At 42.0% G+C, this 72,089-nt stretch overlaps 1 long non-coding RNA gene across 1 annotated transcript; it reads left to right on the plus strand.

Moving 5' to 3' along the window:
- The first annotated feature begins 19,523 nt into the window (after positions 1-19,523).
- LOC122419739 lies at positions 19,524-39,338 on the plus strand. Its single transcript, XR_006262973.1, has 2 exons — positions 19,524-19,624; positions 39,285-39,338. It is a non-coding gene; the product is annotated as an uncharacterized LOC122419739 (long non-coding RNA).
- The last annotated feature ends 32,751 nt before the right edge of the window (positions 39,339-72,089 follow it).

The raw sequence follows: 72,089 nt of genomic DNA on the forward strand, positions 1-72,089 counted from the left end.
CACTGACAGAGTCAGGCAGGGAGCAGGGGTTGTTACATCTCTTGCCAGCCTACTACTGCATTTATCTGTAGACTTCTTAGTATGACCATTCTGACTAGTGTGATTAGATTTCTTGCTGTTATTTTGATTGGTATTCCTCATGTAATAATTAGGGATGCTGAGCATCTCGTCCTGTGTCCATTTGGGAATTGTTTATCTTTATTATTCCTTAAAGTGTGAGAAGAAAATGTACCTGTTGCATTTGGCGTCTTGAAAGTCAGTTGTGTTTGGACTTTATTTCTGCAGTAACTGCCCAAGGACCTTTCCTGAGGGCAGCTGTCATTAGCAACCCCACAGGCCTTTTGAATTGGAGGTGCCAGTCAGTACTGTTGGGCAAGTTGTTGTTACAGGATATGTCCACAAGGTGGCAGCACTTCTTCATGCCCAACTCTGGTTCCACCTGCAACCAGAGCCTTAAGGAAAGGCGACTTCCTGGGCTGTGAATTAGAGTGGAATGTGCCTGAGCAAACACCCAAGCCCTTCTTTATCTCACCACCTCTGCCCCCCTGAAGCTTCACCCCTCCCCTCTAGCCTCACGCCCACCTGGGGCACCAACCCCTGCTGAGGTGCCTAGGAGGCTGCACTCTCAGGAAGGAGTCTTGAGCTGGGGACCCAAGCACCAGGATTCCTGGGGTCTGGGTGATTTTCTGTGTTTCTCAAAGTCAGAGGGTCGGGCCAGTAGGATTTGGGTTCACTAGGGATTCTGGTCCAAGACAGGACAAACCAAACTGTACAGGTTTAAGAAGAGGATCTATGTTCGGCACCCTGCTGTGCTGTCTCTACCCATCCCCAGTCCAGCCCTGGGACTCAAGCCCACTCAGGGCCCAGGGATGGGATGACAGCCCAAGTCTTGGAGGAGGCAGGGAATGAAGTAGGCATTACTTTCCTTTCCTTTTCCTTAGTCTCATGCTGATGCCATGTTGAAGTCTAGTCCATTTGCAGTTTTGTGCTTGTCCTCATTGTACGATGAACTGATTCAGTTATGACAGATACATTCAGCATATGTGTAGTGTTTTTTTGCCATAGAGTTTATTGAACAAGTTTCAGTAAAGTTCTCTATTCTGATCTTTAGGTCCCTGTGTAGTATGTATTAGAGATAGATTTTTTGTACATGTACAAGGAACCAAGGAAGTAGTCCTTGTAGATTATCTATTTCAGTGATAGATTTCTATGAATATGTTAGAAACAAATATTTCTGTGTATATGTGCATGGAAGTGAAAGGTTGCCACAATGAGCCGTGAACGACTGGGATTCTTGGCTTCCAGAGGAGAGGAATTCAATCTGGGGCCAGAGACGAGGCTTGATCGCACAGAGCTTTTGTGTGATAAGGTTTTATTAAAGTATAAAAGAGATAGAGAAAGCATCTGACATAGACATCAGAAGGGGGCAAGGAATAGTGCCCCCTTGCTAGTTTTTAGCAAAAAGTTATATACCTATTAGCGAGCTGATAATTAGAGAAAGGAAATGTCTTAAAACTCAGAGTGGCACCAGGCCCCTCACCCACAACATGCATTTTGAAATAACATTGGCACAAGGTGAGTCATTGAGGGCCATAAAACAACTGATGCGAATCTTGATGAAAGGCAGTTTTCCGAGCAAATACATAGTTTCATTAACATAGCTTAAAGAACATTTCCATGAGTGAAACATACTGGTTTGTTGAGCCACCATTGGTTCTAGTCTCAGGCAGAACTGACTTGAAGAAAGAGTCTAATGTAAATACATAGTTCATTAACATAGTTTAAGAAAAACATTTCTGTGAGAAAAAGGCATTGGTTAGCTCAAGGTTTAAGAAAAGTTAAGTTGAGGTGGACCCAGGTGTCATCATGGCAACACAGAATTTTAAAAGAAACCGTTTAATTTTGTAGAGATGAGGAAAAACACAGTCTGACACTTGTAGTTTGTTTCCTCCTGCCACTTAAGAGAGCGATTAAAAAAGTCTGACACTTGCAGCCTATTTCCTCAGTTTGGGGGATCCTAGCCTTCCTGCCTGTAACCCTCTCAGAAGGAAGCAAGCAAGCAAGGAAGGCAGGCAGGATGTAATCCTTGGGGATTAGCTCATACAGATTTCTGGAGATATGTTAGGTATACAGATTTCAGTGCCTATGTGAAAGGAAGGAAGGATGGAAGGAAAGGAGGAGGAAATAATCCTTGTGGATTATCTACTACAGATACAGATTTCTTTGTATACATTAATACCAACCTCCTAATTCATCCCTGGCCCTTTCCTGTTTTTTTGAACTCTTAGTTTGTGTTTGCAACTCAGTTTCTTATGATGTTGTAAATTACTTCCTCTATATTTCATTCTTTCAGTTTTACCCTCAAGGGACATCATCTGCTATTTTCTTTCTCTGTTGCTAACTTCTCCTAAGTGTATTTTCCTCCAAGGCCCATCCTTGTTGGGACTGTTGGCCTAATTTCATCATTTCAGAAGTGGGGTTTCAGGTCTGAGTCATAGCCCGTTGTACATATGTACCACATGACTTTAAGATTCATCTGTCAGTGGGCCTGTTCTTGGGTCTGTGTCTTGGCAATTGGAGGAACCACTGCAGTGAACGTTGGGTGCGTGTATCGTTTTCAATGGCGGTTTTTTGTAATACAGGCTGAGGTGTGGGTATTAGAATCCTAGGTTTAGCTCTCTTGAAATTTTTTGCTCTGGCCTGTGGCTGTCCTTGAGACTGTTCCTTCAAGGGGCTGTTGCCAATGTGTATTCACAGAGAACATGAAGGGAGTGTTCCTTCATCTCCTGGCTCTCTCCTCCATGCAGTTCGCAGACAGTTAGGATGGCCATTCTGTCAAACAAGATTTGATTTCTTGTTGTCATTTTGATCACTGCTCCTATAATAATTCAGGATGCTGAGCATCCTGTCCTGTGGCCTTTTGGGTTCTTTCCTTTTTTTTTTTTTCTTTTTCTTTCCTTAAAGGGTGTGAGGAAAATTGACCTTTGAAATCATCTTCTTAAAAGTCGGTTATGTTTGGAATTTCTGCAATACCTGCCGCAGGACCTTTCCTGAGGGCAGTTGTCTGCTAAGGCCTCTGGCCATACGTCCAGCTCAGCGTGTCCACGAGGCCTCAAGGCAGATGCTCAGTTCATGTGTCTATGAGGCCTTTAGTCAGATGCTCAACTCCTGTGTTTCTATGAAGCCTCTAAGCAGATGCCTAGTTCACGTGTGTCTAAGAGGTCTATAGGCATGAGCTCAGCTCATGGGTATATATGAGGCCTCCAGGCAGATGCTCAGCTCTTGTCTATGAGGTCTTTGGCCTTGCACTCAGCTTGTGTGTGTCTCTGAGGCCTCTAAGCAGACCCTCAGGCCTTATGTGTCTACAAGGCCTCTAGGCAGATGCTGAGCTCGTGTGTGTCTATAAACCTCTAGGCAGATTCTCAGCCTGTGTCTCCCCAGTGGCCTCTGACACTCAACTTCAGTGTGACTATTGGATCTCTAAACTAATGCTCAGCCTGTGTCTATACAGAGGCCTCTAGGCCGATGCTCAGGTTGTGTGTGTCTATGAAGTCTGTAGGCTGACACAGCTTGTGTTTATCTAGAGATCTGAAAATAATGCTCAACCCGTGTGTATCTCTGAGACCTCTATGCTGACACTCACCTATTGTTTGTCTATGAGGCCTCTGGTCAGGCTCTCGGCTCATGTGTGTGTCTGTGAGGCCTCTAGTCAGATGCTAACCTCCTGTGTTTCTATGAGGCCTCCATTTAGAAGCTCAGCTCATGTGTGTCTATGAGTTCTCCAGGCACACGCTTAGCTTGTGTGAGTCTATGTAGCCTCTAGGCAGATGCTTAGACTTTGTCTATATACAGGCCTCTTGTCAGACGCTCAGCTTGTGTTTATCTTCGAGGCCTCCAGGCAGATGCTCATCTCATGTATGTCTATGAGACCTGTAGGCAGACACTCAGCTCCTATCTAACTACAAACCTGAAGACTGACTCTCATCTTGTGTGTGTCTGTGAGGCCTCTAGGCAGATGCTCAGTCCGTGTGTTTGAGGCCTCTAGTCTGACGCTCAGCTCATGTTGTCTATGAGGCACCTGGGCAAATGCTCAGCCTGTGTCTAACTAGAGGTCTGTATGCTGACACTCAGCTTGTGGATGACTATGAGGCCAGATTGTTTAATTTTGAACTATTCAGGGGCTTTGTTCTCCTGATCTTATCTAATGTGCCCATAGATCTTACCTTTGGAATAGATGAAAGTTTTCCCACTTTTATCAGCTGTATAATGTCAAACACAGAAGACCCAGACAGATTCCAACAAAACCGGCACAGATTCCAGCATCAATGCATCCAGATGAACTGATTCCCAGATTGGGTAATAACTTTACCGTATAAAACAAATGAACTAATTCCAACTAGGCTACCCACCCCCACAAGATTTACCTCCCAAATGAACCAGTTCCAACTGGACCAGTTCCCAAATCAGGTAAATACATTTACCCTACAATTGAGCTACTTGCAACTATGGTGGGCATGCCCCACAAGAACTAATTCCCAATGAACCTGTTCAAGGTAGAGTCCAACAACACCTCCCCTCTGTAAATGGGTACCCAGCCAAATTTGTTTATCCCATAAAGGAAAAGCCCAGATTGAGGGGGAAATATGTTTCCATGTGCACACTGGAGCAACTTGCCTTCCAAAATCAAACCAATTGGCTCTTAACACAAAAGGACACAAAAAAAACATTATACTGGCTGAACCACTATTGAATTGCGTATACTTACCCTATAAATGGAGTCCGTCAACTCTAGAAGTTTTTCAGTTCCTTGTCTCAACTGCCAAGTGCTGGGGGTAGCTGGTGCCACTTTAGGGAATCTTGAAGGAAAGAACTTCAGGACAACAAATGGTCCCAGAAGCTGCTAGGGTCTTGCCCCAGTATTCCCTAATCGGGGTCGGCTAGCCACAAGCAGCAAGGCTCCTGGCTGGCTAAGCCAAATTGTTCCCGAGTCCAAGCTCACTCTGCTCACCACACGATAGGCCAATGAATCTGAGAGATGAGGTGTTGAGGCAAGGAAGGGACTTTAATCGGGGAGCCAGCAGACTGAGAAGATGGCAGGCTAGTGCCTCAAATTAACCATCTTATTGGGGTCTGGATGCCAGGTTGTTTTATAGACCAGAGAGAAAGAAACAATGAGGAACTAAAATCAAAAGGCAGAAGGAGAGGGAGATGCAGTGGGGAAGTAAGTTGAGAGGGTCTTCAGTCTCGCAAAACATTTCCAAGGGAATGAAAAGTCTTCTGAAAGGGTGTGTTAATTTCTTCTATTTACAGGTGGGCAGAGACAAATATCTTTCCCTGAGCTGAACAAAGGCACTTTAGTTTACAGTCAAGCAGGGGGATAGGGACCTCCAGGCAAGCCATTGAGTGCAATTATAACAACTAAAGCAATGAAAAGCAAGTCAAAAAAAAGTTTTCAACATGGAGTCAGAATTGATTTTCTCTATGCAACAAGATGGTGACTGCAGCCATGAAATTAAAAGACACTTACTCCTTGGAAGAAAAGTTATGACCAACCTGGACAGCATATTAAAAAGCAGAGACATTACTTTGCCAACATAGGTCCGTCTACTCAAGGCTGTATTTTTTCCAGTTGTCATGTATGGATGTGGGAGTTGGACTATAAAGAAAGCCGAGCGCCAAAGAATTGTAGCTTTTGAACTGTGGTGTTGGAAAAGACTCTTGGCGGTCCCTTGGACTGTAAGGAGATCCAACCAGTCCATCCTAAAGGAAATCAATCCTGAATATTCACTGGAAGGACTGATGCTGAAACTCCAATACTCTGGCCACCTCATGCGAAGAACTGACTCATTTGAAAAGACCCTGATGCTAGGAAAGATTGAAGGCGGGAGGAAAGGGGGATGACAGAGGATGAGATGGTTGGATGGTATCACCAGTGCAATGGAAATGAATTTGAGCAAGCTCCGGGAGTTGGTGATGGACAGGGAGGCCTGGCGTGCTGCAGTCCATAGGGTCGCAGAGTCGGACACAACTGAGCAACTGAACTGATGCAACAAGATGAAGGAACCCTCTTTCATGTTCCCTGAGAACAGACATGGGAAACAACCCCTTGAAGGAACAGCCTCCACAGGCCAGAAGAAAAAATTTCCAGACAGCTAAAACCTAGGATTCTAATACTCTCACCTGGGCCTATAGTATGGAAAACTGTCATTCAAAAGGAAAAATGTACCCCAATGTTCACTGCAGTGGTACCTCCAATTGCCAAGACACAGACCTAAGGTAAGGTCCAATGACAGATGAAATCTTAAACAAATGTGGTACAAATATAAAATGGGCTATTTACTCAGACTTGAGAAATTGACACTGAAATTATGAAATTAGGCCAATGGTCCCCACAGTGATGGACCTTGGAGGAAAATATGCTAAGAGAAATCAGCAACGGAGGAAGAAAATAGCAGATGTCCTGGAGGGAAAAATTGAAAAAAAAGAGAAAGTCGTTTACAACATAGAGACTCTGAGATGCAAACACAAACCCTGAATTCCAAAGGGGGCAGTGGGGGCGCGGGGAGAGCCAGGGATGAGTTAGGACGTCAGCACTAATGTAGCCATGGAAATCTGTGTCTGTAATAGGTAATTCACAAGGATTATCTCCTCCTCCCTTCCTTCCCTCTGTCCTTCCTTCCTTCCACATAGGCACTGAAATCTGTATATCCAACATATATCCAGAAATCTCCATCTGTATGAGCTAATCCACAAGGCTTATCTCCGGCCTTCCTTCCTTCCATGCACATATACACAGAAGTATTTATCTCTAACATATACAGAGAAATCTGTCGCTGGAACATATACAGAGAAATCTGTCGCTGGAACAAATAATCTACAAGGACTGTTTCTTTCCTTGGTTCCTTGCACATGTAATAAAAATCTGTATTTCTAATTGAAGGAGGAAATAGACAGAGCTGGACTCCATCTTAGGCCAGGCTGCGAACTTTAGGCTACACGCATGGTCACCCTCCCAATGGACTCTGAACTTTGTGCCCGGTGTGTATAGAAATGGCATACCAATGGAAAATCAGACCCCCTGGATAAAAGAGCCTCAGGACTTGGACTCTCCGTTGCCTAAAAGAATATGCTAATTATCTCTGTAACAGAACAAAGTGGTAAATTCCATTATGTTTATCAGGATATGACCACAGGCCTGTTGATAAATATCCACTGTTTATCTAGTCTTGTGACACATGAATCATGGGTTAACTTTGATTGTATCTCTCTTTTACCTTGTCCAGACTAGTTTCAAAGAATTTGGGGAGGTGGGTTTGAGCAAGTACACTTAGGGTATATAAGGTTTTCACAAAATGGTCAGGGTCCTTGGCTAAGAGGAGACTCTGCCTTGGGCCCGCCGGTGTAATAAACTGCACACCACTATCTGCATTGTCCTTCTGAGTGAGTTTGTTTCCCAGAACGCGTGGCTACAACATAATAAATAGTCCACAGGAACCTGATGATCAGAATCGAGAACTTTACTGGACCTTGTTCAATAAACTCCATGGAAAAAAAAAATCAAAACAACTACATATATGCTGAATGTATCTGTCATAACCAAATCATGAGGACAGGCACAAAACTTCAGATCAACTAAACTGAGCATAGGGCTGAGACTAAGGAAAAGAAAAGGAAAAAAAAAAGTAATTCCTACTTTATTCCTGCCAACCTCCGAGACTTGGGCTCTTATCCCATCCCTGAACCATGAGGAAACTTCAGTCCCAGTGCTGGCCTATGGTGGGGTCGAGATGGCCCGGCAGGGTGCCCTTCGTAGAGACGCCTCTTAAACCTGTACTGTCTGTCTTTTTCTGGCTGAGACCAGAATCCCTAGTGCACCCCAACGATGGTGGCCTGACCCTCTGGCCTCGAGGATACAGAGTAAAGTCACCAAGTGTCCAGGGTCTGGGCACTGGGGACGCCGGCTGAAGCCTCCTCCCTGAGAGCGCAGCCTCCTCGGCACCTCAGCAGGGAGCAGTGCTGAGTAGGCATGAGTCTGGAGGGGAGGGGTGAAGCTTTAGGGGGAAGAAGCAGTGAGACGCAAACCCTTGGGTGTTTGCTCAGTCACATTCCGCTCTGATTCACGGCCCAGGAAGGCTGCTCTCCTAAGGTTCTGGGTGCAGGTGGAACCAAACATGGGCGTGAAGAAGTGCTGCCGCCTTGTGGACATTCCTGTAACCACAACGTGACGACGGTTCTAACTGCACTTTGGTGCCCTTAGGGATGGCTGCCTCAGGAAAGGTCTTTCAGCAGGTTTTGCAGAAATAAATTCCAAAAACAGCCAACTTTCAACAAGCCAATGGCAACAGGTAAATTTTGCTCACACCCTTTAATGAAAAAAAAAAAAAAAAAGAACCCAAATCCAATCAGCCAGAACCAAGATGCTCAGCAACCCTAATTATGACAGAAGGAATGGCAATCAAAACGACAAGAAATCAAATCCCATCTGACAGAACCACCATCCTGACTGTCAGCAAATGATAAATGGTGGGGACCACAGGGAGACAACAGAACCCCCCAAGTGCCATGGGAATGGATATTGACAACAGCCCCTAAAGTATAGCCTCCACAGGCCAGAACTAAAAATTTCAAGAGAGCTAAGCCTAGGAATTTAATATCCACACTTGGGCCTCTGTTACGAAAAACCATCACTGAGAATGCTTCATGCACCCCAACGTTCATTTGCAGTGGGACCTCCTGATGCCAAGACGTGAGAAGAGGTCCATCCACAGATGAAATCTTAAAGAAATGTGGAACATATGTACAATGGGCTATTTCTCAGACTTGAAGAACTGCCACTGAAATTATGAAATCAGGTCAATTATCTCCACAGAATAGACTTTGGAACATCATACACTAAGTGAAGCCAGCAACGGACAAAGAAATAGGCAGATGATGTCCCTTCTAGACAAAATAACAGAGGTACAGGGGAAGTAATGTACAACACAAAAAGAGTCTGACATTCTAACACAAAGGATTCCGCCCCCCAAATAAATAAAAGGAAACTGCCAGGGATGAGTTAGGAAGTTGCTACTAACCATACACAGAAATCTATACCTGTAATAGACAAACCACGAGGATTATCTCCTTCCTTCCACATATGCACTGAAATCTGTATCTCTAACATGTTTATTGTTCCTTGGTCACTAAGTTGTGTCCAACACTTTGCAACCCCATGGACTCTAGCCTAACAGGCTCCTCTGCCCATGGGATTTCCCAGGAAGGAATACTGGAGTGGGTTGCCATTTTCTTCTCTGTGAGTATCTCTAATATACTCACAGGAATATGTATCTCTGTTAGCTAATCAACAAGGATTCTCCTCTGCCTGCCTGCCTGCTTCTTCTCCCTCATGCATGTATACAGAGAAATATTTATCTCAAACATAAACAATTAAATCAATAGCTGTAATATGTAATCCACAAGGCCTACATCCTTCCTTTGTTCCTTGCACATATACAAAAAAGCTCCACCTCTAATAATGTCCTAAAGGCATCCGAAGTTCAGCACAGAGAACTTACGTGACCTTGCTCAATAACCTCTATGGCATAAGGATCAACTCAAAGTAGTAAAGCCCGTATGTGTATGTCACAGCTGAATCAGTCCACCGTACACTGTGCACAAGGACAAAACTGTAAATTGACTTCAACAGAGCATGGGCATGAAATGATTGAAAAAAAATAAAGGAAAGGAAATCATGCCTAGTTTATTCTCTGCACCTGTTGGATTTGGAATGCTATCCAAATTCTGGAACCTAGTAGGCTTGAGTTCCAGGGCTGGACCGGGGTGGGGTTGAGACAGCCAAGCAGGGTGCCCATCATTGACACCTCTCTTAAATCTGTACTGTCTGGTTTGCCTGGCTCTGTCCAGAATCCTAGTGAACTCAAATCCTAATGGCCCGACCCTATGAATTAGAAGAACACAGAAAATCACTCAGACCCCAGGTCTCCTGGTGCTGGGGTCCCCAGCTCAAGATCAGTTTTTCTCACAACCTTTAAGGAAAGAAAAAAAAGAAAGAACCCAGATGGCCACAGTACAAGATGCTCAGCATTGCTAATTATTACAGGAGTGATGCCGGTCAAAATGACAAGCAGTCAAATCCCATCTGACAGCACGGGCATCCTCAGTGTCTGCAAACACTACATGGAGGAGAGAGCCAGGAGATAATGAAAACCCCTGTCATGTTCCCTGGGACTAGACATGGGCAACAACCCCTTGAAGGGACAGCCTCCACAGGCCAGAAGAAAAAATTTCAAGACAGCTAAACCTAGGATTCTAATACTCACACCTGGGCCTATATTATGAAAAACCATCATTCAAAATGACACATGCACCCCAATGTTCACTGCAGTGGTATCTCCAGTTGCCAAGACACAAACCCAAGACAAGTGCTAATGACAGATTAAATCTTCAACAAATGTGCTACCTATTTACAAAGGGCTGTTACTTGGACTTTAAAAACTGCCACTGAAATTATGAAATTAGGCCAACGGTCCCCACAAGGATGGACCTTGGGGGATAATATACTAAGAGAAATCAGCAACAGAGGAAGAAAATAGATGATATCCCTGGAGGGCAAAACTGCAAAAAGGTGAGAAAGAGGAAATCATTTACAACGTAAAAAGTGACTCTGAGATGCAAACACAAACCCAGAATTCCAAAGGGGGGGAAATAAAAATAAAAGGGAAAGAGTCAGGGATGATTTAGGAGGTCAGTACGAACGTATACACGGAAATCTGTGTCTGTAATAGGTAATTCACAAGGATTATCTCCTCCTTCCTTCCTTCTTTCCTTCCTTCCTTTCATATAGGCACTGAAATCTGTATATCCAACATATATCCAGAAATCTATATCTGTATGAGTTAATCCACAAGACTTATCTTCAGCCTTCCTTCCTTGATTTCTTCCTTCCTTCCTTCCTTTCACTTATACACGGAAGTATTTATCTCTAACACAGACATAGAAATCTGTCGCTGGAATATATAATCTACAAGGACTATTTCTTTCCTTGGTTGCTTGCACATGTACGAAAAAAAAAATCCGTATCTCTAATAAATAGTCCACAGGGATGTGATGATCAGAATAGAGAACTTTACTGGACCTTGTTCAATAAACTCCATGGAAAAAAATAAAAAACTACACATATGCTGAATGTATCTGTCATAACTGAATCAGTTCGTTGTACACTGAGGATAAGCTTAAAACTTCAGATCGACTAGACTTCAACATAGCATCGGAATGAGACTAAGGAAAAGGAAAGAAAAGTAATGCCTACTTTATTCCTTCTGACCTCCAAGTCATGGGCTCTTATCCCATCCCTGGACCTGAGGAGGCCTGAGTCACAGGGTTGGCCTGCGGTGGGGTGAGATGGCCGGGTGCCCTTCACAGAGACACCTTCATAGTGTTAGGGTCTCCTAAACCTGTACTGTCTGGTTTTTTTCTGGTTGGGACCAGAATCCCTAGTGCACCCCAATGATGGTGGCCTGACCCTCCGGCCCCAAGGATACAGGGTAGACTCACCAAGCTGAAGCCTCCTTCCTGAGAGTGCAGCCTCTATACTTTGTACTAACATAAATATAGAAATGTGAATCTGCAATAGATAAACCCAAGGATTATCTCCCTCCCTCCCTCCGTCCCTCCCCTTCCTTCCTTCCACATATACACAGAAATCTGTATCTCTAACATACACAGAAATTTCTTCTCTAATAGTTAAGGTCCATATAGTCAAAGGTATGGTTTTTTCAGCAGTCATGTATGGATGTGAGAGTTGGACCATAAAGAAGGATGAGCACCAAAGAACTGATGCAACACCACAGTGGTGTTGGAGAAGACTCTTGAGAGTCCCTTGGACAGCAAGGAGATCAAACCAGTCAATCTTAAAGGAAACCAACCCTGAAAAATCACTGGAAGGACTACTGCTGATGCTCCAATACTTTGGCCACTTGCTGTGAAGAGCCAACTCAGTGGAAAAGACCCTAATGCTGGGAAAGATTGAAGGCAGGAGGAAAGGGGGATGACAGAGGACAAGATGGTTGGATGGCACCACTGACTCTATGGACAGGAGTTTGAACAGCCTCTAGGAGATGGTGAAGGACAGGGGAGTTGGGTGTGCTGCAGTCCATGAGGTCGCAAAGAGTTGGAAATGACTGAGCGACTGAACAAAGCTGGTGGAGGTGATTGAAATCCAGCTGAGCTGTTTCAAATCCTCAAAGATGATTCTGTTAAAGTGCTACTCTCAATATGACAGCAAATTTGGAGAACTCTATGATCTAATGGATGTTGGCAATTTGATCTTTGGTTCCTCTGCCTTTTCTAAATCCAGCTTGTACATCTAGAATTTCTCAGCTCATGTACTGTTGAAGCCTAGCTTGAATGATTTTGAGCATTACTTTGCTGGCATGTGAAAACAGTACAATTGTGTGGTAGTTTGAACATTCTTTGGCATTGTCCTTCTTTGGGATTGGAATGTAAACTGACCTTTCCAGTCCTGTGGCCACTTCTGAGTTTTCCAAATTTGCTGTCCTATTGAGTGGAGCACTTTAACAGAACCATCTTTTAGGATCTGAAATAGCTTGGCTGGATTTCAGTCACCTCCTCTAGCTTTGTTCATAGTAAGGCTTCCTTCCAGGCTTCCCACGTGGTTCAGCCATAAAGAATCCACCTGCAATGCAGGAGACATGGGTTCAATCCCTGGGTTTGGAAGATCCCCTGGAGGAGGGCCCAGGGACCCACTCCAGTATTCTTGCCTGGAGAATCCCGTGGACAGAGGAGCCCGGCGGTCCGTGGGGTCACAGAGAGGTGGACACGACTGAAGCGACAGCACACACACAGGCAGAGCTGACCGCACCTCCAGGGTGTCTGGCTCCAGGTGAGTGACCGCACCTCCATGGTTGTCCAGGTCATTAAGGCCTTTTTGTACCTAAGTTCTTCTGTGTATCCTTGCAGCCTCTTCTTAATATCTTCTGCTTCTGTTAGGTTCATACAATTTCTGTCCTTTATCAGGCCCATCTTAGCATGAAATGTTCCCTTGCTATCTCTAATATTCTTGAAGAGATATATAGCCTTCCCCATTCTATTGTTTTACTCAATATCTTGCATTTCACAAAGCCTGGAGAGCTGTTAATGACAGCTGCCCTGAGGAAAGGTCCTATAACATATATTGCAGTAATAAATTCCAAACACAACTGTCTTTCAAGAAACCAATCACAGCAAGTAAATTTTCCTCACACACTAAGGAAAAGAGAAAAAACAAAACAAAACAAATGGCCATAGGACAAGATGCTCAACATCCCTAATTATTATAGGAGGAATACCAACCTAAAAGACAACAAGAGTTTGTAACAGTTTTTAATAAACATAAATGTAACAAAAATAAATAAATAAAGGACAACAAGAAAGCAAATCACACTTTTCAGAATGGCCATCCTCACAAATCTACTAAGAATAGATGTGGGAGAGAGCCAGGCAGAGAGGAAACCCCTACATGGGTCAGTGGACATTGGCAACAACCCCTAAAAAGGACAGCCTTCTCAGGCCAGAAAATAAATTTTCAAAATAGCTCAGCCCATGATCTGGCATACCCACACCTGGGCCTATATCCCAAGAAATCCATCAACAAGATAGTCACATGCACCCAACGTTCACTGCAGCACCACTTATAGTAGCCACAACACCAGGACCAGCAAGATGTCATCTGACAGATTAAAAGTTAAAAAAGATGTGGTTTGTATATACAATGGAGTATTACTCAGCTATGAAAAACCACCACTGAAATTGTGAAATTATGCCACTAATTGTCACAAAGATGGAGGTTGGAAAATCATAGATAAGTGAAGTCAGCCAAACAGAAAGAAAATAGCATATGATGTCCCTCTGGGCAAAATGAAAAATGAGAAACAAAGGAACACATTTATTAATCAAAAAGAGACTCTGAGAATTCAAACACAAAGATTTCCAAGAAAAAGTGAAAGAGCAAGGATCAATTAGGAGGTCAGGTCTAACATATACACAGAAATCTGTATCTGTAATAGAGAATCCACAAGGATTATCTCTTTTCTTCCTTCCTTCCTTTCAAATATACAAAGAAATTTGTATCTCAAACATAGAGAAATCTGTATCTGTAATAGATAATCCAAAATCATTATCTCCTATCTTCCTTCCACATACACACAGAAATCTGTTTCTCTAATAGATACTCGAGAAGGACCTGATGTTCAGCACAGGGAACTTGGTCTACCTTCTGCAATAACATCTAGGGCAACAGAATCCAAAAAAGAATAGATACGCTGTGGGTATATGTCATAAGTGAATCAGGTGGCTGTACCCTGAAGATAAACACAAAACTGCAACTATACTCCAACATAGCACAGACATGAGATTAAAGAAAAGGAACAGAAAAGTCAATGCTGAGCTTATTCCCTCCCTCCTCTCTGACCAGGGCTTCTCTCCCATCCCTGAGCAGGCTTGTGTGTTCACGTCTGGACTTGGGTGGGGTCGAAGGAGCCAGTTATAAAAACCAAAGTTTTATTAGAGATAGGCAACCCTGTGATTTTGGCCCCACTAGGTACAATAACCAAGACAGGAAAGCAAGCTAGTCATGGAAGCACATGAATGGAAGCAGACCATGGGGTACGTGTACAAAATGAAATGTTTCTCAACCATAAAGAAGTAGGAAATAACATCAAGTCCAGCCTCAGGAAAGAAAGTAGAGATGATCATTCCCAGTTAAGTAAGGGAGACAGGGACAGACAAGTATCATATGATATTGCTTCTAGGTGTAATCTAAAGATGGATACAAATGAAATTATTGCCCCAAGACACAGCACCACAGACTAAGAAACTTCCGGTCACCAAGATATAGAGATGTGGAGCAGGGAGAAATGAGCTTCTTCAGACTAATATATGCACAATACTATTTATAAAGTCAGTCATCAGAACCCACTGTGTAACACAAGGAAACTTACATCATGCTCTGTATTAACCTATAAAGAAAAAAAACAACAATCACATATACATCTGTGTAGATGTGAAACAGGCAGGCGTCCAAGCAGCCAATTGAAGAAGTAAGTTTAACTCATGCCCTTTAAAAAATATCACATGAAAAGATGTCAACATCATTATTTATTAGAGGAATGCAGATCAAAACTACAATGAGGCATTTCCTCACAAGGTTTACAACAGCCACTGTCCAAAACTGGAGAAACAATAAATGCTGGAGAAATTGTGGGAAAAAGGGAACGCTCCTAGACTGTCAGTAGAAAGGTAAATTAGTAACAGCCACTATAGAGAATGGTGTGCAGGTTTTTTAAGAAATGAGAATGAAATTAGAATACTCCCTAAAAGCATACACAAAAATAAACTACAAGTAAAGACCTAAATAAAAGGATGATAATATGAAACTCTTGAGGAAAAAAAGCAAAACATGCTTTGACATAAAATGCAGCAAGTTCTCTTTTGACCCACCTGTTAGAATCATGAAAAAATAATAACTGAGACTGAATTTCCCTTAAAAGTGATGGCAGAGCAGAGGAAACCATAAAGACAACAAAAAGACAACCCTCAAAATGTAACTAATATTTGCAAAAAAGACATCCATGAGGAACTTATCTCCAAAACACACAAACAGCTTATGTACCTCAATATTAAAGAAAAAAACCCCAATCAAATAGAGGCACAAGATTTAAATGGACATTTCTCCAAAGAAGACATGGAGGTGGCCAGGAAGCACATTAAAAGATGCTCAGCATCTAGAAGTATTAGAGAACTGTGGGTCAGAGGTACAATGTGGTATTGCCGCACATGGGTCAGAATGGTTAGCATCAAAAAATCTACAACAATAAATGCTGGAGAGGATATGTAGAAAAAAGAAACCTCCTACCTGCTGATGGGAATAAAGTCAATATTCATGAAGGAGAACAGAACAGTTTTTAATGGTTCATTAAAAACTAAAGGGAGAAGTACTATAGGACCCAGCAATCCCATTACTGGGCATAGATCCAGAGAAAACCATTATTTTAAAAGACAGGCACACACTACGTTCATGGTAGCACTATGTACAACAGCCAAGACTTGGAAGTGATCTAAGTAGATAAGGACAGATGAATGGGGAAACAAGATGGAGTACATGCACACAGTGCAATGTTCAGTTCAGTCGTGTCCGACTCTGCAACCCCATGAATCACAGCACGCCAGGCCTCCCTGTCCGTCACCAACTCCCGGAGTTTATTCAAACTCATGTCCATTGAGTCAGTGATGCCATCCAGCCATCTCATCCTCTGTCAACCCCTTCTCCTCCTGCCCCCAATCCCTCCCAGCATCAGGGTCTTTTCCAATGAGTCAACTCTTCGCATGAGGTGGCCAAAGTACTGGAGTTTCAGCTTCAGCATCATTCCTTCCAATGAACACCCAGGACTCATCTCCTTTAGGATGGACTGGTTGGATCTCCTTGCAGTCCAAGGGGCTCTCAAGAGTCTTCTCCAACACCGCAGTTCAAAAGCATCAATTCTTCGGCACTCAGCTTTCTTCACAGTCCAAATCTCACATCCATACATGACCACTGGAAAAACCATGGCCTTGACTAGATGGACCTTTGTTGACAAAGTAATGTCTCTGCTTTTTAATATGCTATCTAGGTTGGTCATAACTTTCCTTCCAAGGAGTAAGCGTCTTTTAATTTCTTGGCTGCAGTCACCATCTGCAGTGATTTTGGAGCCCCAAAAAATAATGTCTGACACTGTTTCCACTGTCTCCCCATCTATTTCCCATGAGGTGATGGGACCAGATGCCATGATCTTAGTGATATTACTCAGCCATAAAAAGGGTGATAGCATGCCCATGCCATGTCCAGCAACAAGGAAGGAAGTAGAGACAATTATAGTAAGTGAAGTGAGACAAAGGAAGACAAGTACCATATGATACCTCTTGGAGGTGGATTCTAAAAATGGATACCAATGAACTTCTTTACAAACAGAAATGGGCTTACAATATAGCAAAGCACCTTATAGTTACCAAAAGGGAAAAGTGGTGGGCATTGAGAAACGAGCTGGTGGAGATGAACTACTCTTTATGAAATAATCAATGAGGACTCCTATTAAACACTGCATAATAAATTATATGGGAAGAGAACCCAAAAAAGGACATGTACATGTCTATGCATAAGTGAATCATGTTGCTGTCCACCTAAAACTAAAAAAATATATATATATAAACACACCCTACAACATTATAAGTCACCTACACACCAAAACACAATACAAATTATAAAAAGAGAATGCCGACTATTCCCCTCAGGCCTTGGTGACCTGTGCTGCTGTCACATCCCTGAAGCCTGGGTAGGCTTGTTTCCCAAGGATGGACTGTCATGGGGCTGACGGAGCCCCATAATGATTTAGTACAGGTTTAACTCGAGACAGTAGCCTTCAAATCAAATGACTGAAAAATGTATGGCTTGTTCAGGAATTTCAGACAACAAAGTATAAGGATTAGGCACTTAAATATCTTGAATTAGTCTCCATTTATTATTTGACATTTTTACACCCAAAATAGGAGTGTTGTATGGACTGTTATAAGGAATAAATAGTCATTGTTCCTTTAAACTTTAAACGATGGGTTTTAACTCTACCTTAACCACAGGCTTTGTGGGGCCACCCAAGATGGACGGGTCATGGTGGAGAGGTCTGACAGAATGTGGTCCACTGGAGAAGGGAATGGCAAACCACTTCAATATTCTTGCCTTGAGAACCCCATGAACAGTACGAAAAGGTAAAAAGATAGGACACTGAAAGATGAACTCCCCAGGTCAGTAGGTACACAATATGCTACTGGAGATCAGTGGAGAAATAACTCCAGAAAGAATGAAGGGATGGAGCCAAAGCAAATATAACACCCAGTTGTGGATAGGACTGGTGATAGACAGAAGCAAGGTTCGATGCTGTAAAGAGCAATATTGCACAGGAACCTGGAATGTTAGGTCCATGAATCAAGGCAAATTGTAAGTGGTCAAACAGGATATGGCAATAGTGAATATCGACATTCTAGGAATCAGCAAACTAAGATGGACAGGAATGGGTGAATTTAACTCAGATGACCATTATATCTACTACTGTGGGCAGGATCCCTTAGAAGAAATGGAGTAGCCATCATAGTCAACAAGAGAGTCGAAATGCAGTACTTGGATGCAATCTCAAAAACAACAGAATGATATCTGTTGGTTTCCAAGGCAAACCATTCAATATCGTGGTAATCCAAGTCTATGCCCTGACCAGTAACACTGAAGAAGCTGAAGTTGAATGGTTCTATGAAGATCTACAAGACCTTCTAGAACTAACACCCAAAAAAGATGTCCTTTTCATTATAGGGGACTGGAATGCAAAAGTAGGAAGTCAAGAAACACTGGAGTAACAGGCAAATTTGGCCTTGGGGTACAGAATGAAGCAGGGCAAAGGCTAATAGAGTTCTGCCAAGAGAACACACTGGTCATAGCAAACACCCTCTTCCAACAACACAAGAGAAGACTCTACACATGGACATCACCAGATGGTCAAAACTGAAATCAGATTGATTATATTCTTTGCAGCCAAAGATGGAGAAGCTCTATACAATCAGCAAAAACAAGACCAGGAGCTGACTGTGGCTTAGATCATGAACTCCTTATTGCCAAATTCAGACTGAAAATTGAAGAAACTGGAGAAAACCACTAGACCATTCAGGTATGACCTAAATCAAATCCCTTATGACTACAGTGGAAGTAAGAAATAGATTTAAGGGACTAGATCTGATAGACAGTGTGCCTGATGAACTATGGACGGAGGTTCGAGACATTATACAGGAGACAGGAATCAAGACCATCTCCAAGAAAAAGAATGCAAAAAAGCAAAATGCGTGTCTGAGGAGGCCTTACAAATAGCTGTGAAAAGAAGGGATGCGAAAAGCAAAGGAGAAAAAGAAAGATACACCCATTTGAATGCAGAGTTCCAAAGAATAGGAAGGAGAGATAAGAAAGCCTTCCTTAGCGATCAATGCAAAGAAATAGAGGAAAACAATAGAATGGGAAAGACTAGAGATCTCTTCAGGAAAATCAGAGATACCAGGGGAACATTTCATGCAAAGATGGGCTCAATAAAGGAAAGAAATGGTAGGGACCTAACAGAAGCAGAAGATATTAAGAAGATGTGGCAAGAATACACAGAAGAACTCTACAAAAAAGATCTTCATGACCCAGATAATCACGATGGTATGATCATTCACCTAGAGCCAGACATCCTGGAATGTGAAGTCAGGTGGGCCTTAGGAAGCATCACTACAAACAAAGCTAGTGGAGGTTATGAATTCCAGTTGAGCTACTTCAAATCCTGAAAAGATGATGCCGTGAAAGTGGTGCCCTCAGTATGCCAGAAAATTTGGAAAACTCAGCAGTGGCCACAGGACTGGAAAAGGTCAGTTCTCATTCCAATCCCAAAGAAAGGCAATCGCAAAGAATGCTCAAACTACCACACAAATGCACTCATCTCATACGTTAGTAAAGTGATGCTTAAAATTCTCCAAGCCAGGCTTCAGTAATACATAAACTGTGAACTTCCAGATGTCCAAGCTGGTTTTAGAAAAGGCAGAGGAACCAGAGATCAAATTGCCAACATCTGCTGGATCATCGAAAAAGCAAGAGAGTTCCAGAAAAACATCTATTTCTGCTTTATTGACTATGCCAAAGCCTTCGACTGTGTGGATCACAATAAACTGTGGAAAATTCTGAAAGAGATGGGAATACCAGACTACCTGACCTGCCTCTTGAGAAACCTGTATGCAGGTCAGGAAGCAACAGTTAGAACTGGACAAGGGACAACAGACTGGTTCCAAATAGGAAAATGAGCTCGTCAAGGCTGTATATTGTCACCCTGCTTACTTAACTTATATGCAGAGTACATCATGAGAAACACTGGACTGGAGGAAGCACAAGCTGGAATCAAGATTGCCGGGAGAAATATCAATAACCTCAGATATTGATGACAGATGACACCACCCTTACGGCAGAAAGTGAAGAACAACTAAAGAGCCTCTTGATGAAAGTGAAAGAGGAGAGTGAAAAATTTGGCTTAAAGCTCAATATTCAGAAAACTAAGATCATGGCATCCGGTCCCATCACTTCATGGCAAATAGATGGGGAAACAGTGGAAACAGTGGCTGACTTTATTTTTCTGGGCTCCAAAATCACTGCAGATGGCGATTGCAGCCATGAAATTAAAAGATGCTTACTCCTTGGAAGGAAAGTTATGACCAACCTAGACAGCATATTAAAAAGCAGAGACATTACTTTGTCAACAAACGTCCCTCTAGTCAAGGCTATGGTTTTTCCAGTGGTCATGTATGGATGCGAGAGTTGGGCTATAAAGAAAGCTGAGTGCAGAAGAATTGATGCTTTTGAACTGTGGTGTTGGAGAAGACTCTTGAGAGTCCCTTGGACTGCAAGGAGATCCAACCAGTCCATCCTAAAGGAGATGAGTCCTGGGTGTTCATTGGTAGGACGGATGTTGAAGCTGAAAGAAACTCCAATACTTTGGCCACCTGATGCGAAGAGCTGACTCATTTGAAAAAGACCCTAATGCTGGGAAAGATTGAAGGCAGGAGGAGAAGGGGACGACAGAGGATGAGATGGTTGGATGGCATCACCGACTCAATGGACATGAGTTTGGGTGGACTCCGGGAGTTGGTGATGGACAGGGAGGCCTGGCGTGCTGCGGTTCATGGGGTTGCAAAGAGTTGGACACTACTGAGCAACTGAATCAATTGATTGATTGATAACCTCGGGCTTTAGTGGATACTGCTTTTGATGTGGAAATAGGTGAGGGTCTTTGAGCTTGATAATGACAAGAACAGCATTTTGTGCTGGACCCAGTTTTTCCATAAGCCCAGACCCTAAGAGTTACATATTGTTCAATTAAAAATAGCAGATTCCATATTTGTGAGAACAGAGACCTGGACCTTGTTCAGTATACAGCTCCCCAGAATGGGTGAGGGAGACTCTGGCCTGATTAGAAACTTGTGAGAAAATAGCAGAGAGTCTCAGTTGCACCTTAAAGGATAACTGAAATAATAGCATTTGGCTTGTCTAGACACCCCCATTATGGTAGTGGATCTGGAGGAAGGCGGGCCAGGGGCTTCAGTAAGTACAGAGTAAGTTGCCCCAGTGTCTGGAAGAAAATTGGTCTCCCATAGTTATTAATACCTGGGGTTCCTCAGGTGTAACTAGGATTGGAGCTTGTGTGGGGGACCCTCAAGCACTGTTAGTCTTGATTGTCCTGAAAGTCCAACCCCTGGGCCTATGTCTCTGGAGGGCAGTCTCTCCTCAGGTGTGGTCCTTTACAGACATAGACCCTGGGGCAGCTTAGATGCCTGAGGGCAATCCTGCTTGAGATGCCCCTCCTTTCCATAGTAATAACAAGCTCATCCCTTTTCACCTGGGTTCCTCTGGGCATTTTCCTCAGGCTGTTTCAGAGCAGATCTAACAGCCATGCTGGGGCTTCAGTCTTTTGCCTAGTTCTTTTTTTTTTTTTTTTTTGTCTCCTATTTTCCTCCTCCTATTCTCTACCATAATATACCATCTGAGCCAGCTGCGACAGTTTTTCTAAAGACTAATTTGGTTCAAATGCCGGTTTATGTAGCTTACAGCCGATATCTGGAGCTGACTGAGTGAGAAATCTATCCTTTAAGATCATTCCTCCCTCTGCACTTTCAGGATCAATGTCAGTAAACTTGTGGGGAGCCTCCTGTAGTCTATCCAGAAATTTACTAGGAGTTTCCTTCTCTCCCTGTTTTATGTCAGCCAACTAAACATACTCTAAAGTCTTAGCATGTGCTCGCTTGAGTCCTTCAAGAATACATCTGACAAAGTGGTTCTGATCCCACCCTCCATGTTATAGTCCCAGCTTGGCTCTGTCATGGGAACTGCTTGGCTCCCAGTAGAAAGGAGGACTATTTCATGTTCCCTCTTTTCCCCTTGTCTCATGTTCAAGCCATTCATCTCCAAAAGTAGTAGCTTCCCTAAAACTCTAATTTTTGAGTCAGGGGTCAGCGTCTATTCCAAGACACACATTACATCTCTCTAAGGGAAGTCATAAAGTAGAGTTAGTCCCATAAAGGCATATATATATATAGTCTCAACCGCAATTGGGACTGTTTGAAGTTCTACTAAGACCGAGGCAACCCCTCCTGGAAGGGTGCCCTGATTCTCACCCTGTTTGGTTGGGAACCCCAGATACAGGGGCAAAGTAAGAGGACAGGAGGGAGCTGAAGGTTTCACACCCAAATCTGCACCCTTAGGACATAAGTCTGGCATGTCTCACAGAGAGATAAAGAGCAACACATATGGCACTTCTACCCATTTCTCTTGTTTTCTACAGAACTGATCTAAATGTAAAACAGTATTATAATTAAGAGACCTTTCAATCTGCCAGCATTCCCCAAAGGATACCGTGGCCATTCAGTATCACAGAAGAAGATCAGATGTGTCTTTTTTAAATTTGGGGGATCAAACCTGTCCCAGTTTTTTTTTTTTAAATACATTGTAAAGGAGTGGTTCTGGAACTGTTAGCTTCCATCTGTAAGAGAGAAAAAAGCAGCATCCACAGCCACGGCTTCTTTCCATCGAAAGTGTGCCTCCCTGCTCTAGGTGGGGGTGTAGGCAGACTTCCCACCAAAGCTTTCCTTCCCTGGTCAGCCTTAGTCTGTCCCTTACCGACGCAGGCACCTCACTGATCCCTCCTGGTTCTACCACCGAGGCGGGGGGAAGATGCACCAGGGATAGACCTGATGGCATCCCATATTGATTTAGTTCCATACCAACAAGACCTTTGATTTGGTTTGTCCCTTTCCTCTGATGCCTCCCAGGGTGTAAGAGAGCAGTTTCCTGGAATGTTTCCCGAGCTAGGACTACGAGGGGAGGCATCCATTTCACATGTGCCCGTACACCTCCCTGAATACAGTCCTGACCACAGTGGAGGTGGTTAGTCATCAAAGGATGAACCACCACCAAGATGTCCCTTCTGAGTGTCACCACACCAGTAAATGTGAGAGCAAAAGAGGGGGTGGAGGATCGGCCAGCGAGGAAAAAGTGATTTTTGTCCTCGAGCTACTAGGGCCAGTCCTTCCAGTTCATTCCCACAGGTTCCACAAAAGGAATATCTAAGGAGTTGAGACAAAAGCCACCAGACAGCCTCCTCTGATCCCCTAACAGCACTACCAAAGGAAGAAGCCCACTGTTCAGTTCAGTCGCTCAGTCATGTCCAACTCTTTGTGACCCTATGGTCTGCAACACACCAGGCTTCCCTGTCCTTTACCAACTCCCAAAGCTTGCTTGAACTCATGTCCATCAAGTTGGTGATGCCATCCAGCCATCTCATCCTCTGTCGTCCCCTTCTCCTCCTGCCTTCAACTTTCCCAGTATCAGGGTGTTTTCGAATGAGTCAGTTCTTTGCATCAGGTGGCCAAAGTATTGGAGTTTCAGCTTCAACATCAGTCCTATCAATGAACACCCAGGACTGGTCTCCGTTAGGATGGACTGGTTGGATCTCCTTGCAGTCCAAGGGACTCTCAAGAGTCTTCTCCAACATCACAGTTCAAAAGCATCAATTCTTAAATGCTCAGCTTTCTTCATAGTCCAACTCTCACATCCATACGTGACTACTGGATAAACCATAGCTTTAACTAGACGGACCTTTGCTGGCAAAGTAATGTCTCTGCTTTTAATATGCTGTCTAGGTTTGTCATAGCTTTTCTTCCAAGGAGCAAGGGTCTTTTAATTTCATGGCTGCAGTCACCATCTGCAGTCATTTTGGAGCCCAAAAAAATAGTCTGTCACTGTTTCCATTGTTTCCCCATCTATTTGCCGTGAAGTGATTGGAAGCCCACTGTACTTCCAATCTAACCAGATCCTGCAATTCCCGATCTGTATCTTCAAAAACCTCATGGTCACCAGCAGAGCTTTTATCCACATAGATCGGAGGCACAGTCATGACAAAGACTCATTTTCAGTTCGCTGGCCACTGAGGCAGGCAGCCAAGAGACTGACCCCTAGCCTGAGAGACGTTCCTGGAGCTAGAGCTCCACCTCGCTCCCAAACATGCTCTTGTAAATTTGGCTCCCGGCAAGGCTAGGTGCTTCCATACATGAGGTCTAAGTAAAAGTACATAGTAACAGCATGGATCACAAGTCCCTTGAGAGTCTATGATCCGACAGATTAGATTAGTAGTTCTAGTTCTCCATGCAATTACGAAATGGTCAGAGACCAGGAAAAGGTGACTGAGAAAGGAAAGTTTGGTCCACACGCGTTGCCCATCTCTCCAGCTGCTCCCCCTCACAGGGGCGCTGGGTGTTTCTTGGCACTGGCAGGTTGCTATAAACCCTGACAAGGCTCCCCTTTCGGGGACTGCCTTCAGTCATTACGAGGCACCATGAAACCTCAGAGCAGGGCTCATCAATTGCCTCATGCAGGGCATGTCATTCACTCATACAAGCACACCGTAGAGGTGATAAAGTAAAACAGAAAACGTGTATACTGAGAAAGCAGAAAGGCTAGAGCTCTGAGTGTTCTTACCTTGTCCTGAAGATCCCAGATGAGCCCCCAAGGTGATAGCTTATGGTGAATGATGTTGGATTCATGATCTCCAAAGATTTAGCTTTGGGACCAGAGACCAGGCTTGATCACTCAAGAGCTTTTATGTTGTAGAGTTTTATTAAAGTATAAAAAGGGACACAGAAAGCTTCTGACATAAACATCAGAAGGGGGACAGAGAGTGCCCCCCTTGCTAGTCTTCTCAAGGGAGTTATATACTTTTTCAATTGGTTATTACAGTAAATCAAAAGAATGTCTCAAAGTTGTAAAGAAACTACCAGACCCACTCCCACAATTTCCAACCTAGACAGCATATTAAAAAGGAGAGACATTACTTTGTCAACAAAGGTTCGTCTAGTCAAGGTTATGGTGTTTCCAGTAGTCATGTATGGATGTGAGAGTTGGACTGTAAAGAAAGCTGAGCGCAAAAAAAAAAAAAAAAAAGAAAGAAAAGAAAAGAAAGCTGAGCACAGAATTGATGCTTTTGAACTGTGGTGTTGGAGAAGACTCTTGAGAGTCCCTTGGACTGCAAGGAGATCCAACCAGTCCATCCTAATGGAGATCAGTCCTGGGTGTTCATTGGAGGGACTGATGTTGAAGCTGAAACTCCAATACTTTGGCCACTTGATGCGAAGAGCTGACTCATTTGAAAAGACCGTGATGCTGGGAAAGATTGAGGGCAGGAGGAGAAGGGGACGACAGAGGATGAGATGGTTGGATGGCATCACCAACTCAATGGACATGACTTTGGGTAAACTCTGGGAGGTGGTGATGGACAGGGAGGCCTGGCGTGCTGCAGTCCATGGGGTCACAAAGAGTCGGACACGACGGAGCAACTGAACTCCCACAATTTACCTTTTAAGATAATGGGATTAGAACTAAAAATAGAAAGGTCTTACCAGACCCACTCCTATAATATACATTTTAAGATGACAGGATTAGTTCAAAAGTTCTCAAGAAAGAAAAACACTTCCTCAAGCAGGATACATTGTTGTTATACAATCATTGGTAGAGTTTAAGGGAAAACATATCCATGAGCAAGATGAGTTGTTTTGTTATGCAATAATCAGCTCTGGGCTTAAAGAAAAAAAAAACATTTGCCCTTCTCTCCTCCTTGAGAACTCCAGACCCCTATCTCCTCCTTGGGGACCTCAGACTTCTTATCAGCCTGCTTAGGAATTGACTCTCTCAACATCGGGGAAATAGGACCTGGAGAAAAGGGAATGCTCCTACGCTGCTGGAGGGAAACCACATCTGAAAAATAAAGCTAACATTCAATTTGGATTTAATTATGACAGTATGTGCTTCCATGGAGTGTGAACCAAGAGTCTAAATATAGCAGACAACATGTGAAATCAAATTTGCTATCTCAGCTGTAAGAGTTAAGGTTTCCTGGTAGATCCACAGCTGGTGTGCACGAATTCTTTTAGAATACAGCATGTATCTTTTCAAATTATGGCTTTGTCTGGATGTATGGCTAGAAGTGGGATTGCTGGATCATAGTGTAACTCTGTTTTTAGTTTTTCTGAGGAACTGCCATACTCTTCTCTACAGTGACTGCACCAATTTACAGTCCAACCAACAGTGAAGGAAGGTTCCCTTTTCTTCACACCTTCAACACACAACCACAACACTTGTTATTTGAAGAGTTTTAAATGATGGCCATTCTGACCAGTTTGAGGTGGTAACTCATTGAAATTTTGATTTGCATTTCTTAAATAATTAACAATAAGGAGCATTCAGGATGAATTTGTAATTTTCAGATATATGAAATAAATTAGATTTGACATCTCAACTTGACAATTTTTTCACAGATAAGGATTTATTACATATTTAGTTATTTCCTTTCTTCTTAGTCTAACTATAGGGACATGCATTATCATGTTACTCAAGGCGATGAGCTCAGTTATTCATCTTTAAGCAGTTATAAAGACATGCATTTTGTGTAATGGTGTTTTAAATTGACTTAAACTTCAAATATTTGTATCAATGATATGTGGACTCTTTTTTTCCTATCAAAAAATGGGTGCATTTTAATTGAAGAATAGTTGTTTCATGTTGTGTTAGTTCCAGGTGCATACCCAAGGGATTCAGTTAGATATATGTATATTGTATACAATAAACATTATATTTATTATATATAAACATATATAATACATATATATAAAACACACCTACATACATGCTCTCAGATTATTCAGTTCAGTTCAGTCACTCAGTCGTGTCCGATTCTTTGTGACCCCATGAATCGCAGCACGCCAGGCCTCCCTGTCCATCACCAACTCCCAGAGTATACTCAAACTCATGTCCATCGAGTCGGTGATGCCATCCAACCATCTCATCCTCTGTCATCCCCTTCACCTCCTGCCCTCAATCTTTCCCAGCATCAGGGTCTTTTCCAATGAGTCAACTCTTCGCATGAGGTGGCCAAAGTATTGGAGTTTCAGCTTCAACATCAGTCCCTCCAATGAACACCCAGGACTGATCTCCTTTAGGATGGACTGGTTGAATCTCCTTGCAGTCCAAGGGACTCTCAAGAGTCTTCTCCAACACCACAGTTCAAAAGCATCAATTTTTTGGCGCTCAGCTTTCTTCACAGTCCATCTCTCGCATCCATACATGACCACTGGAAAAACCATAGCCTTGACTAGATGGACCTTTGTTGGCAAAGTAATGTCTCTGCTTTTTAATATGCTATCTAGGATGGTCATAACTTTCCTTCTATTACAAATATTAAATATAGTTCCCTCTGCTATATAGAAGGGCCTTGTTTATCTATTTTATATGTAGTAGTGTGTACCTGTTAATACCAAATTCCTGATTAATCCCCCATCCCTTTCCCTTTTGGTAACCTTATGTTTGTCTTCTCTGAGACTGTTTGTTTTGTCAAGAAGTTCATGTGCATCACAGTTTAGAGTCCACTCATAAGTGATATCATATGATATTTGTCTTTCTGTGTTGCATCTTCACTTAATGTGCTAATCTCTACATCTATCCATGTTGCTGAAATGGCATTGTCATTTTTTATGACTGAGTAATATTCCATTTTATATTCTATGATATGTGGACTCTTGATTCAGGCCTTACAGATGTTACAGATAGACCTGTTACCATGAACACACTCTCATGGTGAGGGGTAACCACAATTCCCCAGAAGAAACTTAACTGATGGTCTGGGCCTCCCGGAAGAATTCATCTGACATGGTGAGCTCCCTGATCCACTTAACAGAACATCACACTGCCCCTTCCACCTGCCCAGATGGACTGCCCCAAATGGGCCACTTTGCAGCTCCTTCAACACAGTAATCTTTTCACTTTGCAGTTCCCAAATTCTTAATAATGCAAGACAGGCTCACTTTAAGGGGAGAATAGAAGGCTTTGGGGCTAATAGATTCACAAGTAAATTTTTCTCCATGAGAATTTAACACTGACAAGATGAAGTACAGCACAACTCTTTCCTAAGTTGCTCATTTAAAAAGAAAACCCTAGTTTTAAAAAGGTAGAGGGAGGTTTTGATAAAGCTTTTAATGGAAACTAAAAGAAAAAAAGAAAACCCTTGGTCATGTAGTCTTAGGACCTGTTGAACCACATGATATTGCTACCAGAACAATGTTGTTCCTGAAATAGCTACAATTAGTGACAAGAGAGGTTAAAGTTAAAGAAACCTTTGCCACCAGAGTCATCTTGAGAAACTTGGTGACAAAATGTGCTTAGTGTCCTTAGCTGGGTAAGGTTTAGTGTTAGGGAGATTAATTGGCTCGTCTTGACTAGTAAGCTCTTGAAAAGCAAAAAGTATAAGAGTTAAGCTATTTTATGTGATTCTCAAAATTCTCATATAAATCCATTATTTGATAGAATCTTCTATTTTTAAAAATTTCCCATCTTTATTTCACTTATTTTTTATTCCTTATTGTTTTTGTAGATAGCCATCAACAATTTTTAAGTTGAAGTACAGTTTATGTATAATACTATATTCGTTTTGGATATACAAAATAGTGATTCAATATTTTTATAGATTATACTCCATTTAAAAGTATTACAAATAAAGGCTACATTTTTTTGTGCTGTATAATATAACCTTATGGCTTATTGATTTTATACATAGTAGTCTCTATCTCTTAATCCCCTACACATATCTTGCCCCTCCTATGTCCCTATCCCCACTGGTAAACACTAGTTCTCTATATCTGTGAGTCTGTTTCCATTTCATAGATAAGTTCACTGGTGTCATACTTTAGATTTCACATACAAGTGATATTATATGGTATTGCTCTTTGTCTTTCTGACTTACATCACTTACTATGATAATCTCTAGGATTATATTGCTGAAAACGCCATATGTTAATTGCCTTTATAGCTGAGTAGTATTCAGTATATATTTCATATATGAAAACCTAGGTATATATTTCACATATGAAAATATACATATATATATTTTCTGAGTACACTCATTTACAATTGTTCTGTAACCAAAAGAATGAAAATTTTACTATAACTCATGAAATGAAAATTTAACTATAACTCATAATTTGTACAACTTGGGCTTGGTAAAATATGAGTTTTGCCAGGACTTCCAGGGCAATAGTTCTCAAACTTCAGTTTGCTTCAGTGCCTCACATTCACCTGGACGGCTTACTAACTAAAATTGTCAGATGGCAGTTCCAGACCTTCTGATTTAGAAGATTTGCAAATACCAGTCCAGGGACCATAATGAAAATCATTGTTGTGCCTTTTGAGTAATGTTTTTAGAGACTTAAGATAACCCTTCTAACTCAAGTACACTCTCTTACATCTTAATAGGTACAGAAGATTTAATTTGAAACTAGAAGATTGGTAAATGACTTCTATTTATAGAGCACTGTGAACTAAAATCACTAGGTATGCATCAAAAATAATGAACATAAAATGTTTTGTCAGAGAATATTAACAGAAGCATCTTAAATAAAAAAATATTATCCTATATTTAGATTAATTGCCTTAACTTCACTGATAAGTTCTTCCTAAAGCATAAAACTACTTAATGTGATTTTTAAAAATCTCATTAAAATCAATATCTTGATGGAATCTTCTGTTTTTAAAAATTCCCCATTTTCATTTTGCTATTTTGCTGAGTAGTATTCAATATATATTTCATATATGAAGATAGATGTATATATTTCATATATGGCAATATAGGTATATATGTATTATGTGAAATATCAGTATATATCCCTTATATGACAATATAGGTATATACCTCATATAAAAATAGATGTATATATGTCATATATAAAATAAGGTATATATTTTACATCATCAAATTTAAAACTTTCATAAAATTAAAAACTTTCAAAGAATTAAAGCCTTTAATTGCATGGATCACAACAAACTGTGGAAAATTCTTAAAGAGATGGGAACACCAGACCACCTTACCTGCCTCCAGAGAAGCTTGTATGTATGTAGGTCAAGAAACAAGTGGTGCTGGGAAAACTGGTCAACCACTTGTAAAAGAATGAAACTAGAACACTTTCTAACACCATACACAAAAATAAACTCAAAATGGATTAAAGATCTAAATGTAAGACCAGAAACTATAAAACTCCTAGAGGAAAACATAGGCAAAACACTCTCTGATGTAAATCACAGCAGGATCCTCTATGACCCACCTCCCAGAGGAATGGAAATAAAAGCAAAAATAAACAAATGGGACCTAATTAAACTTAAAAGCTTTTGCACAATGAAGGAAACTATACGCAAGGTGAAAAGACAGCCTTCAGAATGGGAGAAAATAATAGCAAACGAAGCAACTGACAAAGAATTAATCTCAAAAACATACAAGCAACTCCTGCAGCTCAATTCCAGAAAAATAAGTGACTCAATGAAAAAATGGGCCAAAGAACTAAACAGACATTTCTCCAAAGAATACATACAGATGGCTAACAAACACATGAAAAGAAGCTCAACATCACTCATTATCAGAGAAATGCAAATCAAAACCACAATGAGGTACCATCTCACACCGGTCAGAATGGCTGCTATTAAAGTCTAGAAACAATAAATGCTGGAGAGGGTGCGGAGAAAAAGGAACCCTCTTACACGGTTGGTGGAAATGCAAATTAGTACAGCCACCATGGAGAACAATGTGGAGATTCCTTAAAAAACTGGAAATAGAACTACCATACAACCCCAGCAATCCCACTGCTGGGCATACATACCAAGGAACCCAGAATTGAAAGAGACATGTGCACCCCAATGTTCATTGCAGCACTGTTTACAATAACCAGGTCATGGAAGCAACCTAGATGTCCATTGGCAGATGAATGGATAAGAAAGCTGTGGTACATATACACAATGGAATATTACTCAGCTATTAAAAAGAATGCATTTGAATCAGTTCTAATGAGGTGGATGAAACTAGAGCCTATTATATAGAGCAAAGTAAGTCAGAAAGAAAAACACCAATACAGTATATTAATGCATATATATGGAATTTAGAAAGATGGTAATGATGATCCTGTATGTGAGACACTGAAAGAGACACAGATGTAAAGAACAGACTTTTGGACTTTGTGGGAGAAGGCGAGGGTGGGATGATTTGAGAGAATAACATTGAAACATGTATATTATCATGTGAAATAGATCGCCAGTCTAGGTTCGATGCATGAGACAGTGTGCTCAGGGCTGGTGCACTGGGATGACCCTGAGGGATGGGATGGGGAGGGAAGTGGGAGGGAGGTTCAGGATGGGGGACACATGTACACTCATGGCTGATTCATGTGAATGTATGGCAAAAACCACCACACTATTGTAAAGTAATTAGCCTCCAATTAAAATAAATAAAGAAAAAAATGTTTTAATTAAAAAATTAAAAACAACAACAACTAAAGAAACAATAGTTAGAACTGGACAGGCAACAATCGCCTAGTTCAAAATTGGGAAAGGAGTACGTCAAGACTATATATTGTGATCCTGTTTATTTAATTTACATGCAGAGTACATCAAGTAAAATGCCAGGTGGATGAAATACAAGCTGGAATCAAGATGCTGGGAGAGATATGCAGATGACACCACCCTAATGGCAGAAAGCAAATAGTCTATGCCGCAAGGTAGTATTGGCAAAATGTTAACGAAAAGGGAAAGAAAGCATTGCCTACTGTATTATGTCCAACTTCCCTGACATGGGATGCTATCCCATCCCTGGAGCCTAAGTAGGCTTGGGTCCCGCTGCTGAACTCAGGTGGGGTCAACACGGCCTAGCAGGGTACCCTTCATTGAACACTTTTGAAAGGTCTATTGTGTGCTCTGTCTGGCTAGGACAAGAGTCCTGCCTGGCATCAGGCCCCAAGGAATTTCAAGGCAAAATTGAGCTAGCCTCAACCTCCCCTGGTGCTGGGGATCCGAGTCCAAGCCTCCTTCCTGAGAGTGCAGCCTCCTAGTACCTTAAGCACCCTCAGCAGTGAACTGTGAACCCTAAAGTGATTAGTCTGGACCATGTGTTTGTGTGATGCTTTAGGGGGAAAAGTAGTGAGACTCAAGCCCTTTCCTGTTGCTCAGGCACATTCCACTCCATCTCACAGCCCTGAAGCCAACTTGCGCTGGCTCTGGTTGCCTTCAGGCACCAAGCTGGGCCTGAAAAGTGCTGCTGCCCTGTGGACATTTCCTGGAACTACAATTTGATCACCCTAGCTCACAGGCACCTCAAACTCACAAGGCCTGGGGTTCTGTGAATGACAGCCCAATGTCCCGTGGCCAGCACCAGAGAAATAAATTCCAAACACAGCCGGAATCTTTCAGGAATGCCCAAAGGTAATTGTCCTCATACCCTTTAAGGAAAAAAAAAACACCAACCCAAACCTCCCCCACCAAATAAGATGCTCAGCATTCCTAATTGCTGCAGAAATGCCAATTGAAAGACGATGGGAAATCAAATCCCACCACTCACAATGGTCAGTGTCACAAATCTGCAACAATAAATATGGGATGGAGTCTGGGGGAGAAAGAATCGCCCTGAGCTCTCAGTGGGAATATATATCGGCAGCAGCCAGTATCACGGCCAGTCTCCTCATGCCTGAAAAAAAACAGTCAGGTCCTGCTAAGCTGAGGGTCCAACATTCCCCCACTTTGGCCTGTATCCTGAGAAAGCCATCTATCAAAAGGCACAAGCACCCCAACTAACCTCCAGCACGACTTCCAGTAACCGAGACAAACAACCACAAAATCTCTAACCAGAAGTTAAAGCTTAAACAAGAAGTGTACACATATACAGTAGACTATTTCTCACTCATTAAAAATCACCACTGAAATTAGGAAATTAGGACACTGGGAGCCACAGGGATGGACCTTGAAGGATCATACACTAAGGGGAGTCAGTCAGGCGGAGGAAGACCATGGTACATGAGGCACATTCCAGGCAAAATAAAAATAGGCATGCAAGTCAACAAATTTACAACCCAAAAAGAGACTCTGAGGATTCAAAGTCAAACATTTAGGGTTCCATAAAAAAAAAATAAATAACTGAAGGGTCGTGAATGAAATAGGAGGTTTGTACTGACACAGACAGGAAAGGTATATCTGCAGTAGATAATCCACAAGGATGATCCTCTTCCTTCCCTCTTCCTTCTACATATACACGGAAATATGCATCTCGAACCTATACACAAAAGTCTCTTTCTCAAAGAGATATACCACAAAAATTAACTATCTTCCTTCCTTGTATCCACAGAAAAGTATATCTGAGATAACTTCAAAGGCCCCTATGCTCAGCACTCTGCTCACCATTCTATGGCAAAAATCCAAACAACCATAGAGATACCCCATAGATATGTGATACCTGAATCCCGTGATGTACACTGACAATGGTCAGTTGAACCCTATTGAAATGTGTACTGTTTCCTACATTCTGGCTGGGGTCAGGGCTGCGTGTCGCATCAAGGTCTCAAGTAATTGCAGGCAAGGCTCAGCAAGCCTAGTCCTCTCATGATGCTGGGGCTCCAGCTCAAGGCTCGTTCCTGACAGTGCAGCCTCCTAGCACCCAAGCACCCTCAGCAGTGTACTGTGGACCCTGAAGGGATAAGCCTGGACCGGGTGTCTGTGTGATGCTTTAGAGGAGAAAGACCTGACACTCAAGGTCTTTCGTGTTTGCTCAGGCACATTCCACTCTACTTCACTGCCCAGGAAACCAACTTTCCCTAAGGCTCTGGTTACCCCAGGAACCAAATGGAGGTCTGAATAGTGCTGTCTTCTTGTAGACAATTTTAGTAACTACTATTTTATCTCCAGAGTTCACTGGCACCTCAGTTCACAAGGACTGGGCTTGTATAATGACAGATGCCCTGAGAAAATGTCCTGGGGCAGTACTGGAGAAATAATTTCCAAACACACCCAACTTTCAGGAACCCAGGTGTCAAAAGCAAATTGTCCTGACACCCATTAAGAAAAAAAAAAATCAAACCTCCACAACAGGACAAGGTGCTAAGAATTCCTAATTACTGAAGAAATGTCAGTCAAAATGACAATGGTAAATCAAATGCCAACTGCCACAATCATGATCATCACAAATCTACAAGCAATAAATTCGGGAGAGAGCCTGGAGGAAAAGGAAGCCCCTAAGGTGTCTGTGGATAAATATGATGGCAACAGCCTGGAAAATGGACAGTCTTGAATGCCTGGAAAGAACTCTCCAAAGAGGTTAAGCATACGATCTGACATTCCCACACCTGGGCCTATATCCCGAGAAAACAACTGGTCATAAGGCACATCCACCCTAAGGAGCGCTGCAGTACTACTTCCAATAGCCAAGATAGACAGCCATCAAAGTCTCCAACGAGAGGGTAAAGCTTAAACATGATGTGGTACATACATCCGGTAGACTATTTCTCACTCATTAAAAACAGACACTGAAATTAGGGAATCAGGACACTGGGAGCCACAGGGATGGACCTTGAAGGACCATACACAAAGGGAAGTCAGTCAGGCAGAGGAAGACTATGGCATATGAGTTAAGTTCCAAGCAAAACAAACATAAACATACAAGGCAACATATTTACAATCCAAAAAGGGACTCTGAGAACCGAAAGTCAAACAATGTGTTCAGGAAAAAAAGAAAATAAGTGAAGGGCCTTGAATGAATTGAGCTCTGTACCTACATAAACAAGAAATGTGTGTCTGTAATAGATAATCCACGAGGATTATCCTCTTCCTTCCTTCATTCTACACGTACACAGAAATCTTTAATCTATACACAGAAATCTCTGTAAGAGATATACCCCCCAAATTAACTACCTTCCTTCTCTGTATACACAAAAAAAGTGTATCTGGGATACATAATCCACAAGGCCTGATGCTCAGCACTCTGCTTGACATTCTGTGGCAAAAATAAAAAAGAATAGAGATACCACATGATTATCAAATACCTGATCAGGGAGCTATATACTGACAAAAATCACAACACTGCAAATTGACTATACTGCAAGGTAACGTCTGGAAAATGTTAAAGAAAAGGAAAGAATATCAGTTCCTACTCTATGATCCCCAACCTCCCTGACTTGAGATGCTATCCCATCCCTGGAAGCTGAGCAGGCTTCGGTCCGACTCTTGGACTGGTGTGTGGCAGAGCCTGACACAGTACCGTTTTTCAAACCATTTTTAAATGTCTACTGTCCCCTACATTCTGGCTGGGACCAGAGTCTCACAGGGCATCAAGACCTCAAAGAATCTGAAGGCAAGGGTCAGCGAGCATCCACTTCTCCTGATGCGCATGTTCCCAATTCAGAGCTCATTCCTGAGAGTGCAGCCTCCTAGGCCCATATGCAACCTCAGCAGTGTACTGTGAAACTGAAAAGGATGTCAGGACGGGGTGTCTGTGTGATGCTTAAGGGGAAAAGTAGTGAGACTCAAGCCCTCTCCTGTTTGCTCAGGCACGTTCCACTTGATCTCACAGCCCAAGTAGCCAGCTTGCCCTAAGGCTCTGGTTACCTCCAGGAACCAAAGTGGGCTTAAAAAAGTGCTGCCACCTTCTGGATATTTTCTGTAAATAAAATTTGATCACAGGTTCTAAAAAAACCTCAATTCACTAGGCCTGGGATTCTGTTGGTGACAACTGCTCTGAGGATCAGGGACGAATATAGGAAAAAAAATTCGAAACACAGCTGACTTTCAGGAAACCAACTGCCAAAGGTAAATTGTGATCACACCCTTTAAGGAAAGAAAAAAGACAAAACAAATGCAAATCACCATAGAACACAATGCTACTATTCCCTAGGGACAAAGCCTAGGATTTGACATTATAACACCTGGGCCTATATCCTGAGAAAACCATGTAGTTATGTTAAACAACTGTACTTCAGCTAGAAAAAACATACTTGATGTATAGTTATAAACACAATAGAAAATCAAGAAGAAAAAACCAGCAAAATGAAAATGGCATATTTCTCACAACAGAAGATCTGACTGAGAAACTTCCTTAGCATGAGATTATTTAAAAAAACAGAAACTAGATTTACCACTTTAAAATATATTTCAAAAATAACTAATTAGTTAAATGAGGCCAATTAATCTACCAACAAGATAAATATGGCCTAGAAAGCAGGTAAAGACACATTTTACCAGACACATTTTATCACATTGTGATAATTACTACCACTAAAAAATACAGAAAATTTTTGCTGATTTTCTTTGAAGTGAAAGTGAAGTCACTCAGTTGTGTCCGACTCTTTGCGACCCCAGGCTCCTCAGTCCATGGAATTTTCCAGGCAAGAGTACTGAAGTGGGTTGCCATTTCCTTCTCCAGGGGATCTTCCCAACCCAGGGCTCGAACCCAGGTCTCCTGCATTGCCGGCAGACGCTTTACCATCCGAGCCACCAGGGAAATGGGATTTTCTTTAAAGAATGAATCAAAAGGAATTCATTCTGAAGATGTATTTTCCATACTTTATATGTACCAATATTTTCTTGCATGGAATATGGAAAATTTCATACTTAATACAGGAAAATCTACAGCCACATTTTCCTGTAAAAAATTTGGAAAGTATCATACTTCATGCAGGAAAATCTGTGTCCATAATTTCCTCCATGAAATATGGCAAATTTCATGTTCCATGCATGAAAATCTGTACCCATAATTTGCTGTATGAAACATGGAAAATTCTGATTGAAGTTATAAATATTTTCAGGAAAATGAATCTACATATTCTCATACTAAGGCAAGGTTGTCAGAAGCACACAGAAAACGGCCATAAGAAATCACATTTGTATAGAATCTAAAAAAAGACACAAATGAACCTACCTATGAAACAGAAAGAGACTCACAAATCCAGAAAACTGATGGGATGCCTGAGGGATGTGGTTGTAGGTGTTGCCAGACTGCAGTAGAGGTTAAGAGATAAAAATCACTATATGTAATGTAAGAAAAATAATAGCATATCATAATTAGCAGAGGGAAATATAGCCATGATTTTATAATATCTTTAAATGGAGTATACTCCGTTAAAATACTGAATCACTATGCTGTATCCTGTACTTCAGTGGGAAAAGAAATAGTGGATTGATAACTACAAACACAAAAAATAATCAAGAATGAAGTTAGCAAAATAAAAATGGGAAAATTTTAGGAATAGAAATTCCCATCAAGAAATTAATTTGGATGAGAATTCTAAAATGTCCACTGGTTCATCCACTAGAAAGAACAATATGGAGGATCTTGAAATAACGAAACACAGAAGTGCCTTAGGAAACAGCAATCACATGACTGGGCATAGAGTCAGGGAGAAGCAACATTTTCAGAGACAGGGGTACCCATGCCATCCCTGCCAGACCAGTTTTCATAACAAAGACACTGATGCAACCTAAGTGTGGAAGGACATTGAAAGGAATAAAGAATATGGGATATACACACACAATGCTATATTCAGTTCAGTTCAGTCGCTCAGTTGTGTCCTACTCATTGTGACCCCATGAATTGCAGCACGCCAGGCCTCCCTGTCCATCACCAACTCCCGGAGATTACTCAAACTCATGAACATCGAGTCGGTGATGCCATCCAGCCATCTCATCCTCTGTCGTCCCCTTCTCCTCCTGCATTCAAGCTTTCCCAGTATCATGGTGTTTTCGAATGAGTCAGCTCTTCGCATGAGGTGGCCAAAGTATTGGAGTTTCAGCTTCAGCATCAGTCCTCCCAATGAACACCCAGGACTGATCTCCTTTAGGATGGACTGGTTGAATCTCCTTGCAGTCCAAGGGACTCTCAAGAGTCTTCTCCAACACCACACTTCAAAAGCATCAATTCTTCTGCACTCAGCTTTCTTTATAGTCCAACTCTCACATCCATACATGACCACTGGAAACACCATAGCCTTGACTAGACGGACCTTTGTTGACAAAGTAATGTCTCTGCTTTTTAATATGCTCTCTAGGTTGGTTATAACTTTCCTTCCAAGGAGTAAGCGTGTTTTAATTTCATGGCTGCAGTCACCATCTGCAGTGATTTTGGAGCCCAAAAAAGTAAAGTCTGACACTGTTTCCACTGTTTCGCCATCTATTTCCCAGGAAGTGATGGGACCAGTTGCCATGATCTTAGTTTTCTGAATGTTGAGCTTTAAGCCAACTTTTTCACTCTCCTCTGAGCCATAAAGAGCAATGAAATAATGGCATCTTCAGGCACAGAGAAGAAGGTAGAGATGATCATAGCAACTGAAGTAAGACAGACAGTGAGCAAAAAATATGATACCACTTCTAGGTGGAATTTAACAATGGATATGTATGAGCTCCCTGAGCAAAGATACACAGTTCACAGACTTAGAAAAAAGAAATTAGCAGAGAAGAAACATATTGGGCCCATAGAAATCAGCTATTTGAAATAACATAGGCACACTATTATTTAGAAAATAAATCACAAGGACCCACTGGGTAACAAAAGGAATGGTACTCCACTCTCTGTAATAACCTATACAGGAATAGAACCCAAAATACAACATATACACATCTACACATGAGTGAATCACTAACAGTCCCTGGTAGCTCAGTCAGTAAAGAATCTGCCTGCAATGCAGGAGACCTAGGTTTAATCCCTGGGTTGGGAAGATTCCTCGGTGAAGGGAAAGGCTACCCACTCCAGTATTCTGGCCTGGAGAATTCCATGGACTGTACAGGCTTGGGGTCACAAAGAGTCAGACATGGCTGAGAGACTTTCACTTCACTTCATACAGGAATAGAACCCAAAATATAACATATACACATCTATATATGAGTGAATCACTAACAGACCCTGGTAACTCAGTCAGGAAAGAATCTGCCTGCAATGTAGGAGACCAGGGTTTGGTTCCTGGATCGGGAAGGTCCCATGGAGAAGGAAATGGCAATCTATTCCAGTATCCTTGCCTGGGAAACCCCAAGGACAGAGGAGCCTGGTGGGATACAGCTGAACTATTTCAAATTCTAAAAGATCATGGTGTTAAAGTGATGCACTCAATATGACAGCAGACTTGAAAACTCAAATTTGGAAAACTCAGGCCACAGGACTGGAAAAGGTCAGTTATCATTCCAATCCCAAAGGAGGGCAATGTCAAAGAATGTTCAAACTATGCACAATTACACTCACTTCACACACTAGCAAAAGTTAGCTCCCAAGACAGGCTTCAATGGTACATGAATGAAGAAATTCCAGACATTCAAGCAGTATTTAGAAAAGGCAGAGGAACCAGAGATCAAATTGCAACATCTGTTGGATCATAGGAAAAGCAAGAGAATTCCAGAAAAACATCTACTTCTGCTTCATAGACTACGCTAAAGCCTTTGACTGTGTGGATCACAACAAACTGGGAAATTCTTAAAGAGATGAGGATACCAGACCACATTACCTGCCTCCTGAGAAACCTGTATGCAGGTCAAGAAGCAACAGTTAGAACCAGACATGGAACAATGGACTGGTTCAAAATTGGGAAAGGATTTCAACAAGGCTGAATATTGTCACTCTGCTTATTTAACTTATATGCAACAACAATTAGTGAATCAAGTTGCTATGAATTTAAAAAAAAAAAAAAAACAACACCCAATGCATTGTAATTCACTCATATACTCAAGTTCAAATAACTGTATCAACACAAAAAATATAGAAACATATGCAGACTCTATTCCCCTCATCCCATGGTTACCTTGGCTGGTATCACATCTCTGGAGTCTGGGCAGGCTTGGGTCCCAAGGTTGGCTTGTGGTGGGGCTCAGGGACCTGGGAGGATGTGGCAGGCAGCGCGCCCCCATGATGTTCCTGGAGTGCCTCTTGCCCTCTGCAGAAGCCCTCAGTCTCCAGGTACAGGCAAAGTAAATTAAGAAATTTGAATTAACACAGACACACTTATATGGATCAAATAGATGGTCGAAAATGAGTTACTGAATAGCAAATGGAAGTTTACTGAACACACTGTAATCACCTAGATGGGAACAAGAACTTGAAAGAGAATAGATAAACCTCTATACATTAATGAATCGAGTTCCTATATACCTGAAACACATATAAATTCAGAAATCATCTCTATTCAAAATAAAATAACATGGAAATTACAGAGGAAAAAGTTGTGTGGGGCTGAATAAATCGCTGCCTCAAGGCCATTTTCTGTAACAACTTGAAAGGCTGTGCTGTTGGGCATTGAGTATTCTCAAGGTCAGAGGGTCTGGAAGTAAAACCCAGCTGATTTCCACAAACGTCCTAGTGGTGGTCATCAGAAAAAATTTAAAACAGGGCTGAGTTCAAGGGAGCCAATCTGGAGAGGTGAGTTGAACTTACCCTTGAAAAGAAATCACATGAGAAAAAAAAAAAAAAGAAAAGAAATCACATGAAAAGAGGTCATCATCACTAAATATTAGAAATGCAGATCGAAACCCCAGGAAGGTGTCACCTCATAGAAGGCAGAATGGCCATTGTCAGAAACTCGACAAACAATAACTGCTGATGAAGGTGCAGGGAAAAGGCAATATGGAAAATTTCATATTTCATGCAGGAGAACCTGCACCCATGTTTTGCTGCAGGAAATAGGGGGTATCCACAAGGACCTGATGCTAAACATTCTGCTTGACTTGTTATTGCACAAAGTCCAAAAACACAATAGAGAAACACCATAGATACAAAATACCTGAATCAAGCAGCTGTATGCTGACAGCAATCACAATACCATAACTCAGCTATGCTGCAATGTAGTATGGCAAGATGTGAAAGGAAAGGAAAGGAAAGCAGGACCTCCTCTGTTATAAATGACCTCCCTGACTTGGGATGATATCCTATCCCTGGATGCTGAGCAAACTTGGGTCCTACTGCTGGACTGGGGAGGGGTGGACACAGCCTGGCACAATGCCCTTCGTTGAACCCTTTTTAAAGGTCTACAATCTACTGCTCTCTGGCTGGGATCAGAGTCCTCCATGGCATCAAGATGTTGTACATATATCCAATAGACTATTTCTCGCTCCTAAAAAATCGCCACTGAAATTAGGGAATTATGATACTGGAAACCACAAGGATAGACCTTGAAGGATCATGCATTAAGGGAAATCAGTCAGGCAGAGGAAGTTTATGGCATATGAGATACCTTCTTGGAAAAATAAAAATATACATACAAGGCAACAAATTTACAACCCAAGAAGGACTCTGAGAATTCAAAATCAAATAAAGGGTTCCAGAAAAAAAAAAAAAAGTGAAGGGCCTGGAATGAATTAGGAGGTAGGTACCTACATAGATAAGAAATCTGTATCTGTAATAGATAATCCACAAGGATTATCCTCTTCCTTCCTTCATTCCTTCCTTCCAGATGCACACAGAAATCTGTATCTCTAAGAGATAATCCACAAAAATTATCTCTTAACTTCCTTCTTTGTATACAGGAAACTATATCTAAGATAGATAATTCACAAGGACCTGATGAGATAGATAATTCACAAGGACCTCTGACCTTCCATGGCAAAAAAAAAAAGTTACAAAAGACAATAGAAATATCCCATAGATACATAATACCCAAATCTGTCAGCTGTGCTCTGACAACAAACACAACATTTGAACTGACTGTACTCATGCATCAGCAAGATGTTAAAGGAAAGGAAAGAAAAGCAGTGACTATTATCTCTGACCTTCCTGACTTGAGATGCTATCCCAACCCTGGAAGATGAGCAGGCTTAGGTCCCACAGTTGAACTGGGGTGGGGTTGACACAGCCTGGCACATTGCCATCAGTTGAACCCTTTTTAAAATTCTACTGTCTGCTGTGAGGACCAGACTGCTGAGTGGGATCAAGGCCTCTCAGAGTTGGGCGCAATAATCACGGAGCGTCCGCTTTTCCTGGTTCTGGGGGTCCCAGCTCAAGCCTCCTTCCTGAGAGTGCAGCCTCCCAGGCACATAGGCACCCTCAGCAGTGTGCTGTGGACCCAGAAGGGATTAGTTTGGACGGGGTGTTTGTGAGCTGCTTTAGGGGAGAAAGAAGTGAGACTCAAGCCCTTGGGTGTTTGCTCAGACACATTCCACTCTAATTCACAGACCAGAAAGCCAACTTTCCCTAAGGATCTAGTTGCCCCAAGAACCAAAGGTGGGCAAGAAAAAGTGCTGCCATCCTGTGGACATTTTCTGTAACTACAACTTGATCACCAGTGCACACAGGCACCTCAATTCACAAGGGCTGTGGTTCTGCTAATGACAGCTGCCCTCAGGAAATGCCCTGGGGCGGGTATTGGAGAAATATATTCCAAAACCAGCCAACTCCAGGAAGCCAATTTCCAAAGGTAAATTGTCCTCACACCCTTTAAGGAAAAAAACTAAAAAATAAAACTAAATCAAACCTCCACCACTGGACAAGATGCTCAGCGTCCCTAATGGCTGCAGGAATGCCAATCAAAATGACAACGGACATCAAATCTCACCACTCACAATGGCCATCATCAAAAGTCAACAAACAACAAATACAGAGCATGGAAGAAAAAGAATACCCCTAAGCTGTTGGTGGTAATATACATTGGCTACAGCCAGTATATGGATAGACTCTGAATGTACAAAAAACAGCTATCAAGAAGGGCTAAGGTGAAAAAAGTGATGCTACAAGAAGGGTGTGTGTGTGTGATGTTTTAAGAGGAAAAAGTAGTGAGACACAAGCCCTTGGGTTGTTGCTCAGGCACATTCCATTCTATTTCACAGCCCAGAAGCCGACTTTCCTGAAACTGCTGCTTGCCCAAAGAACCGAAGATGGGCATCAAAAAGCGCTGCCGCCTTGTGGACACTTCCTGTAACTACATCTGACCGCTAGCACTGGTTGGCACCTCTAATTCACAAGGGCTGGGCGGCTACCCGTGACAGCTGCCCTCAGGAAATGTTCTGTGGCGGGTATTGCAAGATGAATTCCAAACACAAATGACCCCAACGGCCACAGGTCTGTTTTCCTCACACCCTTAAAGGGAAAAAACCCCCAAAACCCCCATACCTCCGCCTAGGACAGGATGCTCAGCAGCCCTAATCATTACAGGAGGAATGCCAGTCAAAATGACAAGGAGAAGTCAAATCCCACCTGTCAGAATGGCTATCCTCAAGTCTACAATAAATGCAGGAGTGAGTTTGGAGTAAGGGGAAACCTCCTACACTGTCGGTGGGAACGTACATTGGCAACAGCCACAATAAAGGACAATGTTGGCATGCCCGAATAAAAGCTATCAAGGCACTAAGCCTAGGATCTGACATTACCACAACTGGGCTTATGTTATTCTACATGAAATACAGAAAATTCTATTTTCATATATGAAATATTCAACAACTATGATATATAGAAAATTCTATTTCATATATGAAATTTGCACCTATCTTTTCATTTATGAAATATAGAAAACTCTCACATGAAATATGCACCTATATATTCACCTATGAGATATAGAAAATTCTCTATTCATATATGAAATATGCACCTATATTTTCATCTGTGAAATACAGATTCTATTTTCCTCTATGAAATATACATCTATATTTTCATCTATGAAATACAGAAAATTTTACTTCTATGTATGACATATGCACCCATATTTTCATATGAGAAATATGGAAAATTCTATGTTCATATATGAAACAGGCAACCATAGTGTCATATATGAAGTATAAAAAATTCTATTTTCATATGAAATATGTACCCCTAGCTTCATATATGAAATATCAAAATTTTTTCATATATGAAATATGTACCCATGTTTTCATATATGAAATATTAAGTTCCATTTTCATTCATAAAATATACACTCATGTTTTCATATATTACCTGTAGAAAGTTCTATTTTCATCTTGAAATATGCACCCATGTTTATATATGCTGCTGCTGCTACTGCTAAGTCGCGTCAGTCGTGTCTGACTCTGTGCGACCCCATAGACGGCAGCCCACCAGGCTCCTCTGTCCATGGGATTTTCCAGGCAAGAGTACTGGAGTGGGTTGCCATTGCCTTCTCTGTTTATATATGAGATATAGAAAATTCTATTTTCATCTTTGAAATAAGCAACCATCTTTTCATATATGTAATATGGAAAATTCCATTTTCACCCATGAAATATGCACCCATGTTTTCATATATGAAATGTAGAAAACTATATTTTATTCATAAAATATGCACCCATCTTTTCATATATGAAACAATGAAAATTCTATTTTTCATCAATGAAATATGCACCTTTTCTATATGTTAAAATTCACACATACTTTTGTATAAGAAATATAGAAAATTCTATGTTCTTGAAATTTGTACTTATCTTTTCATTCACAAAATAGGAAATATGCACATATGCTTTCATATATGAAATATAGAAAACTGTATTTTCATTCATTAAATCTGTACCCATGTGTTCATATAGGACATACAAAAAACTCTATTTTCATATATGAAATAATCACCTGACTTGGGCTTCCATCCCATTCCTGGAGCCTCAGCAGGCTGTTTTCATGGCTGGACTGTGATGGGGTTGAATCGACCAGGCTGGTTACCCTCTTAAATCTATACTTTCTGGTTTGATCTGGCAGGGACCACAGTCCGTAGGGTACACAATCAATGGTGTCCTGACACTTTGGCCTCGAAGACCTTGGAAAAGTCTACTAGCTTCCATGTCTCCTGGTACTGGGTTCCCCAGCTCAAACCTCCTTCCTGAGAATGCAGCCTCCTAGGCAATTCATCAGGGTGCTGTGGTCCAGGATGGGATTAGTCTGAAGGAAAGGGGTGAAGCTTTAGGGGGAAGAAGTATTGAGACTAAACCCCTGGGTGTGTGCTCAGTCACATTACACTTTATTTTTTTTTCCATTTATTTTTATTAATTGGAGGCTAATTACTTTACAATATTGTAGTGGTTTCTGTCATACATTGACATGAATCAGCCATGGATTTACATGTATTCCCCATCCTGAACCCCCCTCCCACCTCTCTCTCCACCCGATCCCTCTGGGTCTTCCCAGTGCACCAGGCCCGAGCACTTGTCTCAGGCATCCAACCTGGGCTGGTGATCTGTTTCACCCTAGATAATATACATGTTTCGATGCTGTTCTCTCAAAACATCCCACCCTCGCCTTCTCCCACAGAGTCCAAAAGTCTGTTCTGTACATCTGTGTCTCTTTTTCTGTTTTGCATATAGGGTTATCATTACCATCTTTCTAAATTCCATATATATGTGTTAGTATACTGTATTGGTCTTTATCTTTCTGGCTTACTTCACTCTGTATAATGGGCTCCAGTTTCATCCATCTCATTAGAACTGATTCAAATGAATTCTTTTTGCACTTTAATTCACAGCCTAGGACGCCAACTCTTCTTAGGCTCTGGTTGCCTGAGGAATCCGAGTAGGGTGTGAAAAGTGTTGTCCCCTTGTGGACATTTTCTATAACTACAACTTGACCACCTGTGCTTACGAGTACCTCCAATTCAACAGACCTCAGGGACTGTTAATAACAGCTGCCTTCAGGAAAGGTCCTGGGGAGAATATTGCAGAAAAAAATACAAACACAACTGACTTTCAAAAAATCAACTAAAACTGGTAAATTTTCCTCACAACCATGAAGGAGGAAAAAAAAAAAACAACTTGACAGCCACAGGACCAGATGCTGAGCATTCCTAATTACTACAGGAGGAATGCCAACCAAAATGACAATGAGAAATCAAATCTCACCAGATTGGCCATTCTCACAAGACTACAAACAATAAATGCAAAATAAGCCTACCATTTGACATTCCCACACCTGGGCCTATATCCCAAGAAAACCATCTTTCAAGAAGTCACATGCACCCCAATGTTCACTTCAGCACGAGTTAAAGCAGCCTGAACACAGACCCAGCAAAATGTTCACCTTCAGATTAAAGTCTAAAAGCAATGTGGCACATACAGAAAATGATCTAATACTCAGCCATAAAAGACTACCACTGAAATCATGAAATTATGCCACTGGTAGTCACAGGGATAGATCTTGGAGGATCATACTCCAAGTGAAGTCAGCCAGAGGAAGACTATAACATGTGATGTCCCTTCTAGGCAAGAGAGATACAAAGGAATTTAAACAAAAAATTTAAACATAAACATAAAACATAAACATAAAACAGAATTTAAACATAAAAAGACCCTGAGAATTCAAATACAAAGAATTTTAAAAAATTAATAAAACCAAAGAAAAGCCAGGGATTAATTAATTATCAAGTCAGGACTAACATATACACAGAAATGTGTAGTGTAATAGATAATCTACAAGGATTACCCCCTTCCTTTCTTCTTTCCTTCTACAGAAATGTATATCTCTACTATAGCCACAAATCTGTATATGTAACAGGTAGTCCACAAGGACACGATATTCAGCACAGGGAACTTTGCACCACCTTCTGCAATAACTTCCACAGCAGATGAATCCGAAAAAGAATGCATATGCTTTACATACATGTCATAACTTAACCAGGTGGCTGGATACTAACAACAGGCACAATATTGCACGCCGGCGATACTGCAGCACACCAGAGGCATGAAATTAAAGAAAAGAATAAAAAGGAAAAGCCTTGCCTAGTTTACTTCTGCTGACTTCCTGACCCCGGCTGCTATCCATGGCTACAGCCTGAGCAGGCTTTGGTCCAAGGCTGGACTGGGGTGGGGTTGAAACCACCAGACAGGGTGCCCTTAATTGAGCCCCCTCTTAAACTTGTTTCTTCTGGTTTGCTCTGACAAGGACCATAGTCCTTAGCCCACCTAAAGAATGTTTTGATGACTGTCTGGCTTCAAGTACCTTGGAAATGCCACCTAGCTTTCAGTTCTTGTGGTGCTGGGGTTCACAGCTTAAACCTCCTTCTTGAGAGTGCAGCGTCCTAGCACCTCAGCAGGGTGCTGTGGCCCCGGTTGGGATGAGTCTGAGGAAAGGGGTAAAGCTTTAAGGGGAACAAGTAGTGAGACACAAGCCCTTGGGGGTTTGCTCAGGCGCATTCCACTCCAGTTCACAGCCTAGGAAGCCAACTCCTTAGGTTCTGGTGGCCCCAAGAACCAGAGTTGGGAATGAAAACTGCTGCCACCATGTGGCCATTTTCTGTAACTACAACTTGACCACCTGTGCTTACCGGCCAGGGTAAGAATTTCCCAGGCAAGAATACTGGAGTGGGTTGCCATTCCCTTCTCCAGGGGATCTTCCTGACCCAGGGATTGAACCTGGGTTTCCTGCATTGCACGCATATTCTTTACCATCTGAGTCACCAAAAAAGCCTGACCTGTGCTTACTGGCACTTCCAATTCACAAGATTTTGGGGGCTGTTAATGACAGTTGGCCACCTGATGCAAAGAGTTGACCCATTTGAAAAGACCTTGATTCTGGGAAGGATTGGGGGCAGGAGGAGAAGGGGACGACAGAGGATGAGATGGTTGGATGGCATCACCGACTCGATGGACATAGGTTTGTGTGGACTCTGGGAGTTTGTGATGGACAGGGAGGCCTGGCATGCTGTGGTTCATGGGGTCGCAAAGACTCGGACACAACTGAGCGACTGAACTGAACTGAACTCAACGACAGTTGCCCTCAGGAAAAGCCCTAGAGAGAATATTGCAGAAATAAATTACAAACACAACCCACTATCAAAAAGTTAACTGCAACAGGTGTATTTTTCTCACAAGCATGAAGGAGAAAAGAAAAAGAAAAAACCATACCTTCACAGTGTCACGCGAGTGTATGTTCCTCGGCTCTTTGTCTCGTCACAACAAAAATTTGGAGTGATGAACATTAAAGCCCCTTGACGGGTCACAGCTCTCAGAGGACAGACCGTGTTATAGCTCTCAGGTCTCGAACGGACCGTGTTATAGCTCTTAAATAAATCAGTGTTACAGCTCAGTGTTACAGCTCTATTTATTTACATAATAGCAGGAAAATCCATCTTCGAGGCATGAGGGCACGTCGATCCAAAGATGCGAAGAGAAGATCGCCCCATTGCGCGGGAGAAAGGGAGGGAGCAAAAGAAGGAGAGAAGAGGGCTTTGGCTCCTTTTTTTACATGTTTTTCTGTCTCTGGGCCTGTCTTATGTAAATTGGGCTTAGGCAGGAGCGCTCTTTGTTTTACCTGAGGTTGTCACTCCGGTCCTCGGATCTTCCTTTGTTCTATTTTCTCGGGCTTTCCCTTCCAGGTCTTTTAGCCACCGCCATTTTGGACTCTTTTTCCCTATTCTAACTACCTAACAACAGGACAAGATGTTCAGCATCCTGAATTATTACAGGAGGAATGCCAATCAAAACAACAACAAGAAATCAAATTATACCAGTCAGAATGACCATCCTCACAAGTCTACAAATAGTAAATGGGGGAGAGGGCCAAGCGGAGAGGGGACCACCCCCCCACACACACAGTTGGTAGGAAGGGACACTGGCAATAGCTACTAGAAAAGACAGCCTTGACATGCCAAAAAAAAAAAAACTTTCAAGGGAAATATGCCTAGGAACTGACATTCCCACACCTAGGCCTGGTATTCTGACAAAGCCATCATTCAAAATGACACATACACCCTACTGTTCACTGCAGCACTACGTACAATAGCCAAGACACACAACCATCAAAATGTGCACTGACAGGTTAAAGCTTAAAGAAGATGCAGTACACATAAGCACATGGAACTTTGCTCTACCTTCTGCAGTAAATTCTATGGAAAAAGAATCCAAAGAAGAACAGACATACTGTATGTATGTGTCAATACTGAACCAAGTGTTGTATACTGACAGTAAGCACAAAACTACAAATCAACTATACTCCAACATAGGATTGGCATGAGGAAAAGAAAAAGAAAAAAAGCAATGCCTAGTTTATTCCCTGCAAACTTCCTCTCTTGGGGTGCTATCCCATCCCTGGAGTCTGAGCAGACTGTGTCTCATGTCTGGACTGGGATGGCATTGAGAAAGCCAGGTGGAGACAACCAAAATTTTAAGAGATGAGTCACCCTGCGATTCTGGCCCCACTATGTACAACAGCCAAGGCAGAGAATCAAGTTAACTGTAGAACAGATGAATGGATAGATACAGACAATGGGGTACATGTACACAATACAATATTTCTCAATAATAAAGAACTAGGAAATAATGTCAAGTTTGGCCACAGAAAAGAAAGTAGAGATGATCATTCCAAGTGAATTAAGGCAGACAGGGAGAGACAAGTATCATATGGTATCACTCCTAGGTGGACTCTAAAGGGATAAAAATGAACTTGTTGCCTGGAGACATTGCCTCGTAGACTTAGAAATTTCCAGTCACAAAGACAAAAAGATGTGGAGCATGGAGAAATGAGTAACTTCAGACTAATATATGCACAATGCTGCTTATAAAACAAATGACCAGGACCCACTATGTAACACAATGAAACTTACTCCACACTCTGTAATAACCTATATGGAATAAAACCAAAATACATACACATTTATGTATTAACAGAAGTGAAACAAGTTGTGGTAGAAGGAAAAAAAAACACCCACAAGAAAGTAATTCACCTACATTCTCTAGTTCAAAATGGTGGAAAAAACGAAAAAGAAATGCTGACTGTGATCAGAGACACCAATGTAAAGAACAGACTTTTGGGCTCAGTGGGAGAAGGCGAATGTGGGATGATTTGAGAGAGAGAATAGCATTGGAACATGTACATTACCATATGGAACTTGACCAGCTCAAGTTCAGTGCATGAAGCAGGGTACCCAAAGCCAGTGCTCTGGGACAATTCAGAGGGACAGGGTGGGGAGGGAGATGGTGGGGGGTTCAGGATGTGGGGGACGCATGTATACCTGTGGTTGATCCATGTTGATGTATGGCAAAAACCATCACAATATTGTAAAGTACTTATTCTCCAACTAAAATAAATAAATTAATTTAAAAAATAAAATTTTTTTAAAAAGCAAAAAACAAACAAACAAAAAAGACTGTTGTCACATCCCTGGAGTCTGACTGGCTTGGGTCCCAAGGCTGGAGTGTCCTGGGGCTGAGAGAGCTGGGAGCATGTAGCAGGCTGTGTGCCTCCACAATGGACCTGGAGTGCCTGTTATCCTCCAGATGCAGGCGGGATAATTTAAGGGATTGGAATTAACATACACACATTAATATACATCAAATAGATGATCAACAAGTACCTACCGAATAGCACAGGGAAGTTTAGTGCACACACTGTAGTCACCTGCATGAAGAAAGACCCCGAATGAGAGTAGATAACTATCACGCATCAGTGCAGCCGGCTCCCGCACACCTGAGACAAGCACACACTCTAGTCACCTGCATGAAGAAAGAGCCGGAACGAGGGTGGATAACTATCACGCATCAGGGCACCCGGCTCCCGCACACCTGAGGCAAGCACACACCGAGCACTTGTGCGGCTCCATGTAAACAGCAACAGCAAAAAACCTCAGTAAAAAATCGCCCGAAGATCTAAACTCACATTTCTCCAGAGAGGTCATAGAGATGGCCATGAAGAACACAAAAAGATGCTCAGCATCACTAGTTCTTAGAGAAAAACAAATCAAATGTACAACGAGGTGTCACCTCACACTGATCAGAATGACCATATCAAAAAACCTACAGCAATAAATTCTGCAGAGGGTGTGAAGAGAAGGCAGCCCTCCTACACTGTTGGTAGAAATATAAAATGGTATACTCACTAGGGAATACATTATAGAGGGTCTTAAAAAACTAAACATAGAAATACCAAGTGATGCAGCAATTTCATACGAAGGCTTAGATCCAGAGAAAAACCAAAATTTAAAAACACACCTGTACCACAACTGATCATGGCAGCACTGGGTACAATAGCCAAGACAAGGAAGCAACTCAAGTATACTAGGACAGATGGATGGATACAGGAAATGGGGTACATATATCCAGTGCAGTATTACTCAGACATATACAAGGATGAAACAATGCCGTTTCCAGTTACAGGGAAGAAACCAGAGGTGATCATACTAAGTGAAGTGAGACAGGGAAAGAGAGATGTAGAATACCCCTTCTGGTGGAATCTAAAAATGGATACAAATGAACTTCATTACAAAAGAGAAACATCACAGACTTAGGAAAGAAAGTTACCAGTGCCAAAATGGAAAGGGGGAGCAGGGAGTAATTAGATGGTTCAGATCAATATATACACATTAAAACAGGTGCTGTTATTTAGTCGCTGGGTTGTGTCCGACTCTGTGACCGTATGGACTGTAGTCCACCAGGCTCCTTTGTCCATGGGAGTCTCCAGGCAAGAATACTGGAGTGGGTTGCCATTTCCTTCTCCAGGGGATCTTCCCAACCCAGGGATTGAACCCATGTCTCCTGCATTGCAGGTGGATTCTTTACCAATGAGCCAGCAGGGAAACCATAAAACAGGTGCCAAAGAGCTCTTAATAGTCACAAGTATGACAGGGCTGTAAATGACACCTGCCCTCAAAAAACGTCCTGGAGTAAGTAATGAGAAAAGAATTCCAAACAGGGCCAAGTTTCAAGAAGTCAGTTTCAAGAGGTGAATTGTACTCATAAGGTATAAAATAATAAAAACACATGGAAAGATACTCGACAGCAGTAATTATTAAATCAATGCCAATCAAACTACAATGACGTATTACCTCACACTGATCACAATGGCCATTGTGAAAAAGATCTACAAAGAATAATACTGCAGAGGATGTACAGATAAGGGAATCTTCCCACAATCGTGGTGGGAATGTAACTGGTGAAGCCATTAGGGAAAACAGCATGGAGGTTCTCTGAAAAACTAAACATAGATGTATCATATGACCCTGCAATCCCTTCCCAAGCTTAGATCTGGAGAAATTCATCATTTGAAATGACATGTGCACCCCAATTTTCAAGGTAGCACTATTTACAATATTCAAGACTTAGAATCCACCAAAATATCCAGTGACAGAAAAACGAAGACTACATGGTCAAAAAACAAAAAAATAATATTGGGAACAGCATAAATGTACTAAGAAATTATTATACTAAGTAAGGTAACTCAGGGAGATAAAGACAAATATCCTAAGATACCATGTATAGGTGGGAACTATAAACCCATACCAATGAACTAACGTACAAAACAGAAACAGATTCATAGACTGAGAAAACCAAACTATGATTATCAAAACAAAGTTAGAAGGCAGGGATAAATAAAGAGTTTGGAATGAAAATAAACACACTAATATGTATCAAGTTGGTAATGAAAAAGGACCTATGGAATAAATAGAACAGGCAACTGTACTGAAAAAAATGTTAATATCCTATATGAGACAAAAAACAGTAAAAGGATAGATATATGTCTATGTGTAACTGAAGGAAGTTCATATATACCTAAAACAAAACATTGGAAATCAACTCTACTCAAATTTAAAATAAAAATGGAATTACAAATTAAATTACCTGAGCTCAGTCTAGGGGAAACCAGACAGTCATGACCCCTATGATTAGACATGTGATATGCTATAAGATTAACATGACACCACCAAAGAATTTTATTCAGCAGATCACAGAGCAGGAACCCACTCAAAGGTGCCTGACCTCATATGAATGCAACAAGATGAAGAGAAGGAAAAGGACCACAGGCTAATCAGGGCAACACCCTCAATTCAGATGCTTGGAATTTCTGAGGAGACAAGACAAACTGCAGGTAAAGAGCAGATATGTGGTCTCTGGATACAGGATCCTGACCCATGTGGATGGGGGTGAGACCCACATAATCTCCAGACCCTGTACCTGGCGACACATTTCCACAGTCTCCAAGGTGACACCACCTCCCCAGACCCTCCACTTGGGGTCCCACGACCCTTGGTTAGGACACCATGTCTCTGCTGCTTGGGCCCCTAAAGTGAAAACAAGTGGGTTCCTGTAAACTCCTGGGATGGCAGGAAGAAGTGCAGGGTCGGTCTCCTCTCCCCACTTTGTCCCAAAGAAGTCCTCCTCTTTTCCCTTTAGTTCTGTGTTATATTAACAGTTTTTACAGCTGTCCTGATAATGTTGAACACACTACCTTGATTCTGGCAGGCTTGGTTCTTTCTTGTTTCACTGAGGTGTTGAGAAAACACGCCAGACGCAGGGCTGGGAGACGAAGGGCAGGTCTGCTTTCTGCTAGTAGGGACAGTCAACCAGAAGGAGATCACAGCAGCAACCTCACCTGCTGCCCATTGGCTTTTTGCCTGGTCCATGTGCCTTGCAATCAACTCACCAGGTAAACCTGCCTCCCTTCTTGCCATGCTCATCCTAGTGAATCAGAATGATTATGAGGTAGACAGACACCTGAGGAGTCTCCAGGAGCCCCAGGGAGGGTGAACCTCCCAGGGGTAAAGAGGCAAACAGGTACATGCCTGTATAAAGTGAATACCATAGATTATTAATTCCTAAACACAAGTGAAGCTCTCATGTATTCTTACCTTTTTCTAAGCTTTGTGTGTGGTCTCCCCATACACATGATCCTGACGCATGCAGATGGGGTGAGACTCACACAGTCCCCAGACCACCCAACCTGGAGTCTACATCCCCTTGGTCAGAACACCATGGTTGTGGTCGGAGGGCCCCCAGTGTGTAAATAAGCCAGGTCCCTGGGACTTCCTGGGACCCTAGAAAGAAGTCTAGAGTCAGTCTCCTCTCCCCTCAATTGTCCATGAGAAGTCAGGCCCCTTCTGGTTTCACTTTGATTCTGTGTGGTTTTTTGCTGCTTTGAAAGCTCATGCTAGAGTTGAACACACTACCTTAGTTCTGGCAGGCTCTGTCTTTCTTGTCCTGCTGAGGTGTTGAGAAAATAGCAGAGCTGGGCTGAAAGACAAGGGGCAGCTCTGTTCTCTTCGGAGGAGAGAGTGGATTCGAAGGAGATCATAGCAGCAACCTCACCTGCTGCCCATTGACTTTTCGCCCCATCCCTGTATCCTGGAACCAATTTGCCAGGTGAACCTGCCTCCCTACTCAACCTGAATGTGCTGGAAAATGGGAATGATTGCCAGGTAGCCCACCTGAGGAGTCTCCATGAGCCCCAGGAAGGTGAACCTGGCAGGGGACAGACGAGGAGCCCTACCGCAGCACTGACCCCCTGGGAGGGCCATGGAACCCCACTCAGAGAAGAGCACAGTTACCCAGAGAAGCCCACCTCAGCTCCAGACCCCAGACCTCTGAGCACTGACATTCAGATGCAGGCACAGAGTTTTCTAGGACAGAGGCCAGGCCAGGTCTCTACCCAGGTCTCCATGTCCTAGTGCACACAGAATAGTCAGGTCTAAATGTTCTCATTGCAGAAAGCACACGGTCTCATTAAACATAATCAGTGTAGACAGGACTTGAAAAGTGAAAATAAAAGTGTTATCATGTCTGACACTTGTGACCCCATGGACTGTAGCCTGCCAGGCTCCTCTAAGCATGGAATTCCCCAGGCAAGAATATTGGTAGTGGGTAACCATTCACTTCTCCAGGTGATCCTCCCAACCCAGGGATTGAACCTGGGTCTCCTGCATTGCAGGCAGATTCTTTTCCATCTCAGCTACAAAGGAACCCCTAGACAAGATTTAGAGAGGCCTGAATCTACCATGTAGACAGAACTTGGTCGGGCTTAGACTAGCGTAAAGCTGCTCTCTAGGAGGCACAGACCACACACATGCAGGGTCTCTCATTGTTGGACACGGGGCTCACCCTCGTGTGGGAACTAGGATGTACATTTCTTAAAGAAATCATCACTGGGTTCCACACTTCAACTACGTCGGGAATTGAAAGAACCTTTGCCATTAAACATTTCAACAGGCAAAACAAAACTGTTACCAATTTCTGTGGCCCCCTGATGGTCCAGATCCTGGGGACAGCCAAGATATTCTTAGAGTGCAGCCTAGTGTCCTGTAAAGACAGACAAGAAGTGGCCTGATTCCAGCATCCCAGGCTTCCAGCAGGAGGTGGCCACTGGAAGCCTTCTGGAAAAGTTTATTATTTATCAGAGTAAGAATATACTCTTGAAAAAACAAGCATACTAGTTATTATTTGCAAACCTAAAATATTCTTAAAAGCTTGGCACCCTGATCTTTGTGGTTCACATTGGTTCTTTTGTGTTCAGATTTTCTGAGTAGAAGCAATTCATCATTTCAAATTAGTTTCTTCTAATTCTGTTATTTGTTATTATATGAATGAAAGATCACACCTAATAAAAAATTAGAAGAAAATTCCTGCAAACAATAAGTGACTCAAAGAGCCTACAAGCTGCATCTATTTTGTCTTCTAATAGATACCTTTCTCTCCCTAAAGAAACCGGAAAAAACTGGCCCCCTAGTTTTTCTTTTTTTGCTTCTCTGTTCATACTGAGCTAAAACGAAATTGACAATCATATAAACAAGCAAGAGTTTATGAGTTTTGAGATGTCATACCAGGGTAACAGGAGCTGAAGAAAATGGAACATTCCTACGCTGCTGGTAGGCAAACCATATCCTTAAAATAAAGCTTAGTTTCTAATTGTACTTAATTACCACAGTATGTGGTTACGTGAAGTATGAACCAAGAGTCTAAATATAACAGGCAATGTGTGAAGACAAATTTGATATCCTATATGTGAGACTAAAAGCTACTTGTTTTTCCAGCAGTTGTATACAGATGTGAGGGTTGGACCAAAAAGAAGGTTAAGCCTGAAGAATTGAAGCTTTCAAATTGCGGTACTGGAGAAGACTCTTGAGAGTCCTTTGGACACAAGGAGATCAAACCAGTCAGTATTAAAGGAAATCAACCCTGTATATTCATTTGAAGGACTGATGTTGAAAATAAAGCTCCAATATTTTAGCCACCTGATGCGAAGAGCCAAATCAATGGAAAAGACCCTGATGCTGGAAAAGATTGAGGGCAAGAGGAGACAGGGATGACAGAGGATTAGATGGTTGGATGGCATAACCAACTCAATGGACATGAGTTTGAGCAAACTCTGAGAGATAGTGAAGGACAGGGAAGCTTGATGTGCTGCAGTCCACAAGTTTCCAAAGAGTCAGATACAACTGAGCGACTGAAGAAATGTTTGTCATAGCTTGTCTTCCAAGGAGCAATTATCTTTTAATTTTATGGCTGCAGTCATCATCTGCAGTGATTTTGGAGCCCAAGAAAATAAAGTCCGTCCCAGTTTGCATTTTTTCCCCATTTATTTGTAATGAAGTAATGGGATCAGATGCCATGATTTTAGTGTTTTGAATGTTGAGTTTTAAGCTAGCTTTTTCACTCCTCTTTTACCCTCATCAGGAGGCTCTTTAGTTCCTCTTCACTTTCTGCCATTAGAGTGGTTATTATCTGTATATCTGAGGTTGTTGATATTTCTCCTGGCAATCTTGATTCCAGCTTGTGCTTCATCCAGCCTGGCATTTCACATGATGTACTCTGCATGTAAGTGAAATAAACAGGGTGACAATATACAGCCTTGATGCACTCCTTTCCCAATTTGAAACCAGCCCATTGTTCCATGTCCAATTCTAACTGTTGCTTTTGACCTGCATACAGGTTTCTCAGGAGGCATATAAGGTGGTCTGGTATTCCCATCTCTTTAAGAATTTTTCAGTTTGTTTTGATCCACACAGTCAAAGGCTTTAGTGCGTCAATGAAGCAGAAGGAGATGTCCTTCTGGAATTCCCTTGCTTCCTCTATGATCCAACGAATGTTGTCAGTCTCTAGTTCCTCTGTCTTTTCAAAACCCAGCTGGTACATCTGCAAGTTCTCAGTTCATGTACTGTTGAAGCCTAGTTTGATGGGTTTTGAGCATTACCTTGCTAGCATGTGAAGTGAGTGCAATTGTACAATAGTTTGAACATTCTTTGACACTGCCCCTCTTTGGGACTGGAATGAAAACTGACCTTTTCCACTCCAGTGGCCACTGCTGAGTTTCCAATTTGCACGTATATTGAGTGTAGCACTTTTAACAGCATCATCTTTTAGGATTTGAAATAGCTCAGCTGGCATTCTATCACCTCCACTAGCTTTGTTTGTATTAATGCTTCCTAAGGCCCACTTGACTTCACATTCCAGGATGTCTGCCATTAGATGAATGACCACATCTTTGTAGTTATCAAAGTCATTAAGACCTTTTTTGTATATTTCTGTGTATTCTTGCCACCTCTTCTTAATATCTTCTGCTTCTGTTAGGTCCTTGACATTTCTTTCCTTTATCATGCCCATCTTTGCATGAAATATTCCCTTGGTATCTCCAATTTTCTTAAAGAAATCTCTAGTCTTTCCCATTCTATTGTTTTCCCTCTATTTCTTTGCATTGTTCACTAATGAAGACTTTCTTATCTCTCCTTGCTATTCTCTGGAGCTCTGCATTCAGTTAATTGTATCTTTTCCTTTCTCCTTTGCCTTTCGCTTCTCTTCTTTTCTCAGCTATTTGTAAGGCCTTCCCAGACAACCATGTTGATTTGTTGCATTTCTTCTTCTTGGGGATGGTTTTGATCAAGACCTCCTGTACAATGTTAAGAACTTCCATGCATAGTTCTTCAGGCACTCTGTCTGTCAGGCCTAATCCCTTGAATCTATTTGTCACTTCTACTGTATAATCATAAGTGCTTTGATTTAGGTCATACCTGAATGACATAGTGGTTTTCCTTACTTTCTTCAATATAACTCTGAATTTTGCAATAAGGAGCTCATGGTCTTGTTTTTGCTGGCCGTATAGAGCATCTCCATCTTTGGCTCCAAAGAATACAATCAATTTGATTTTGGTATTGACCATCTGGCGATGTCCATGTGTAGAGCCATCTCTTGTGTTATTGGAAGAGGATGTTTGCTATGACCAGTGTGTTCTCCTAAAACACTCTGCTAGCCTTTGCCCTGCTTCATTTTGTACTCCAAGGCCAAACTTGCCTGTTACTCCAGGTATTTCTTGACTTCCTATTTTTTCATTCCAATTCCCTGTGATGAAAAAGACATCTTTTTTGTCGTGTTAATTCTAGAAAGTCTTGTAGGTCTTTACACAACTGTTCAACTTCAGCTTCCTTGGCATCAGTGGTTGGGACATAGACTTGGATTACTGTGATGTTGAATGGTTTGCCTTGAAAATGAAGCGAGATCATTCTGTCATTTTTCACAGAATGTCAAATGTAATTTTTGACCCTTTAAAAAGAATCACATGAAAACATGTCAACATTGTTAAATATTAGAAATGCAAATCAAAACCACAGCAAGTTATCACCTCACACCATTCAGAGTGGCCATTCTCAGAAGCTCTACAAACAATAACCACTGGTGAAGGTGTGGAGAAAAGGGAATATTCCTCCCCTAATCCTGGGAATATAAATTGGTAACAGACACTGTGAAGGATGGTGCGATGGTTATTGAGGCAAAGAAAATAAGGTTAGAATACTCCCAAACACCATACACAAAATAAACTCCAAATAAAACATCTAAATATCAGGATGGAGTCTATGAAAGTGTTGACAAGGATAGCCAGGACACACAATAACATAAATCACAGCAAGGTCTTTTTGGATACACCTTTTAGATGAATGAAAAATAAACCAAAAATAAGAAAACAGTACTCAATTAACCATAAAAGCATTTGGACAAGAAAGGAAACCCAAAATGAAAGACAACTGCAACCTAGAATGGGAAGAAATATTTGCAAATGAAGATACCCACAAGGAATTCATCTCCAAAACATACAAAGAGCCCCATACAACTCAATATCAAAAACACAACAACCCAAGACACAAACGGGCAAAACACAGAAATGGGTATTTCTTGGAGGAAGACATACAGATTGTGATTAGGCACATGAAAACATGCTCAGCATCACTCCTTCTGACACAAAGGCAAATCAAAAGTTCAACGAGATATCACCTCACACTGGTCCAGATGGCCATCTCAAAACACCTACGAAAAGATAAGTCTCCTTGATTGGCAGGCAGTGTCTTTACCACTAGTACCAGCTGGGAAGCCCTATTCCAATATAAAAAAACAATGAAAGTACAGGAAAAGGTTAAGAAAAAAGAAAGTGGGGCAAAAAGAAAGACTGCTGCCCTGTGGCCATATTGGTAACTACAACTATAAAAGCTGTGTTGACTAGCACTTAATTTTCACAAGGTCCTGGTGTTAGTGGGGTGGGGGTATAAGTAAACAAGTGCCCTCCAGGAGTCTCCTAGGTCACTGAAAAAATTCATAACTGGGTAGACCTTCACGAAGTCAATTTTAACAAGTACCCTTAATTCACACCCTAAAAAAAAAAAAAAAGTCTCATGAAAAGATGTCAACATCACTAAATATTAGGAAAGCACAATTCAATCCTCCAAGGAGGTATCACCCCAAACCTGTCAGAATGGACATTGTCAAGCACTCTAGAAAGGTTAAATCCACCAAATGCTGTGGAGAAAAGGGAACCCTCCTTCTCCAATGCTAAAAATGAAAATAGGTGAGAGCCAATATGGAGAACAGCCTGCTGGTTCCTTGAACAATAAAAATGAGAATGAAATTAGAACATTACTCAACCATACACAGAAATAAACTTCAAATAAGATAAAGATCTGAATGTAAGGATGGATACTATGAAATTATTGAGGAAATTATAGGCAGAACATGCTGTGACATCAATTCCATCAAGTGCTTTTGGGATCCACCTCTCAGAATAATAAAAAATAAACCAAAAGTTAGAAAATGGGGCCAAATTAATTTTAAAAGCATTTACACAGCAAAGGAAACCCTAAACAAAAGAGACAGACAACCCTCAGAACAGGAAAATATATTTGTAATTGAAGATATCCACAAGGAATTCGTGTCCAAAACATAGAAACAGCTCTTGCAACCTAATATGAAAAAGATGAACAACCCAAGGAATTACTGGGCCAAAGATCAAAATGGATATTTCTTCTAGGAAGGCATACGGAAAAAGAAATGCAAGAAGGCAAAGTGGTTGTGTGAGGAGGCCTTACAAAGAGCTGAGATAAGAAAAGAAGAGAAAGGCAAAGGAGAAAGGGAAAGATACGCTTAACTGAATGCAGAGTTCCAGAGAATAGTAAGGAAAGATAAGAAAGCCTTGCTATGTGAACAATGTCAAGAATAAGAGGAAACAATAGAATGGGAAAGACTAAAGATCTCTTTAAGAAAACTGGAGATACCAAGGGAACATTTCATCAAAGATGAGCACAATAAAGGACAAAAATGTCAAGGACTTAACAGAAGCAGAAGAGATTAAGAAGAGGTGGCAAGAATACACAGAACTATACAAAAAAGTTCTTAATGACCCAGATTAACATGATGGTGTGATCACTCACCTAGATCTAGATATCCTGGAGTGTGAAGTCAAGTGGACCTTAGGAAGCATTACTATGAACAAAGGTAGTGGAGGTGATGGAATTGCAACTGAGCTATTTCAAATCCTAAAAGATGCTGGTTAAGATGCTGCACTCAATTTGCCAGCAAATTTGAAAAATTCAGCAGTGGCCACAGGAGTGGAAAAGGTCAGCTTTCATTCCAATCCTAAAGAAAGGCAATGCCAAAGAATGTTCAAATTACCATGCAATTGCTCTCATTTCATATGCTAGCAAGATTATGCTCAAAATCCTTCAAGCTAGTCTTCAGCAATGCATGAACCAACAACTTCCAGATGTACAACCTGAATTTAGAAAAGGCAGAGGAACCAGAGATGAAGTTGCCAACATCCGCTGGATCATGGAAAAAGCAAGGGAATTCCAAAAAAAATCTACTTTTGCTTCATTGATAATGTTAAAGCCTTTTACTATGTAGATCACAACAAAATGTGGAATAGTCTTAAAGAGATGGGAATACCAGAATGTGTTACCTGCCTCCTGAGAAACCTCTATGCAGGACAAGAAGCAACGGTTAGAACCAGATGTGGAACAGACTGGTTCCAAATTGGAAAAGGAGTATGTCAAGGTTGTATATTCTCACCCTGTTTGTTTAACTTATATGCAGAGTGCTAAGTCACTTCAGTCGTGTCTGACTCTGTGCAACCCCACAGACGGCAGCCTGCCAGGCTTCCCCTGTCCCTGGGATTCTTCAGGCAAGAACACTGGAGTGGGTTGCCATTTCCTTCTCCAATGCATGAAAGTGAAAAATGAAACTGAAGTCGCTCAGTTGTGTCCAACTCTTAGCGACCGCATGGACTGCAGCCTACTAGGCTCCTCCATCCATGGGATTTTCCAGGCAAGAGTACTGGAGTGGGGTGCCATTGCCTTCTCCTATATGCAGAGTACATCATGTGAAATGCTGGGCTGGATGACTCACAAGCCGGAATCAAGATTGGCAGGAGAAATATCAACAACCTCAGAAATGCAGATGATACTACTTTAATGGCAGAAAGTAAAGAGGAACTAAAGAGCCTCTTGATGAAGGTAAAAGAGGAAAGTGAAAAAGTTGTCTTAAAACTCAACATTCAAAAAAGATCCTGGCATCTGGTCCCATCACTTCATGGCAAAAAGATAGGGAAAAGGTGGAAAGAGTGTCAGATTTCATTTCCTCAGGCTCCAAAATCAACGTGGACTGTTCCGGCAGCCACGAAATTAAAAGACATTTGTTCCTTGGAAGAAAAGCTATTGCAAACCTAGACAGTGTATTAAAAAGCAGAGACATGACTTTGCCAACAAAGGTCCGTATAGTCAAAGCTATGGTTTTTCCAGTAGTCATGTACAGATGTGAGAGTTGGTCCATAATGAAGGCTGAGTGCCAAAAATTGATATTTTCAAATTGTGATGTTGGAGAAGGCTCTTGAGAGTCCCTTGAACTGTAAGCGGATCAAACCAGTCAATCCTAAAGCAAATCAGTGCTGAGTATTCACTGGAAGGACTCAAGCTGAAACTCCAATAGTTTGGCCACCTGATGAGAAGAACTGACTCATTGGAAAAGACCCTGATGCTGGAAAAGATTGAGGGCAAGAGGAGAAGGGGACGACAGAGTATGAGATGGTTGGGTGGCATCACTGACTCAATGGACATAAGTTTGAGCAACCTCAGGGAGACAGTGAAAGACTGGAAAGCCTGGCGTGCTGCAGTCCATGGGGTCACAAAGAGTTGGACACGACTGAGTGACTGAACAACAACTACAAAGGTTAAATCCACTAGATGCTGTGGAGAAAACGGAAACTTCCTCCTCCATTGCTGGAAATGAAAATAGGTGAAAGCAACATGGAGGACAGTGTGGTGGTTCCTTGAGTAATGAAAATGAGAATGAAATTAGAACATTCCTCAAGCCATACACAAAAATAAACTTCAAATAAGATAAAGATCTGAATGTAAGGATGGATACTATGAATTTATTGAGGAAACTATAGGTGGGACATACTGTGACATCAATTCCATCAAGTGCTTTTGGGATCAACCTCTCAGAATAATGAAAAATAAACCAAAAGTTAGAAAACAGGGCCAAATTAATCTTAAAAGCATTTGCTTTTAAGGAAACCTTAAACAAAAGAGAACGACAACCCTCACAATGGAAAAATGTATTTGCAAATGAAGATACTCACAAGGAATTTGTGTCCAAAACATAGAAACAACCCTTGTAGCTTAATATCAAAAAGACAACAGCCCAACAAATCAATGGGCAAAGATAAAAATGGATATTTCTTCCAGGAAGGCACACAGATTGCCATTAGGCACATGAAAAGATGCTCAGCATTGCTAATTATTAGAGACAGGCCAATCAGAAGTCCAATGAGTATCACCTTACACTGATGAGACTGGCCATCTCTAAACATCTCCAAAAAAAGTTTAGAGAAGGTATGAAGGGAAGAGACCCTTCCTACACTCTTGTTAGGAATGTGAAATGGTACATGCACTAGGGAGAACACCATGGAGGTTCTTAAAAAATATAAACATAAAATTATATGAGGACACAGCAATCCCACACCTGGGCATCCATCCAGAGAAAGTCAAATTTTTGAAAGACAGCGGTTCCCCTGTGATCATGGCGGCACGAGGTACCATAGCAAAGACATGGAGCAACCTAAGTGTGGAAGGACAGATGAATGGATAAGGAAGACGGGAGCACATAGACGCAAAACAACATCACTCAGCCGTAAAGAGGCAGAACATAATGCTATATCCAGCCTTAGAGAAGAAAGTAGAGATGATCATTCCAAGTGAGGGACACAGGGAGAGATATTAGCATATGATATTACTTCTAGTTGAAATCTAAAAATGGATACAAATGAACTTCTTTACTAAAGAGAAACAGTCTCACAGATTGAGAAAAGAAACTATGGTCCCCAGAAAAGAAAAGTGTGGGTCAGGGAGAAAAGAGCTGTTTCAGTCTAATATAAAAAGAAGCCACCAGAAACCACTGTGTAACACAGGATTCCTATTCAACACTCTGTAATATCCTGCACTGGAGAAGAACATGGAAAAGAACATATGTACATCTATGTGTAAGTGAATCTAGTTGCTGTAGATCCAAAATGGAAGAAAAAAAGAACCCACAACCTTGTCATTCAACTATATATTCCAATTCAAATTAGGGAATGAAAACACACAAAAAAAGAAAAGAAAATAAGGAATGGTGACTCTTGCCCTCATGCCACAATGACCTGGCCTGGTGTCACATCCCTGGAGACTGAGCAGGCTTCAGTCTCAAGACTGGAGGCTCTCAGGGCAGACAGAGCTGGGAGCAGGAAATGTGCTCCCTACAATGGACCTGGAGGGCCTCTTGCTATCTGCATGAGCACCCAATCTCCAGATCCAGGTCTGGATCTGGCGTGCAGAGAAACCACGCCTACTTCACCCCAAAAATGGTGGAGCCTCTGGGCTGGGAAAACTTTGCATGGTCCCCTGGGCACCATGTGTCCCCTATTTCCCAACTCCAGCCTCCATCCTCAGGGCTGCCCCACTGACAGATGATAGCACCCTCTGCAGAGTGGTGTTCCAAAAATTGGTGTGTCCTGGGGATAAAGGATAAGGGGGAAGAGAAAAGAGATACAAGCCTGGGGTGTTTCTTCTGGCACATTCCCCTTAGTGGGTGATCCAGGAGCAGAGTTTTCCATAAGACTCACTGCCTGAGGACCAGAGTTGTGCAGGAATTAATGCTGTTTCCTTAGGACCGCTTTCCAGAACAAGTTTAAAACAGGTGCTGTCGGGCTTTGAATATTCACAAGCCTGGGGGGTGGAGAGCATGCTGTAAATGATACCTGCCCTCCAGTCATGTCTTGGGGTAAAACATCAGAAAGGAATTCAAACAGGGCCACCTTTCAAGAAGATAATTTTAAAAGGCAAACTATACTCACACTGTAGAAGTTCAAAAAGCACCAGGAAAGGTACTCCCGCTCACTAACTACTAAGCCCAGGCAAAACAAAACTACCATGAGAAATCCCCTCACACAGGTTAGAATGGCCACCATCTAAAACACCACCTACAGAGAATCCATGCTGCAGAACAGGGAGGCAAAGGGAATACTCCTGCACTCTCCGTGTGAATGTAAACGGGTGCAGCACCATAAAAAGCAGCAAGTTTCCACAAGGGTTTTGCCTCTCTTTGTCCTTGCCAAGATTATTCCCTGGAAGTGTTTACAAGAGACAAAGACTGGTCCTTATAAACTTGCTGCTTATAAACTAAACATCCAGAAACCATATGGTCCGACTTTCCCACATCTGGACTTAGACCCAGAGAAACTAAGTCCAGACAATCCCACGTCTGGACTTAGACCCAGAGAAAATCAGAATTCACAATGACCTGTGCACCCTTGTTTTCAGGGCAGCACCACTGACAATGGCTAAGAACTAGAATTGTTGCTAGCCAAAATCTTGGCTTTCTCTGTCTGGTGAAACCAAATAAAAACTGTGGAGACTGAGTTTGGAAGAAATAGAAAGTGGCTTTAATTCTCAGCTGGTGAAGTGGGGAACACAGTAGGCTCGTGCCGCAATAACTGTGCCCCCCATGAGGAGTTTAGGGGCTCATGTAAGATGAGGGTTCACAGTCAGTGATGAGGAACAAAGGGGATAGGATCTTGATTTCCTCCTCTTGCATTGTTTCAAAGACAGTCATAAACTGGTGTCAGTATCCAGTAATTGAGTCTGGCAGTTCAGTGACCTTCTTTCTGATGTGTAACTACAAGGGGAAGGGTGTTGCAAGAGTAAACACCAGATAGGGATGTATTTAGCATAGAGTCAAAGGTAAATAGGTGCAAAGTGTAGTTCCTGCAGAGTTAGGGGCCAGAAAAGCAAACTTAGTTACAGACATGCAGAGTTAGGAGCATTAAAGTAAAAAAACTAGGAATGTTCAGGTCTCTTCTTTGTTCTTAGGAAAGTGAAAGCAAAAAACTCATTCCTTCTTTTTTCCTTTTCACTTCAACAAATTCAACCAAGATATCCATTGACAGAAAAATGAGGACTGAGTGTTGTACCTCTACACTGGAATACTACTCAGCCACGAATTAGAACAGAATAATGCAATTGACAGCAGTGTAGATGGACAGGGTGATTACCATACTCAGTAAAGGAAGTCAGAGAGAGAAAGACAAATATCACAGGGTATCATTGACAGGTATATTTTTTAATGAGTGCTAATGTCAAATATTATGCAATAGAAACACTCACAAACTTAGAAAACAAACTTATGATTACCAAAAAAAAAAAATCTTAGGGTGGAGGAATAAATTAAGACTTTGCTAACAACATATGCTCATATATTAAACAGTTGATCAAAATAAATCCATTGAATCATACAGGGTAGTCTACAGAACACATTTTAATCATCTATATGGGAAACAGAACTCCAAAAAGAACTGATAAACATCTATGTATAAGTGAATCAAGCTCCCATACACCTGAAACAAACACAATATTAGATATCAATTCTACTCCAAAATAAAATAACAATGAATGTCCTGAAATAGGAAAATTAAGTGGGACAGGAAGAAATGCTGCCACCTTGTGGACATTTTTTTGTAACAGCAACTATAAAAGCTGTGCTGATTGGGACTTCATATTCCCAAGGTCCCCTAGGCTGGAAGTAAATAATTGCCCTCCAGAAGTCCCCCGGGGTGGTCAACGAAAAAGAATTCAAAACTGGGAAAACGTTCAGGGAGCTGATTTCATTAGGTACATTTAACTCACATCCTTTAAGAAAAAAGTCACATGACGTCAACATTGCTAAAGATTAGAGAAATGCAATGAAACCTACATGTAGGTATCACTTCACACCAGTCAGAGCGATCATTTTTGAACACTACACAAAGGTTAAATGCTGCAGACGATGTGGAGGAAAAGGAACCCTCCTCCTCTGCTGCTGGAAACACAAATTGGTGGCAGCCACTGTGGAGGACAGTGTGCTGGTTGTTTCCGATGTTCACAGTGGTAAGGGCAGCACTTCAGTTCAGTTCAGTTCAGTCGCTCAGTCGTGTCCAACTCTTTGCGACCCCATGAACTGCAGCATGTCAGGCCTCCCTGTCCATCACCAACTACTGGAGTTTAGCTAAAAGTAGGGTCTTAGTCTTCTAGACCTGGAGTCTTAACCACTGGACCACAGAAGCCAGCAGTTAGGGATAAAGTCCCTAGTCTTGCCTGCCTAGTTGAGAATGAATTCAGGTGAGGAGGCAGAAGGTAAAAAGTTTATTGAAAAAAAGAAGTACATGTGGAAAGGTGCACAGGTGAGCGCAGAGAGTCATGCCTTTGGAAGTTTATATCCTTTATAAGGGGGCAGTTCTCCAGATCTTTGTATTCCCTCATGCCAATCATTTTGCTTTGTCCCCTCCCCTGGTTAATTTGTCTCAGGACCCTCCCTTGGCATGCACATGTACACCTTAGCCAAGATGAATCTCGAAGTGAAGGCTTCTGGGAGAAGCAAGACTCTTTATGGCCTGGAATTATCCTCTGACTTTTGACTCCAAAGAGCCTTTCTGTGCATGTGCAGTGTTCTCCCTAATTCTTTACTCAGACAGGGTTTTGCCTCTCTTTGTCCTTGCCAAGATTATTCCCTGGAGGTGTTTACAAGAGATAAAGACTGGCTACTTCCTCTGTTTCTGTTGTTACTTCAATTTCTGAGAGCAAACAGGGGGCTGGTTGTAAATTCCTCAACTGGAACCCACCTATCTGTTGCCTCAGGAAATGCAGAGAGGAGGCTGGCTGTGAATTTTCAACGTGGAACCCATCTATCTCTCACCTCACTGGTTCCTTGAACAGTGAAAACAAGAATGAAGTTAGAATATTCCTGAACACCATATACAGAAATAAACTCCAAATAAGATAAAGTTCCCACCTTAGTATGGCTCAGTGGTAAAAAACCCACCTGCCAATGCAACAGTCTCAGCTTTGGATCCCTGGGAAATCCCATGGACAGAGGATCATGGACTGTAGGTGGGCTACAGTCCACAGAATTGCAAAAAAGTGAACACAACTTAGCAACAGATTTTTAAGATAAAGATCTAAATGTAAGGTTGGTCTCTTGTGATCCCATGGACTGTAGCCCACTAGGATCCTCTGTCCATGGCATATCTCAGGCAAGAACACTAGAGTGGGTTGCCATTCCCTTCTCCAGGGGATCGTTCTGACCCCACATCTCCTGCCTTGCAGGTAAATTCATTTACTAACTGAGTCACAAGGGAAGCCCTGCTGCCTGGAGGCAGGTGTTTATTAAGACCTCAACCCAGGCATTGCTTGGAAGTGCTGGCCGGCTCGTCCAGGTTAGCTAATCCTCACCCATCAAGGGCTCATAGTTGCAGAAAATCGAGCTTGTTGTGCTGGCCAGGTGCAAGAAACAGAAGTGAGGTCTTGAGGGTCAGGATAGACATGTGGCTGCAGCTCTGGCTTGATATCTAATCATTTTTTCTGGGCCATGAGTGGGAGAGAATTTCAAGGAGATCTTTTCCTAAGGAGAGGAACCCAGGAGTCAGGGAGAGGAGGAGTGGTGGGTGGAGACAGAGGCCCAGGGCCGTGGGTGCAGTGGAAGCTTCTGGAAGACCGGTGGAGGGAGGCCACACAGAGTAAAGCCCAGGGTCACCAACCTGTCCAGGAGCGGCTGTTAGTTAGTCCAGATCCTGCTCTGAGGTGCTCAGAGCCAGCTCTGCCCAGGAAGAGGGCTGGGGTGCTCTGCAACAAGGGCTCTGTGCACGGTTCCTGTGCTGAGTCCTGCCCAGATGGGCCCCCTGCCTGGAGAGGGGTCTGCCCATGTGAGCCCCATGCCCTGGGAGGGATGTGTGAACTGGCTCCCTCTCTTTGCAGCTGGCACAGAGCTGCTTAGGATGCAGATTAAAATCAGCCGAGGACAAAGGTCAGGAGCAGGGTCAGGGGTCCCTCGGGTGTTCCATGCATGAGTTCCAGCTCGCTATGCTTGCCACATAACACAAGATGTTTCATAAGGGCACTAATCTCATTTTTGAGGGCTCCACCTATGTGACCTAATTACTTCCCAAAGGCCTACCTCCTAAGACCATCACATTGGATGTTAGGATTTGACACATGAATTATAGACAGACACAAACATAGCCATGTTCAACAAGTATTTGCCCAGTTTACTCTTGCCAGAGCTGAGAATATGTAGATGACCTAGCCCTTGAGAAACTCATAGTCTAAAGAAGGAGATGCCCATGTGAACAGATATTTTGAAGAAGAGTGACAAGCACTGTAATAGTTGTTTGTTGTTCAGCTAGCAAGTCGTGTCTGACTCTTTGCGACCCCATAGATTGCACCACATCAGGCTTTCCTGTCCTTAATTATCTCCTGGAATTAGATCAAATTCATGTCCATTGAGTTGGTGATGCTAGCTAACCATCTCATCCTCTGCCACCCCCTTTGCCTTTTGCCTTCAATCTTTCCCAGCATCAGAGTCTTTTCCAGTGAGTCAGCTCCAAGGGACACGGTAGCTCTGAGGAGGGTCCCTAATGCTCTCTCGAGAAGCCAATCAGGTCTCCACATAGGTCAGGATGTTGCTCTGGGAGGAGTAAGAAGAACGTTCCAGGCAGAGAAATGAGGATGTGCAAAGGCAGAGAGACGTTCCATGTGGAATGGAACATGAAAATCAAATGAATGCCTTCAAATCAGTTAATTAAAAGATTGGATATTCATGAGGCTGAAATTGCTGGTAAAGGTGACATCTTTGGAATAGCTAAAACTTTGATTTATTGAAACTACCTACATTGTTCTACCACCTTCTGAACACACATACATGCAACACACACACACACACAGACACACACACACACACGTGTATACACATTGTGGAATATGCCAACCCTTCAGTAGTTAGCATTTCAAAGAAATTAATTTGTTAACAAATACTGGCTGAGCACCTAGGGTACAATATGTCTAATCTCAAGGATTTGGCATTCCAGTAGGAGATATGGATAATAAACTGGTAAACAAAAAAACATACAGGATATTTCTCTGCGGAAAGTGCTATGAAGAAAAGGAAATAGGGTGGTGAGATGCCCAATGATTGGGCATCACTAGTTTAGTGGAGAGAGTCAGGACAGGCCTTCTAAGGAGGTGATACATGAGTCCAGACCAAAAGGACAGGGTAAAGCCATCCATGCTAGGAGATGAGGAAAGAGCATTTCTGGCAGAGGGAACAGTGAGCACGAGGACTCTAAAGTGAGCACAGGCTTTTCGTGGTCAAGGAACAGAAAGAAGATTCATGTGGTGAGGGTGCAGTGGGGCAGAGGAAGAAGGGGTGTGAGATGAAGCTGGAGAGCTTCTGAGAACCAACTCATTCAAGGCTTTGAGGGTCAAGGTGAAGACTGGAGTTTTACTTCCAAAATATGAGAAGCCACTGAGGAGTTCTACATGGGAAGAAATATGATCTACTTTTTCTAATTCATTTCTGTCAAAAATCATTCATCATAAAACAAACAAAAAAAATCAAATTGGACCTCATCAAAAATTTTAAAATCTGTTCATCAAAGACACTATTAAGAATATGAACAGATAAGCCTTAGACTGGGGAAAAGATTGGCAGTAACTGTGTCTGATGAAGAATTTATATCCAGAATATATGAGAAATTATTACAGGTAAACCACGAACTATCCCTCCCCGAGAAAGACAATGGCAAAAGACTTGTAGTTCACAAAAAATACTGACAGATGAAATCAGGAAAATGAAAATTGAAGGCACAATGAGATGCAGTATCACACCTACCAGAATAGTGAAAACAGACTTGATGATGTAAAGATTTTGGCATCAAGAGAAACTCTCCATGCACTGTGGATAAATGGATAAAATAGGACAACAATGCTGGAAAACTATGCGACAGTTTCTAATAAAGTTAAGCACACACATACCCTTGACCCAGCAATTCCATTCATGGGTATTTACCCAAGAAAAATGAAAACATGTTTACACACAAAAAAAATCATACAAGAATGTATATCGCAGTCTTTACTTCATACAGGCCATCAATAGGAGAATGGATAAACAAACTATGGTATATTCATACAATGGAATAGTATTCAGCAATAAAAAAGGACTTACTGATATACACAACAATATGGGTGAATCTCAAAAACATTATGTTAAGCAAAAGAAGCCAGACACAAAAGAGTACATATTGTATGAAGTCCAAGAACAGATACTACTGATGTATGTTGCTGGAAATAAAGAAGTAGTTGCCTGGGAGGAGGGGGGAATTGATTCAAAAGAGACAAAAGGAAGCTTTGTGAGTGATGAAATGTTATATGCCTTTCTCTGGATCATGGTTACCTAAGTACATACAATTGTGAAAATTCACAGAAATGCATGGGTGACATCAGAGCGTTTGATCGTATCTGAATTACACCTCAATTTAAAAAAAAAGAGGTCTATTTTTTAAAAGAAAGGCATGTATGTCTTGCCTTGAACTGTCATGGGGCGTTTGTGAAATGTTACATAGTATTTTGAAAGAATTAGATTCAACATCAGATACACTGGGTTCCAGTGCAGCTGCAGGACCTTGGAAAAGTCACTTGACTTTTTTCCATTTCCACCTCTGCAAGGAAAAATAATCTACATCACAAGATGGCTATAAAGATTAAATGGAAAATTGATGTTAGTCTTTAAATCAGTACCTATCACCTGGAAAATTCTCAATAAACTTAGCTATTTCTAAAAAATGTTATATAAACTGTAATTCCGGGGTGGGGGGGCAGCTAAAAATACATTCTGTTCTGCTCTGCAAATGATATCATATGCAACTTAGGACAAATATTCCAAATCAAAAGGAAGCACTGAAAAACAATTAAGTTAAAGGCATAGGTGTACTCGGTGGAGTACAGCTGTGAACACACCTGGTAGCTATTACTTACTTGTGATTATTACAAGAAAATCTGGCACTTTCTGTGATCATACACAAATCTGTCTTCGTCATGTCTTGCCTCATCTTTTTACCCAGTGTCAAAAGGAAAGGGAAAGGCTGCTTGGGACGAAGACTAAAAGGAAAACAAGCCAGGATTATTGGAAGTGGTCAGCTTCAACTTTACTAAAGGAAACTCCCATTTTCACCTTTCCAGAGGGCTCCATGACAGATTATTTATTCAGCTTCAAGACTCATCTGAATTTGAGAAAAAGAACTAGTGGAGAAGTAAGGATGGAATTGAAATATATCTTGAACCTGTCTGCTTAATTCCTAATCCCTGCTAAATCATCTTTTCTCTCTCTCAGTCTGACCTACTTTTGAGAAAGAGAACCCACTAGGGCATCCCTTGGGAAGACCCTCCTCTTCTGTCCTCTTGTCTCTGCTTGGAGAGTCCTGAGGAGCCGGCCCACTGCACAGAGTATCTCCTCCTTCTCTGGGACTTTGCTGGCAGATCCAGCTGGTCTGCGACAGCCCCTCTCCCAGGCTATGGTACAAGGGCTCCATCCTGGTTGCCCACCCTCCCCACCCCCACCAGGTGTTACGACGAGCTAGTCAAGGGAAAATGAGATTTAAAGGACCCCTTTGCACCGTCTAATGGGGGATTCTCTGTATGCTACTCAGAGAACTTGACGGGGGACTAACCAGGAAGCAGCTCGTGGTGGTCTTTGGCCGGGTCATCTCCAGCCCATCATCCCTTCTCCTCCAGTGGCCATCTGTGACATTCCTTTTCTTTCTGCAGAGACTTTCTGGGAGCTTGGCAAGTGGACTCATTGTTCTGACACATGCGACCAC

The sequence above is a fragment of the Cervus canadensis genome, chromosome 17 (genome assembly GCF_019320065.1).
Source record: "Cervus canadensis isolate Bull #8, Minnesota chromosome 17, ASM1932006v1, whole genome shotgun sequence".
Taxonomy (NCBI): domain Eukaryota; kingdom Metazoa; phylum Chordata; class Mammalia; order Artiodactyla; family Cervidae; genus Cervus; species Cervus canadensis.